The sequence below is a fragment of the Neolamprologus brichardi genome, chromosome 16, assembly GCF_056152115.1.
Source record: "Neolamprologus brichardi isolate AB-2024 chromosome 16, ASM5615211v1, whole genome shotgun sequence".
Lineage (NCBI taxonomy): Eukaryota > Metazoa > Chordata > Actinopteri > Cichliformes > Cichlidae > Neolamprologus > Neolamprologus brichardi.
In genome coordinates, this window is record NC_142119.1 from 24364550 (window position 1) to 24436015 (window position 71466).

General features: G+C 39.5%; 3 protein-coding genes, 1 long non-coding RNA gene and 1 other non-coding gene across 8 annotated transcripts in view; 4 read left to right on the forward strand and 1 right to left on the reverse strand.

Annotated features, from left to right (window-relative positions):
* The first annotated feature begins 10887 nt into the window (after window positions 1–10887).
* atp5mc3a (ATP synthase membrane subunit c locus 3a) lies at window positions 10888–13481 on the forward strand. 3 transcript variants are annotated; one of them, XM_006788457.3, is made up of 5 exons: window positions 10888–10981; window positions 11182–11278; window positions 12049–12123; window positions 12614–12804; window positions 12908–13481. In XM_006788457.3, exons 2-5 carry the CDS (start codon window positions 11240–11242, stop codon window positions 13020–13022), a joined length of 420 nt encoding a protein of 139 aa, XP_006788520.1. In that variant the 5' UTR covers window positions 10888–10981; window positions 11182–11239; the 3' UTR covers window positions 13023–13481. The 3 variants fall into 3 exon arrangements, with proteins under 3 accessions (XP_006788520.1, XP_006788521.1, XP_035762701.1); XM_006788458.2 differs by having other exon boundaries at window positions 10965–11069; XM_035906808.2 differs by lacking the exon at window positions 10888–10981 and adding an exon at window positions 11069–11093.
* A 980-nt stretch (window positions 13482–14461) lies between these two features.
* atf2 (activating transcription factor 2) lies at window positions 14462–33352 on the forward strand. 2 transcript variants are annotated; one of them, XM_006788459.2, is made up of 12 exons: window positions 14462–14506; window positions 15204–15276; window positions 16629–16725; window positions 16811–16929; window positions 17021–17146; window positions 17523–17701; window positions 19483–19597; window positions 21385–21477; window positions 24290–24520; window positions 25081–25287; window positions 27479–27584; window positions 31378–33352. In XM_006788459.2, exons 2-12 carry the CDS (start codon window positions 15229–15231, stop codon window positions 31599–31601), a joined length of 1545 nt encoding a protein of 514 aa, XP_006788522.1. In that variant the 5' UTR covers window positions 14462–14506; window positions 15204–15228; the 3' UTR covers window positions 31602–33352. The 2 variants fall into 2 exon arrangements, with proteins under 2 accessions (XP_006788522.1, XP_035762652.1); XM_035906759.2 differs by lacking the exon at window positions 14462–14506 and adding an exon at window positions 14518–14744.
* Window positions 33353–37694: 4342 nt separating this feature from the next.
* On the forward strand, window positions 37695–39736 carry LOC148098271 (uncharacterized). The gene is made up of 4 exons (XR_015716575.1): window positions 37695–37935; window positions 38607–38815; window positions 38979–39159; window positions 39531–39736. It is a non-coding gene; the product is annotated as an uncharacterized LOC148098271 (long non-coding RNA).
* Window positions 39737–57996: 18260 nt separating this feature from the next.
* trnas-cga (transfer RNA serine (anticodon CGA)) lies at window positions 57997–58078 on the reverse strand. The gene has a single exon. It is a non-coding gene; the product is annotated as a tRNA-Ser (tRNA).
* Window positions 58079–64451: 6373 nt separating this feature from the next.
* Window positions 64452–71466, forward strand: part of chn1 (chimerin 1) — an 8968-nt gene continuing 1953 nt past the window's right edge. Inside the window, exons 1-5 of the mRNA XM_006788460.3 lie at window positions 64452–65164; window positions 66402–66486; window positions 69178–69351; window positions 70076–70153; window positions 70839–70976. Of these exons, the coding sequence (XP_006788523.1) occupies window positions 64913–65164; window positions 66402–66486; window positions 69178–69351; window positions 70076–70153; window positions 70839–70976 (727 nt within the window). The 5' untranslated portion in view covers window positions 64452–64912. The remainder of the gene's footprint in view (window positions 65165–66401; window positions 66487–69177; window positions 69352–70075; window positions 70154–70838; window positions 70977–71466) is intronic.

Below are 71466 nucleotides of genomic sequence, written 5' to 3' on the forward strand. Positions count from 1 at the left end.
TCTCCTTCATTAATGGAACCAGTTGGGACTGGAGAATGGAGGTGGCAGCTGCTGATGACCAGTCACGATGGGGCACTTGTGTTTGTAATTGCATTTTGTCACCTACAGAGGGTGTTAAGAATCCTTGTTAAAAGCTGGGGGAAAATCTCACAGTAACAATTATTGTAGAGCAAATTACCAGGTAGGCAATATCTAAGCTGTCAGGAAAGGTTAGGAGAAATGAGAGGAAGAAGATGGACTATTCAGACATTCATCATGGCCATAGTTGCCACTTCCAAATTGAAAATTGGACGGAATGCATCCTCCATTTTCTCAAAATCTGAATGAGTTAGTTCTGATTATTGCTGTGATTGACAGAAAGGCCTGGATAAATAAATAGGATGGTAATTCATTTCTGTGCTTGTGTCTTAGATCCTTTCCCAGACATCACCTCTCACTGTTTTGGCATTTACATTAATGATTCAGCCAGGATCAGACAGCCCACACGGACATGTATGTGAGCAGGAACATGATAGATGCACATGAACATGTATTAATGGATCTAATCTGGCCTTGGATGGTTTGGGGAGGATTTCTTCATTGGCACTAGCTGCACTGGTACCATTGCAAGGTGTTGCCATGTGAGATTTCCCCTCTACCATCTGTCTTTTTCAACTCTGTATATTACATTTACACCACATGCTTGGAAATGTAGCTTCCTGGTTTTAATGGGAATGTGAGGGAACCGTAAAATAAATATTCTCCTTCCTCTGGCACGCAGGGTGTTGCCGGAGCCAAGAGCATCGTCTGTGTTCATTTGCAACAGCACTGTCCTTTGAATTCTATTTATGGCGAGCTATAAATTGAATTATTGAAAAGCTATTGTTTGTTGCATGAAATCAGCGAAGCAGTAAAGGGGTTAAAGTCAAAGAGTTATAAAAACAATAAGCAAGGGCGTGAAAAAAATCTACTCCAATCAGGACTGGGTCAATATTTAGACCCTCACCATATCACGGGATTTAATAGGACATGCTCCATGTGTATTTATAGATTGCAGACATCTGCTGAAAATGGGAAAAGGTTTAGGCAGTATTGATTCAGATTTTTGTGTTGTTTTATTCAGTAGCACATACAGTATGTAGCTAAGTTTTGGGGAGGGGTCGTTTTGGGACATGATCTAGTTTGGTGGAAAAAGTAGGCCTGACTTAGAGGAAAAACTTATAAAAAAAAGAAATCCTGTGGGTACCGAGGACAGGCTGAGTTTTACCTGCTGTACTTCAGCCTGAAGTTTAAGATCATTTTTTTATTCTTTAGTTTAGGTGCACAGTATTGTGGTGCTGCACTGAATCAGCTGTCTGTTTCTGATCTAATAATCAGGAAAGGCCAATCATTGCATCATTCAGTATTTCCAGCTTGAGGACTGTTATTGAGATGCAACAGGAACATGTAAAGATGCTGATTTTAGGCTTTTTGTACCATGGTCTGAAATTTTATGAGCCAGACAGTTAATTGATTTATCCAGAAAATAATCAGCAGTAGATTAACTAATAAATAAAGACCTCTCAAGCGCCATATTCCTGCTAAAATGATCTCGTAAAGACCTCCTCTTTCAGCTCTTAGCCATTTGCAAGCTGTGGCCATTGTTGATTCAAGGTGAGACCTGATATTATTGCCTTATAGGCTTGTGTTTTTATTGTTGTTATTTTCAAGAATGGGCCCATTTTGTCATTTAATTGAGGCTCATGGGCTCGGCTGCGAAACGGCGCACAGGGGAATAAGACGTCAAGCGGCTGAATTTCCACAGCCATTAACTGTTCCACACTCAATTAGAATGCATAGGATCCTGACATTTCATAACTTATGGGTCTCCAGGCTGATATAACCCCCCGCTATAAAAGAAGCAACATTGTGAAGACACCGAGCCAGATACTTACATCCTCTCTGAGGTTTTAACCAATTGCTTTGTGAATTTTTGCAGTGTAAAAAAAAAATCATGGTTGGTTAAGAGCAATGCATGATGTGATTTAAAAAAAAAAAAAAGCCTTCCAGGGGCTCCGTGTTGCAGCTGCTGTTTCTGTGTAGGTGTGGCGTAAAAATATTGTGCTGTTTTGCTCAGAAGAAGCCAGATACTGCTGTTTATATGCTACATCATCTCAAACTATCAATTAGATCCAGTTTCATGGCAACATTCCCCTCTTTCCTTATCTATTAAATCACACTGCATACCAGAAATAACAAGAACGGAGGATACACATATGACACTGTTGTAATGCAGCATAAATATGAAATATGAACGGCAGCAAATTGAGCCACTTAATAAAAACTAGGATTTGTTATGCTATGAGCCATCTCGGGGAAGGTGATCCTGACAATCAGAATTATGATGAAAGAAATGTAGTTTGATTGCTGTTTAATTTTCTTTGGTGATCTCTCGCCGCCGCTATAGCTCAGGTTGAAAACAGACAGGTTCTATTTGCCAGGTAATTAATAACAGTCCGCTGAGGCAAGATTCAGCTATTATTTCTAATATGGTGTGTGATTGTAAAAAGTACCTTTTCCAACGGTACGATTGCATTCATTTATATCTTGTTATATTGTAAATGCTTTTCCAGAGCTCTAATTTATACAAAGTGAAGGCAAATTTTCAGCAGAACCATCAGTAATCGAATTTAAAGGGAGGCTGCAGCTATCTGAAGGGTTACCAATTAATTCAAATTGATTGCCTGTAATAATTTAGTATATTACAGAGCAGCATTAAGCTTTCATTACATGGGCCGTGACTGTTCCTCCTTTGAGTTTTTCAACTTATTTTTCATCAAACAGGTCTGACCCTTAATAACTCAAATCATGAATACCTTTATGTAATGTAGAGGTGATGAGTTTTAAGAGAGTTACTGCGAACATAAAGTACTGAGCATGGATAGGACGAGAGCAGAGAAATTGAAGCCAGAGGTTGGGCAATAGATCACACTTTCTTTGGGCTCTCCGTTGGTGGCAAACCAATAAAGTTAAAATAGGTGAGGCCCTCTGCCATGAACAACAAAGCACCATCAGCAGTGCCTCCAAGACGGAGCCTTCTATAGGTCACCGCTGCTGTGACTCTCGACAAAATGACAGATTAACGACAACAGGTTGAGCCCCGTACTTTCGGCCGCCCACAATCTCAATTATGTCTGTCTTAATGTACACTGAACAGCCACAATCGCAGGGCCATGGACAGGGTAAACACACTTGCAGGAAGCAGACTAGTGACAGGATAATAAAGTGCCATGATTGATTCAGCTTGCTGTGTGCCACATCGGTTTATTGTGTGGGAGGAGTGGTACCAGATTGTGTGGGGTTCTGTGATGAGCTATCTGTTGTCTGGGGCTCTGAGCTGGGATTCTATGTAAATGTAAAGATCAAGCTCCTTATAGCTGCTGTGTAGTGTTTTGTATTGTTTTCAACTAGTCTTTAAATAGCTGTTGTATATTATCAGTGTTTATGGTAATAGTCAGATCTAGTATTGGAAAATTAGGCCAAGAGCCAAAAACTAGTGAATTATAATAAAATAGCTAAAATTCATAAATGTGCTTCCACCAATGTATTAGGATATTTTACTTAGTCATGTTTAGGCTAACCCCCCTCCTTTTTTTTTTTTTTTTTAGATCTCCATAATATCTTTTCATAGTACAACGATGTAACATGTTTTCAAAAGGATTTTTAAAAATCTGTTACCTAGTTAATATGTGGCCAGGAGAAACTGTTTGGCTGTGCACGCACACTGGAAAGAGAGTTAATGCATATTAATGAGGCCTATAAAAGCAACTAATTGAGCATTCCGGATCTTGCTGAGTTGGGCATCTGTGAGTGACATTGTGCAGCACCAGGACCTACACCAGACTGCCCTTTATTAGCTCTCTGAACTGGGATGTAGGTCAGGCCATTAAAAGCAGGAAGGGCTCTTTCAGTAAATATTGCTGTGACAGCCTCGTACTTGACACCACAGTATGTGAGCACTGTGCGGGCGGCGTTTGCAGCAGCCGCACGGTAAATGCCTCTAAGTAAGGCGACGTTGTCGAATGAATTGCCGCACCAAAAAGTTAATCCTAGTTTAAAGCAATTTAATTGAGCACAATAAAAAGCAGCCATATGCCTCCCATAAAAATCAACAGCGTTCCGTGTCAGTGCTAAGTAAACACGCCTGGAATTTCAGTTTATGCCGAACATATTATAAGTCTCATATCCACTAATTTTGCTGATGATTGAAACAAAACTCCCATCCACTTATTGTTTAGTCATTTGGAGGTGATATTCACATTAGTTAAAGGGCTGCTTGTCAGTTGCATATCATAAACCCATCATTATTTTAAAATAGAGACTTGTTTTGTTCATGAGGAGTACAAAGCTTTGTCAAAGCATCGCCACACTCAGGTAAAGACACATTTAGCAGTTAAATGCACTTTAAATCAACACCCAGCCATTAAATTTCAGAGTGATGACTGAAATAAACCGAGCTAGACAGAACACTACACTAAATCACCGTCTAAAACTATAAGTAGTAGGGCAGTAATATCTCAATAGGGGGCAGCACACTGTCATTACAGATTGGCCTTTAAATCATATTTAATTGCTGTTTTGTGTAGTAGACTGAAACTGCAGTTTTCCTCGAGCTTGAAATACACCTTTCTTATAATCTACTATACAGTGTGCACCATATAGTGTCTGTCTATCAAATTCATTCTCCATATGCCGTCCTTAACAACCTTCTGTCTGCTCACGTGCATATCTGTGTTGGTTGTTGTAATAAAAACAGACGGCAGCACATCCAGTCATGGACCACACTGTGAGGTCAAGCAGATTCCTCCAACGCCATCGCCTTCGTTTCTTTTCCTGTCATCAGCTTTGGCTGGTTTTTACTAAAGTGTCATAAGCCATTTGATTGTAAATCTTAGTGACCTTGAAGTCACTACAGAAAGCAGAGATCCGTAAACCAATCATCGCACGGCTGCCCCTGTCAGCCACGCTCCTGTTCACACAGTCGCTGACTGAATTTCCTGATGTTAAACAGAGAGAGGAAAGGGGATTAAAGCTCGGTTCAAGCTGGTGTTTTGTGAAAAACAAAATGTCAGTTTTTAAACTTTATTTAAAATCCAGCCAATATTGGCCAATAGAGTACTTCTGCTAAGGAATAATTTAATAAAATCACCCTGTTCACTGGGATGCTCGTAAGAACAGGGCATGCAGTGGATATAGGGGTGTTACAGACTTAGCTAAAAAGTCAGGATGAAGACTAATGATACTGCAGCCTTCAGCATTTCCCAGACCACTTCCAACTGCTCTGCTCAGCAGCAGCACAAACATGAGTGTTATTATGGATTCGCAGAAAAATTGATTTCTGTGAATGTCCTTTAAATCTTCCCGAGATAAAGAATGCTTGCTTCATTTCTGTGGGATGATTTTCAGCTGTATCAGGAAACTGCCTGCATACTCCAGCTCTGGATTATTGGAGCCGCTGCTTGAAGGCTGTCTGTACTCTCGCTGAATATGATTCTCAGAATCTTTCCACACGAGTTATAGAACTGCCAGTTTCTTAAAAATTTTCACAAGCTGCGGCTCTGCAGAGCAGTGACCTGGATTCAGTCACCACCTGATTTCACACCTGTTCTCCAGTTTGCTTAGGGACTAAAACTGCAAGTGTTATGATAGCGTATGATGATCAGTGCAGTAATTACCAAGTGTGCCACCCACGAGAAATGGAGCAGTCACATTTTTTAGCTTTGCTGGGCTTGGAAATTTTTTCTCGTGAACATATAATGATTAATAAACTGAGACCACTTTTCCTGCTACATATTGGCTCTTAGCATTCGAAAATGTGAAAGTGGTTTGATAATTATAGACCAAACAGCATGAATACATTTAGCCAGAATAGTTTCTTTCACTCAGGATTTTTTCATTTGTGAAGCAAAACTACAACCACCAGAGCTATCTAATTTTGTGTTAGTACTAGAAAAAAACTGAAGTTATAGGCACTTATTTCTTTAAGGACTTTGTGTTTATATTTCTTTGAATTTGAATAATATTTTAGCAAAAATGATTGGTTTATGTGCCTAAATTGTTTTGTTGCTATATCAACTCTTGTTTGTTCTGTTCTGATTCTCAGGACAAGCATTTGTATGATGTTGTGAGAGTGCAGTAGGGATGGGAATTGATAAGAATTTAACGATTCCAATTCAATAAACGATATCACTTGTCGATTCTCTTATCTATTGTTATTGGGTCCTCATTGGCTTTGTTTTGAGAGTCACCACCATTGCTAAGCAGCATTAAAGAAATTACATTCATGCAAATTAAATGCACGTTGGAGGTGAAATGTTTCTGCATATTTGTTGAGGTATTTTCCCTTCTTTGTTTTGTTGGAGTATTGTAGTCGTTATTCAAAAAGTCATTGTTACACAGAACCCTTTTCTTAAAAGCAAAGCAATGAAAAAGTACTTTGTTATACTACTCGTTACATTACTTTAATGTTACTCTGTAAAAGGTTCTGAAACACAGTCATAATCATAGTCGCCATTTAACAATATAAACTTGAGGCTAGAACCCCAAACCAACACAAATCCCTAATGGGGACACACTTAGCTAAGATCTTTCTCTTAGTAGAAAACAAAGTTGACCACACCAAGCAAAGATGAAAACCAGCACAAAAAAGCAATTGCCATAGTAATTCTGCTTTAGAAATGTGAACAGGTAGAAAGGAAGGCTGCAGCCTGACTGCTCATCTGCTTGTCACCTGTTGAAGTTAAGGATCTGGCTGCTGGATTCACTCAGCTTTTACTCTTGGTTCTTGGCTAGCTTAGCGTTAGCATGCTGTCTCGGCAGATGTTTGTAAAGAACCGAAGTTTTGTTAGCACCATAATGCAGTTGTTTCTGTCCTTGATGCACTTTTCCACTTCCATTCTTCTCGTCCTTTTGTGCAATAAAATAAATGTCCATATCCACGCTCTAGACTCCATCACTATTTTCCTCCTGTGACACGCAAACTGTAATCAGCTGATAGTAGTGCAAGTGCAAGAAATGATTAGCATGATCGATAGCAGACTAATGATTCCAAGGAATTGGACTACTAGGAACCGGTTTTCTACAAGAACCGGTTCTTGATTCCCATCCCTAGAGCGTAGGCTATGTTGGTTGTGGCTTTTACACATATAAACACACAGAGATAAGAAGGAACCAGCCCAAGGAGAGATTTGTAGATTAAAGTCAACCAATGGGAAAGTCTATGGATGTACAGAGATGACCATTTAGCAACAGCATACAGAGAACAGTGACGTACACAATTTCCACAGCTAGCAATAAAACGTGAAGCACAAGGATAGACAGCATCCAACCTTTATAAGTACTGGCCAGGTGCATTCATGAAAAGCAGATCACCATAAGCCAATACAGGTTAGAAAAATTGAGAGGTGCATAACTGCACATGCACAGTTGCGCCATGTGACAGGGGTGAGCATAAAAACACGACTGCATCTGTCACCCACTTTGCAACCCACCAAGGCCCCCAGCTCCTTCTTTCATGCTGTATTTGATTTCATTAAAACCTGCCCTGTTCAGTACTCGAGAACCGTGCTGCTAACTATTAATTGGCACAGAAAGAATAAAACAGGCTTATCAGACTGATGTGTTGATGAACACATAGGGCTACTTGGTTCACTTTAATTTACATTTTGGCTACACAAACAAATAAAAATACTGAATGAATTGTTCTCAGATAGCTAATTGGTACAATCACTGTCTCAGCATAAAAACCAAAAACATTGAGAAATGTACTATTAATTTTTCATCATTAAAGGTCTGCAGATTGCTTGTTTTAACCCACTTCCAGTTTAAAACCCATATATATTTGTAATCTTAAAGCAGACAATGTAAGTAATAAGTTAAGAAAATCTTTGTTAGATTGAACATGTGTTTATGTGATCTAAACCATTCAACAAGTGTTCCCATACTACAATTTATTGCTTTTTTCTCTCCACAGACAGATTTTAAAAGGTTTACATATGAGTAAAAACACCAGGAGCAGAACACAAGTGAACTGTAGCCCTGCAGGCTGTGTTTCCCTGTTCTTGACAAAGAAAGGAGTCTCAGTAGTTTCATGCAGGATCCAGGGATAGAGATTAGCATGGAGCCATCAGCAGCGCTGCAGTCCCTCCCTACCTTGCTTCTGCTGTCAGACCGCCTCCTCCCTGCTTGTCAGAAGCTCCGACGAGGAGCTGTAAAAACCTTTTCCCCTCTCCTTAACAACTGCAAAACAACACGCACACACCCCGGCTGAGGTGCCTGCTTTTCTGAGGCCTCTGACAGGACGTGCTGCAGGCACAAATTGTAATTCATAAAGGTTAAGGGGGTCAATGCCTTTTATTACCAGTCTGAGTGCATCCAGCTTGATGGGGCGGGCATGCAAATGGAATGTCTCAGAGTGTTCTATGCAAGAACTCAGACAGCGAGTGCGTGCGTGCCTCTGAATGGGAGGAAGTAAAAGGTGGGTAAAGGGTGTCGGGGGGAGGGGGGTGAGATCGGCTGCTCTCTCCACCCTCCACAGCCATGTAGGACCACACAGCCGCTGCCCGGTTAATTAGACAGTATGACATTGACCTCAGGTAGTTAACGGCCACTTTGATGTGTGCCATCTTGCAATTAATATATTGTAAATATTCGTGTTTTATCATACGGTTAGCTCTGACCTATAAGTTGCTGCGCAGCACTTGGACATAAAGTGCGTTCTGTCATTCTACATTGTGCATTAACACAATTCAGTTGCAACGGGGTAAATTGAATCTGTCAGATGGTAATTTTGCCAAGAAAGCTCTCTATTTCTCTTTTGTGCAAGAGCTCTAGTCCAAACCAGACATAGAATCAGAAAAATATATAAAAAGTATTTTACCCACAGGAGTGTTGCTATGTCACAATTAATGACTAATTCACTAGGAAATTTATAACAGTGTCACTGTGGAAAAGGTTGGTGTCTCTCCTCTTTTGTGCTGTTACCATGACCCCAGCAACAAAGGCTCTGATCACATCAGACCCTATTGCTCCCTCTGCTGGACCTCAATGAGAATGACCTTGTTCTGCGTTATAAAATCTGTACATGTTTCAGGCTGTACTCACCATACAATGGTTCAATAACAAGATAACAACTTTGTAATTTGAGATATTGTCAATCAGTGTGCAGGTTGGAGACAGCGGCAATGAGAAAAAGACAGGAGGGCAAGTTGGAGGTGGCAGAGTTAAAGATATTAGCATTTACATTGGGATTGACCAACATGGAAAAGATTAGAAATGAGTATATCAGAGGAAAAGCTCAGGTTGAGCAGTTACGAGACAAAGTTAGAGAGGAGAGGGGGAAATGATGTGCAGAAGAGGGATAGTGGATACTTTGTACAAAGGATGTTGAAGATGAAGCTGCTAGGCAGGAGAACAAGAGGAAGACCACAGAGAAGGTTTAGAGATGTAATGAAGGAGGACATGCAGAAGGAGATTGGTGTGACAGGTGGATGATGCTGGGGATAGAGTGAGGTGTGGCAGATCCACTGTGGCGACATAGATGCTTGGCTCTGGTCTGTAATGCAAGCTTTCAAACACCTTTCAATTCTGCAATGTAAAGATTCTGATCAAATACAAAGATATAAAGATATAAAATAGAACAGATTGGAACATTTAAGAAGAGAATATCATTAAAAAGAAGTGCATACAATAGTATAGAACAGAACAAAATAAAACTGAATGGATTAGAATAAACAGGAGTACAATTGTAGATCTGAAGGGAATAGTACATAACAGAATAAAATGAATTATACCAGAACAGAGTCAACACAGTACAATAGAATGGAGTAGCATGCAGCTTTTATGTGGTTTTTCAATGCATAAAATCTGTCACTGTCTTCCTCTGTGTTTCTGGTACATATATGATCTACTGACTGATCCCACTCAATGGTTATGAGGTCAGAAATCTGTGGTTTCATGTTCATTGTAAAACTGAAAAGATCATATCTGAGGAGCCAGTGGGACTTTCCTTCCTTTAAGCCAGCTTGCAGCAAAGGCATGCTCCCCATGCTCATTACCTTTCCATCACAGACCAGCTGCTGTGGAGTCATTCATCACGATTACAAATCTGCCTGGTGCTGGTAGCCTGCAGCTACAACATCAGCCTGTGAGGAGCATAGATAGGCCCTAGTCATCAGTCCCACTGGACAGAGTGTTAAATTCACACCACAACAGGTGATAGAGGTGGACAGCAGCGGGCAGGTTTTGTTATGAGAGAAAAACTAATGCTGAAATGTGGGGTTGAATTCTACCTCTACCTGAAAAATGGTCTCACAGTGTTGGCTGTGCTAAATTTAAATATATTACACGAGAGAAAGAGAAACTAATGATGTATCTGCACTTAAACAAAATATCACTCATTTTCACAGCAGGACTGAGGATGTGTGTGGTATTTCTCGATATTTAAGAGTGGATAGATTGATGTTAAGTATCCCTACTCAAACACTTGGCATTGCCACTTAATTATTTGAGTTAATTAGTTAATTACATGATTTTGTTCAGTAATGAAATACATCCTTCTTTTGTTGCTACATCCATGAAGTAATGTCATAAACCTGTTTAAAAAATATAGAAAATGATCAAGTAATGCTTGAGACTCAGTGATTGGTGATAAGAAAGAATTGGAAAAGCAGGTAAATGTAATTGTTGTTTTTTTTAACTTTAAAAAAAATCTGATTTCTTAACATTGAATGTAGTAGAGCTGGCCATTTCAAATAGTACAAAACATTTTTAAATGTCCATCTGAACATTTTTCTCACATTAAAATTTAAACAAAACGTACTTAGACATTTATTAATAAAGTTTCTTCCCGGCTGATTTTCAATAAAGTTTCATTGAAACGACCTTCCCAGTCACCATCCGGGCCTCTTACGAACACCCCATCGCGCATGCGCACTCTTCCACTGTGGTTCGACCTCTCCAGTCGGTAAGTGTGTAATGGCAGTTTGAATGAGAAGCGTATCTTTATAAATCCCTTTTCATCCTCTCTTTAAGCTTCGCGTTGCAGTGCCCAAGTGAGGATAACATACAGAACGGATGTGAATGCACTTATGAATGCTGTTATTTTCTCTACTGGGTATTTTTACACCCATTTGACCTTAATTCTCTCCGATCTTCCCTCCATAGAGAAACCCGGGATTCAACCAGATTTGACCGAACCGGTTAAAACTACCTAAACTAGAAAATGTACGCCTGCGCTAAGTTCGTCTCCACGCCGGCTGTGGTGAGTTTCTCCTCGTCTGTGTGTTTCTTTGAGTCGGACTTCTCTTAATGTCGCTAATAAAGCCGGTGGGCCTCTGGTTGAACTTGACTAAAGCTTTCCTGCAAGGGTATCAGACTAGGCCGGGAGCTTAGCCGGCTAATGCTAAACCAGTAATTCACATTCATTTTTTTAATGGCAGCAGAATGGGTGCAATGTTCATGAAATTTACGCATGCGATTTTTTTTAAATTGTTAATAATGCATCTATAATCCTGCGTTAGCCTTTAGCTCGTAGCTCCCATTATGGCCGCTAGCTAAGGTCATTTAGGCCTTCTATTAGCAGAACAAGGCGCAGACAGGGTGCACAAGACTTCGCACTTTGCAAACAATACAGAAATGGTGACATTTTCCGTTTGGGCTGCCAGCTTGCACGTACATATATCCTGGAGTGTCTTTATCCAAGGTCATGATACTGGTTTTGGAGGCTAATCAGTTTGAATGACAACACAAATGGTTGTTAGCTAACTTGCACTGGAATTTTATTGTAATATGCCAACATCATTGCTCAACAGTAAACTTTTAATACCACTTGCAGTCATCACTAAGTGCCACAGGTCACACATTGCAATGAATTACACTGTGACATTCAAGGAGTCATCCACCTTCAAACATGCCCACAAATGGGGAATAGTTGCCACTGTTAAAGCACATCTGTTGTGTGATACTGAGCATACATTCATGTAAATTGTTTATCTAGACTCATTATTCATGTTTTTGGTGTTGTTGTTGCAGGTCCGTGCTGGTTCCCGGGTTCTTTACCGACCTCTGTCTGCCTCTGTGCTGTCCAGGCCCGATGTCAAATCAGAGGTAAGAAGAAATGCAGGCTTTCTGCAACTTCTACAGCCCTTCTTAACAGTGCAGTGTTGGAAATTATTACCTAAAATACCACTGTCAATTTTGTATAGCACATTTCATAATACGTAAACTCCATGTGCTTACCATAAAAGATAAAGACCAGCTATGCAAGTCTGCAGTGTCTGAAAGCAATAAAAGCAACAGATCAAAGTTTTAAAAGAAATAAAATACAAGTTAAAACACACATGCAATAAATAGTACAACCTTTATGTGCGGATTTCTGCTCTGTAGTTTAATCTTTACGTTTAAAACTTGCCGGTAAAATGGCAATTTTTTTGATTAATGGTGTGACAGAACTACTTAAAATTTCCCTAAATTTCAGACTGTGCCTCCTATATTACTCCTGTCATCTGCTGCCACACTGTTTTAAATGTCAGCTGATGTTTACATTGAGGCGGGCAGCGAAAGGGCAGTGTTTACAGTGCCTCCTCTCTTGTTACAGAGCAGTGTTGCTCTGCTGCCCCAGAGCCCCCTGAGCCAGGCTACACTGAGAGGCTTCCAGACCAGCGCTATCAGCAGGGACATTGACACTGCCGCCAAGTTCATTGGTGCTGGGGCTGCCACAGTCGGAGTAGCTGGATCTGGTGCTGGAATTGGGACAGTGTTTGGTAGTCTCATCATTGGCTATGCTAGGTTTGTTTTAATTTCAGTGTCTTTATTCTTCACTATAACGCTAATTGATTCCTTGTGTGTTCTGTAAATGTGCTGATGGCTTCTTTTCTTCCTTTCTTTGCAGGAACCCATCTCTGAAGCAGCAGCTGTTTTCATACGCTATCCTGGGATTCGCTCTGTCTGAAGCCATGGGACTGTTCTGTTTGATGGTGGCTTTCCTTATCCTGTTCGCTATGTAAAACTCTGCTGTCAGACAAAATTTTCATTACAGATGTGACTACATATTTTATTGTGGCTACCAAAATTGTTCTGTGTTGGTGTCATGGGAAATGTACATTTTCAAGTCTTTTAGACACTGTCAAAAAAGCCAAGACATGTATTGTACAAATGTAAGAAATTACGTGATTAAAATACATGTGTTTGACTATTTAACAATGGCAGTAACTTTTATGTCTGGATTATAAATGCTAACACAACAGAAAGCACTTGGCCTTCATGAATGTCATCTTTTCTGTGAAGCAGGTGCTTAGACTTGCCATTACTCAGCCTTGTTTTCATAGACTATAACATGCAAGCTTTTTGGGGTCCACCTTAATGACTTTTTGGTTCAGCTGCACTTAAGTAATATTGTATTCAGGCAGCAAGTGAGTGCTTGCTTTTGTAAATGCCACTGAATAAATCTAGCTGATTTTAATTGAGCTAAGTAATGGGTTTTGAATTTTTTGACTTGTGATGAAAGCCCCCGGTTTCAAAAGCTGACAGATTGTAGTCATTACACCTTTATTGGTGGCTGCTTTCATTGGCTGAGCTTAAATTTGAAGAGGTAAAATCAGTCCTAAAAAATGCCAGAGATGATAATCATTAAGTCACTTATCAAGCAGAAATGCTTAACATTCATTGTCAAGGGTGATCTTTAAATATCTCAGTTTAAGATTTGGCTCACCCAAACTGTTGTACAATCCTTTACTATGATAAGGTAATATTCGTCACTTGTCATGAAAAGAAATGATACAGCATAGATCCAAATGTATAACAATATAAAATGGTGATATATATAGTGTGTGTGTGTATGTGTATATATATATATATATATATATATATATATATATATATATATATATATTTCAAAATGGAGTGTATATTGTAAACTAGTGCAGTTAACTAGGGATGGTTTATGGTTTATATCCACCCTTTTTCTCACACATCCAAAACAGCTCATGGGGGACCGGAGCCTTTCACAGATTGCCTAAAATCATGTTTAAAACCTTGAAAGTCTTGAGCATCAGCAGTGACAGAAGGATTCTGGTCAGATAACATATCGGATCTGTTACTTTTTTAACACTTAAAAAATTCTTGGAAGGTTACAACATTAAAAATAATAATAATAAAAATAACAAAATGAATAAAGATTGTTTTATGTATAAAAAATAATAAAAGGGATTAAGTTGGAGTGCCCAGAAAACACTGAAAACTAAATTAGTAATTTTCTGGAAGGAGAAACATCAGAAATATGACTGTTGTTAGCAAGGATATTTTATATGCCTTAAAACGTCTGCTTCTCCTAATTCTTTTCCAAAACTACTTGAAGGTCAATGACAGAACAAGAGCAAAGTGTATGTGGCTCATCGGTCCGAGTGTGACGTTTACGGAAGAGTCATAGCTGTTCTCGCGATGCTTTAGTACGACCGTGGGATTTTGGAAATCGAGGGTTGTGGCTGAGGGGGTAAGTGACCACATAAACTGATAGCGAATGGGTAAAAAGCTGTGGTAAAAGACATAATTACTGGGACCGTGAGGTACTCGTGCTCCGTTACGACGAGACAGCCTCGAAACAAACGCTGACATCTCCTTTGTTTACAGTGATATTTAGCTCCTAATATGGCGACGCTAGTATGTTAACGCAGGGCTCGGGCTATTCCGTGGAAGCGACTGGAAGAGATGAGCGCTACATATGTAGTAACGTAATAGTGAGATGTTCATGTGTGTGATGTCTGTTAAAAATGAGCTGCTATATTTACAGCACAGAAGCTGTCAGATGATGATAGCCCTGGATGCGTGGCTCAGTCGCTTGTTGTGCCAAAACAAGTGAAGCGATAATCCTCTTTATGATGACAACGAGTGTAAACAACCAAAGCAGCCGCCCTGCATCCATAGGCTTTGTCCAAATTTCCAGCTCTGCTTTCTAACCACTGCATCCTCCAGCCACCCCGTATTTACACATTTATGAGCTACATTTATTCTTATTAATCATTATTTGCTATAGCCCTATTTGTATACCGTCAGCTCTTGAAATATACATCATTGCATATCTGCAGGTGTGATATTTATTTACTATATATATATATATATATATATATATATATATATATATATATATATATATATTTTATTTATTTATTTTAATTTTTTTGTTATTTCAGGGCGAGGTAACAGGAATTCCTTAATATGAGTGATGATAAACCTTTCCTATGTACTGCTCCTGGGTGTGGACAGGTAAGTTTTTGATCACAGGTGTTTCATAAATCTCACTGTATAGATGAACATGACTGGATCCACATTTCCACGTCCCCCCCCAAAATATATATACACTGATATATATAGATAAATACATTGCAAACTGGTCACTTTTTCATTGATGTTGTATATAGACCCAAACAGTTTTTTTTTTTTTTAAAAAAGTGCCATATGACCACATTATAAACTAAAGCAAAAATGGTTTTAAATAGCTAAAAATGGTTTTAAATAGCTAAGTTTAAAACCTATTCCATCATAACAATACTGGAAACATTAATAATAGGGTACACTTCCCAACACCTACTCATATACATTGATTTGGGGCTCTAAGGAACTTAATTGCAATGCCTAGTTGGTAATCAGGTGCTCTGTTTTTTGTTGTGATTTTCTTAAAGTAATTTTGACATACTCTATGTATTATATGATCTAAAACCCACTAAAGTGTAGGTTTTGGTCAAAATCCACACTTAACTAATTAATTTTTGTGCTAAAATACATAAAATTCAGATGAACTGAATCCAAAAAGTATTGAAATTGTCCTAAAAGACTCACAACCTGTCATCTTAAAAAAAGATGCTCCACTTGTGAAATGTATGCAAATACCATTGTCAGTGATTTAAATGACAATTTGACCAATAAGCAATGATAATCTAATTAATCATTAATAATTAATCGTAATTATTCCCTCTTGTCTGCATAGGAAACAAACAAATATTCATATTTTGGCTCATCAAAGCAAAATTAACGTGACTAAATAGATCAAAATAAGCTTTTTCATTTATTTACTTACTGCTCATCTAATATCTGTAGATGTCTAATTTGACTTAATGTATATAAATGGGTCTTCAGAGTCCTGAGATCCTTTTCACAGTTCTGAGGGCATGTCTAGTGTGTCACAGGTGTTAGATGTGTATTTGCTGTACTCAGTGAGTTGTCTGATAAGTACATACGTAGATTGTGCTATTTAACCTCCAATGTCCAGTGTTTGTTAGAGTCCATTTTACTTAGTCAGGTCTGCTTTCATAGTAACATTAGTGTTGATTTGTTGCTGCTCAGTTGCTCGTGGTTTTGGTCAGCAGGATTTGTTTCTGTTGTTTAGTCAATACTCATAAAAATAAACGGGTTGGGCACAATTATATAACAGCTTTTGCAGTTAAAGCTTATAATGAGTTTCGACAGCCACACGTTAGAGGCCGTAAAGCTGTCAAGCTAGAATCCAGCCATGACGTAGAAGACTAAATTATTGGTCAGAATTTAAATTTTAAGGTTTAAGTAAGACTTCTTTCAGTCACATCAGTCACACTTGCTGTATTTTTTGAAACCTTGCATAGAGATTCACAAATGAAGACCACTTGGCTGTCCACAAACACAAACATGAGATGACCCTGAAGTTTGGCCCTGCTCGGAATGACAGTGTTATCATTGCAGGTGAGTGCTCTGTTAGATGGAATATTCAGAGGTTATGGATTCTTTACATTTCCGTCTCTGAGCTCAAGAGTTTCCTCCCTTGCAGACCAAACCCCAACGCCTACTCGCTTCCTGAAGAACTGCGAGGAGGTCGGGCTCTTCAATGAACTCGCCAGTCCTTTTGACCATGACTTCAAAAAAGCCACTGAAGATGAAATTAAAAAGGTGGTTCTCACTGTTAAATGTGTAAGCAGATCACCTGAGCCATGTCTGTGTTCACTCTTGTGATCATTTTGGGCTTGTTGTTGTTCCACAGCTACCCCTAGATTTGTCACCTCTTGCGACACCTATCATCCGCAACAAAATTGAGGAGCCCACAGTGATAGAGACACATCGAGATAGCCCTCTGCCTCATCCTGAGTCTACTACAAATGATGACAAGGTAGGCACTTTAAGCTGCCTCTGGCATTTTTTCTAACCATAGAGCATTTACAACGCTCTAATGAAGGACGTTCTCTACTCCTGCGATCAGAAATTTGCAAATCCGCTTTGTGAAGCATTGGGACTTTCTGCTTAATATAATTTAATTTTGAACTCTTAACTTGTCTTATTCTGTTGTTAATACACTAAAACTGAAAAGATTAGCAGTACTACACAAATATTAGTTGGATTCAGACAAATACCTTTTACTTGATTGCTCATATTATTTATTCCTGATGTTGAGGAAAGAGTGACAGCATCTTATTATAGGAAACATTCAAGTAATCTGGTGTCAGTTAAACACTTCATTCAGCTAAGATCTTCTATGATGTTTCCAGGATTTATCTTTGCGGCCAGCCTCACTGCCAACATCCACTATAGTCCATCCTGCATCCCTCCAAGTTCCCAATGTACTTCTAGCAACCTCAGACGCTAATGTTGTAATACAGCAAGCTCTCCCATCGCCAACATCTAGCTCTGTTATTACCCAAGTCCCATCTACTAATAGGCCTATAGTGTAAGTAACCAAATGTGTCCGTTTCTTAAGATCCTAGTTCTATTAGATCATCGTTTCCTTTTCCAAATCATTTTTGTGCAGTTTTGCCATGGTGAGCTCATATTTCATGAGGCATGTGCTTATTTGTTTTGGGATTTATTTGCATTCTGCAGGAACATTTTCTTTTGGCTCTAAGTTCCGTCTTTGAAGAACAAAATCAGTGTTGCTCAAATATGCAAATATCGATGAAAAATCTGAGACTTAGAGAAAAAAACATGAACGGGGTTTTCACACGATCATCACCGTCACAGCAATTCTTGTGCTTTATTTTGCTCCAGTATCCTCTGATTATCGTCTTTGGCAGAGAGCCAAAATCAAAACCTAGTTAGAATTATTTATTTTTCACAAGGCTAACCAAAGAAAACTTCATTCAGTCGGTCGCAAAATGCTAACTGCACTCACAATTATACTGAGTGGAATGGTTTTCTTCCTGCTGATGTCCCACATGTTAGTCCATGCAACCTCTTTTGTCTCTTGAAAGACTAATTTTTTTTTAGTTAATCAGTTTATAAAAACCCACACTGCAGCTTTTCCTCCAGCAGATGAAATTGACATAGCAGCACCTTCATTACTTTCATTATTGTGCACATGATTTACTAAGCAGGGCAAATTAGCGTGGAAAGTTCTGCAGGTGATCTGCTAACAGTGTTCATGTTGTTCATCTTTGAACACAGATGCAGCTATTTCATTTTAATAATGACCAGTGTGATGTACCACGAGCAGTGGGAGTCACAGGCACACAGTAGGAGCTGTAGGTTGTGGGCTTTGCACTTTATGAGTTTCTTTCCAGAAACAGCTTAGAAACTCAGATAAAAGAAAGATGGCTGAAGGAGATTTAATATGTTCTGATACAAGGATGAAGTCTGATTCATTTGCATTAATTTTCTGAGCTTCATTTTATTGAACTTATGTCTTTGAGAGCTATAACAAGGTAATTTCCCAACTCTGGAGATAAATAAAGTCAGAGTCTCAGTCACAGCCTTTGACACTGAACCTTAAGCTCTCAGTGAAGATCTGCAGGAGAAAGCCAAAACTTTGACACCTGCACCCAAAGCTTTGAGTGACCCACCCCAAGCCAATTTATCCTGAATTAACTCTCCTATACACAACTATCCTTGCTATGTCAGGCACTGAAAAAGGCATGCTTATTTCAGGGTTAAATAGTGTATGCCACAAACCACAATAAGTCATGTTTATATAATTCATTTAAATACTCTCCTCTCAGATTTCTCTCTCTAAAAGGGAAACACCTTTCAGTCACAAACTTAATGCTAAAACAGGATTTTTTCGCTGGCATAGACGGTCAGTGAATCAGGTGCTAAATGCTTGTCGTACTCACAGTAAGCCATCAAGAGGCCTTTCCCTTTAATAGTAGATATTCTTTAATATTTGAAATCCTGACACAGATGATTTAGTGAAGCCCTGTGTGTTTTCTTGACAGTGAAATCAATTTGTTACCAGAAGTCAATATCTGGGCAATACTGATGTCATTTATTAGGTCATAATATAGCAGTAATACTGGATCTTTTGAAGATATTGTTTGACTCTTTTTCTTACGGGTGCTTTTTCTGTTTGTTTGTTTTTTGTCTTGATTACACCTTAATTTCCATCAGTTTGCCTGAATATGACATCATGTTGTATATTTGTAGTTGCTCCTGTCTTTAATTTGTGACATATTCCATTTTGTGTTAATCGCAAAGATTACTGTTTGCCTCACTGTGATTCCCTCTTTCCTCTTTCAGCCCAGTGTCTGGTACCTTCCCCGTGCTCTTACAGCTGCCTAATGGCCAGACCATGCCAGTTGCTATACCTGCATCTATTACAAGCTCAAGTGTACATATTCCAACTACAATTCCTGTAAGTTTTATGCCCAGTAATATTCTGTCAGCATTGTGTTTCATTGTGCTTTTATGCTACTTTCACACATGCACGGGGCAGAACTTTTCCTGATATCATCTGGCAGAGGTGCTTTTGTGAATGTGAATGTTAGCCAGTCTTTACCCTTAACCTGCCAGCTCTGTGATACAAAGTCTTGTGTTGATGTGAGAAGCACAGGTAATATTTTTGTGAATTCACAGCTAGCAGGTAGTCGTCTAGTACCTGTTACCTGCATGCTCCAGTTAGGCAGCTCCCCCACCGAAACCACACAGAGTATTTCAAGGAGTGAGAATGCAGCTGAAGGAAATTATCTTATGCTGTATGCTGTATTTAAAAAAGGTAATTTTTAAGCAGTGTTTATCCCGACATTTTCCGGAGTTCATGTGTGAAAACACTTTTGTGTAGAAGCTGAATATTTTGGTGTTTATTTGATTAAACGGATCAACGCGCAGCAACCATTATTTACAGGACAAATAGAGGAGTCAGAGCTATTTATTACTGAAATAATCTTGTTGTGAAGTTTATTTAGTAGCTGTTGTGCAGCTTTTGAGCTTCTGCGGCAGATGTAATGTGCCCGGTTGTCAGTCGCCAACTGCTGTTTCCATGGAAAAGAAGGAATTAACTAATGAACGAAAGCATTTGTTTTCACCAAATGAGTCGATTGATTTCATGCTTGACTGATCACCAGTTTCCATGTGAAATGTTGTTTTCCATTTAACGTGAAAACACAGGAATTCCACTGTTGCTTTCAAACAGTAATGGACAGCAACGCGAGTGATTACAATTCAAATCCCTCTTGGATGACATTGATATTGAGCTATTGCGATACATTAAATTAACCTCTTTTTTTGTTTGTTGTTTTTGTTTGTTTGTTTTTTTTTGCTATAGTTGGACAGAGGGACTGTTTACAACATTGGCACCTCAGATTTGGCAGTCAGTGTAAAGCTGGAGAGGCTGACTGAAATAATGGACTTTAGAGTTCACTTGTGGCAGAGACACAGGATTTGGCTGAGGTGCAGCGGGCTTCTGTCCAGCACGTTTTACTCCTGTTTTTTCTTGTACAATCAAAATCAGCGCCCGTAATTTAAAGTGGAAGCCATAGATGATGCCACTCGTTTATTTTGCGAACAGCGTGGCTGCGTGTCATCTAGAAATATGTTGTAAATGAAGGGCTTGTTGGTACTTCTTGAACTCTCCCATGTGGTTGCCTGTCTTATTGTTCGCTGTAGTCCTGATTATCTATGTGGAACACTGAGCAGCAGTCGATTATCTCCTGATAGAGGCACAGCAGGGAAAACCTCTGTCTTCCTGGTCTGTGGGGATATGGAAAGCCTTTGACAAGTAAAGGAGGGCAAAAGTAGATGGAGAACATGAGCCACCAGTGGGCCTCCCTTTCACTCAACCCCCTCCCCCCAGCTCTTCCCATCTCCCTCTGTCTCATTGTCAGCGGTTGTGAGAGGAGGCCCAAGTCTGGCCTTCTGACTCATGTCTCTCCATCCTCTCTTCAGCTTCCCTGTCCATATGCTCTCACGCAGGCAGGCAGAGGTTCATTAGCGTGCACACTGCATCTCCATGTGGCGCTGCCTCCACAAAATAACAGGCCATCCAACCTAATGAGGCTGAGATATGAGGAAACTCTGAGAGCCTGCCATGGCTGTGTGTGTATGTGTGTGTATGTTTACGTTGTGGGGGGAGCACTGGGTGCCTTTTTACTGCCGAAGACTAATTTTCTCTGTGCTGATTTGTGTCTGTGTGTCTGCTGTCAGCTTGTCAGACCTGTCACCGTAGTGCCTAACGTCCCTGGAATCCCAGGACCTCCCTCGCCACAGCCTCAGCCGGCCCAGTCAGAAGCAAAGCTGGTATTTATTATCTCTTCTTTAATTTACATCAAATGTTGTTTCCACACCGAAGCTGTTATTCCCCATTTGAGAGAGGTGATAACAGCCAAGATAATGAGAGAGTCTAATGAGTAACAATAAGACAATAAGGTTGCTTTCTTCATAAGTGATGAGCAGAACTGGATTTGTGGTATCAAAAAAAAAATGGTGCAGATTATTTATTATTCCATGTGCAGTGTGTCCATTGGCTGATTTACTCAGTATTTTGTGACATAAATAAATGATTAATCAATTATTTGAGAAAATAATTTGCGAATTAATAAGGAACAGAATAAAAACACTTGTACCTGCCCTGCTAATTTAACATAATCCATCTACAAAAAACCAAAAATGCTTCAGATATCTCTCTGTAGGGAGAACATGGTCGCAGCAGTCTTGTTGTCCTGTATTAACAGTGATAGTTGAAGGGCAGAGATACAAAGTGTTATGTGGGAAATCAGTGGCAATGTGATGAAGCACGGATCACAGAACCTGTAAGTGTTCGCAGCATGCTCCGCCTTTGGAAATTAGCAGCTAAACTGCAGAGAGGAGGTGTGTGTGTTTGTGTGTGTTGGGAGGGTAGGATTGATCCTGACTCGTGAGAAGGAGGAAGAGGAAGGAGTAAAGGGAGGGGCAGGGAGTTGTCGGGGATCATGGGGTATGGAGATGACAAACGCAGAGACAGCGTTGAGCTCAGCACGCCGTCACAAGGGCCAACCAGAGGGGGGCTACCTGCGAGAGCCAGCTGGGGGCATCCTGGCACACGCTCAGCGAGGCACATTAAGTCGGCCTCACCCTGCATGGAACCTTTTGTTCAGCAGAATCCTGCCTGACCTGCATCCCCCCTCTTACTCGCGGCGCCTCCCACCGCACTCAGCTCATCAGCAAACACCTAATGAGCCTGCGTCAAGAAAACAGACCCCCAGCTCAACCTGCCCGCTCCCCGCCCCCACCTAGCTCTCGGGGGGCGCGGAGACGGCACTTTACAAGGACTGATGATGCTGCAAAGACCACAATAATGATAATTAACTTGCTGAATTTAGAAGATTATGCTGTTAATTAGTTGCAAAATAAAGATAAGTAATATAGTAGCAGATGGTTGAATAACACCCATGAGATGGAGGGTTATTACACTGATGAGGTTTCCATGGCAGAGATGAAATATGAATCTGACTGGCTTTTCCCTCTTTCTGTGGGCCATTCCAAGAGAATAATATCTTGTTTCTGCCAGAAGAGCTTCTGGAAGGGTATTACACGATAAACTAATTTGGTAGATAGATTGGTCTGGCAAAGGTAGTTGCTAGAATAATGTGGTCCTCTGTTTTCTCATGTAAATGCATTCCCTCTCACTCTGTTATTGCTTCCAAAGGCTCATTCACTTTCACCTTGTTTGTTTGCGTCTTTGATGCTAGAGGAATTGACCTGTGAATTGCAGGGATTGTTTGTGTGTAACATGGTTAGAGGAAGTGTTAAAAGACTCCTTTATTAATAGTTTTATCCAGATCACGTTTCAACATGTGCAAAATAAATTTAAGAATGCAGTAAATGAAGAGCTTAGGATGCAAGTAAATTTTAAGCATAACTCTAAAAATGTCATAAACATTCTGAAACCCTTTCACAGTAATTTTCCTCTTTACGTTATTCATTTTAATACCCTGTTTCACTATATTATTCCATATTAATTACTACTTATTTACTACATTGTTTTACCTATTTTACTACTCATACAGTTTGTACATACACTCAATGTATGATACTGCTGTAGACCTTGGCTTATGTGTTAGCTACCTATACAGCAAGCAATAGAAATATTGTAGCTACTTCATATAATCAATTGACACTAAGCCCAAATGTTTCCTGACCACATGCTTAGCAAGTTAAGGTCTGTGCTGTAACTTGACACAGTATTCCACTAGTTCAAATATAGCTATTTTTAAGATAAATAATTAAAATAATATTTTAATGTTGTAATGTGTTGTATTAGCTTACTGCAGTGTGGCTAGAACTGGTGTTTAGTTACCCTGATTATTTTTTCTTTGCAGTTTTCTTAGAAAGTATTCAGATAATTTTTTCATGATCCGGTCTTGTTTCCTGAAGTTGATCTTTGAAATGTATCACAGCTCATGTCCAAGCTATGAAATCATAGAAACTGTCTGTAGACCTGAAATTGTGAAGTATAGATTAGGGAAATTTCTAAAGCCACCGTCACCTGACTAACAACGCCTCTACAGTGAAGCACGGTGGAGGCAGCATAGTGCAGTGGGACTGTGGAGGGGGGTTTGTGAGCAGTGCAGACAGACAGACTGGTTAGTATAGTATAGATTCTTACAGCTGCAAGCTGAGAAGAAAGGAAACTTGTTCCAGATTACATAAGAACTGAGACTAGGGTCCAAGTGTCCAACTATAACCCTGTACTATAAAGCATCTTAGCATACAGCCACATTTAAGAACGAGAACCTACCCTGTAAGTCTACAAAGACAAAATATCAGGATGCTTTTGTAAATGAGAGATTTTAGTTTGTTTATTGATATGTTGTAGAATAAACATTTTGGTCTACATGAGTAACCTTTCATTTTTCCCAGTAAAAGTAAAAGTATACGATCCGTATTTTTTGTGCTGTGATAGGCAGTGAATTTTTCAGAAATACAACTTTTTAGTGGCCACACCTTTTAATGTGCACTTTAGCAGACCATATGGCCTCCTTTTTTACATCACTTGCTTTTTACATGTTTTCCTTCTTGTACTAACCAGTGCTTGTTTTTATTAACCTGCTTTGCCAAATTCTGTTTCCAGAAATTGAAAGCCACATTAAGCCAGCAGCTTCCTCAGGTAACCAATGGAGATGGTGGTGAAATCCAAAGCAGCGCTGTAACACACACCGCTGCCCCTGCTTCTCCTGTCCCGACTCCAACCCCAACTCCAGCCCCGACCGCAATCCTTACTCCGGCTCCTCACCTGCCCACAACCGAGGCACCCTCTCCACATTCTCTGCAGCAGCCAGCCACCTCCACCACAGAGACACCTGTAAGTATCTATATCTTCACAGTTTATTGTTTTATTAATATTTCATATAAGAAGCTACTCTTGTGTGTCTTAAATCTTCAGCTATATTTGAATGTAGACTAATGCAAAGAGATCATCCATTTTTGTTGCTTTTTAAAGTATTTAATCACGGCTGCCATGTCCTTTGGTTTTAAAATGTTGCAGAAGTTCATACAGGTAACAGGTACAGTGAGAGTGAGGGTAAATCTTAATATTGTGTGTGATTACCTGTATAAACACCAAGTATGGAAGTCAAAATATCAATACAATTATACATCATAAATATCAACGCAAATATTAGTATTGACATTTCTAATTAGTGCTAAATAAACATTATAAAAGTCTGACATTGTGTAGTGTGTCCACCAGACACAACAATCAGCTGTTCAAACAGAGTTGGGCAGAATATAAACGAATAATCTCCCTTTCCTGTTGTGTTTAATGGCAAAGAGTGATGGCAAAGTGGTCACTCAGTAGCAGGACCACTTCCAATTATACTTTCCATTATTAGTATTGTTGTTGTTGTTGTTGTTGTTGTACAGGCTTCCCCGGTGCCCCCTGCACCAAACCCACCAAGCACAGGGGGTCGGCGGCGCAGAACAACGAGCGAAGACCCCGACGAGAAGAGGCGTAAATTCCTGGAGCGGAACAGGGCCGCAGCTTCTCGCTGTAGGCAGAAGAGGAAGGTGTGGGTCCAGTCTCTTGAGAAGAAGGCTGAGGACCTCGCCTCCATGAACGCACGCCTACAGGTGCTCTTTACGTATTTCTTTCATCTGCTGCATGTAAAAAAGCCCAAAAACAAACCACTCCTTCGTCTCTCTTTGTTGTGCGCTCAGATCTATTAGTGTGTCATTTTGTGTATGTACGTGTTCGTACTCTGTGGTGTCTGTTTGTCATTGTACGATGTTAGCGTATGCGTCCGTACACAGACTTTTCCCTTCTGCGGTGATGAAGTCATTAAAGCCGATTAAGAAGAGCTGCCGTGTGACAGCAGCGGTGTGTGAGCCCTTTACATCGATGTGTCCCTGTCAATAAAGATGTATCCTCCAGATGTCAGCCGCACACAAGCGTGTCTTCGCTTCTGTCTCAGCAGTTTACTGAATGGCCTCAAAAATCTCCTAGGGAAAGGTGTCTTTTTGAACCTTCATTTCGCTGGAAGCAATTAGGATCTGATGCTGACAAGTTCGAAACAGTTCATGTATCTGCTGTCTCTGTTGATAAGTGTGAGCCGGGGGTGCGGCACATCGGTGTTCCAGACAATTAAATGAGATGTGGTGTTTATTTGCTCACTGTCTTATTTTTCTATGAAAGCAGAGTAAGATGTGCAGGGTGGAGGAGGGAATACACAGCAGCGGAAAATAAACGGGTTCAGGTTGTTAATATCGTCTGGTTCAAAAAGAAGTTATCAGCACTTGTCAGGCGGCGCTACTTAGGATTTTATTTAAATAAAGGCAGATGAAAAGGAAAGGATAGGTGAGTGAATAAGGCTATGAAATCAAAGAGTTTTATCTGTTAACTGCAAAAAAACAACAACATGTGGCTGAGAAGAAAGGACGCTTCATACGAGGGCATTAATCAGCGGTGCTGCTTTCTTTTTTTTAAACTCATGCTGACATGGCCCAGCTGATCAGCAAAACTGCCTCTAATGATGCACAATTATTTTAACATCATCCTTAACTGGCTTTTTAATGAGGTGTCAGACCAGGCAGCTCACAGAGCTTCCAGCATCACCAAAGGCCCATTTGCTCGATTTCGATTAAATCACAAAGTTTCAGATAAGTTTTTCACTCTCAAAAGTCCATTTTAGTAACCGTTTAAAATACAATGTCATAAAATGACGCAGTTTGGCGTTACTGGAGCTGGAATTTTTGGCACATGTTTGTCTCTGTCGTGAACTAGTAGGCACGTTTGAAAATAGTGCCTGTTTTCTATTGCCTGTAAATGAAAGCGGTCATGGTGGAAGCACACTGAATACAGTGTTGGCTGGATGTGATACATACGCTCCTTCCAGCTGTGTTTAAATCTGTCTTACAATAGCTCAACCCTGCCAAAACAAGCTAGACTAAACAGATGGAATCAAATAAATTGGCTGCTTTTAGACTAATAGATTAAGCCACCCATAGTCCTTTAAAGGAGAAGAGCCCGAGCTTAAATCTGCCATTGGGTGTTCTGTGGGCCCCTGGCCGCTCTAAATCCAGTTAAAGTCACCTTCAACGTAATGTGGCTCTCTTTTACGACATGCAGAAATCCTCACCTCCCTCGGGAGCTGTAACGACACAAGAGCGTAAATCTCAGCAACATCTACAAAGTTGCTCTGACAATCCGAACAGCTCACCTCTGACAAATGCGCTGGTCGCTAGCCAGTGAAGGCTCATAATTATTGTGCAGGAAATACATAAATGAAAAAGTGCATACTTGATTCTGAATTCATTTGTTGTATTGTTACCTTCCCCCTGTGTTCACCGGTTCTCATCTGAGTCTTTAGAAGTTTGACTGGTCGTGTGGGCGAGGTCTTTAAAATGCAACTCTGCATTTCCAGTAATAATTCATTAGCGATAGAGTTTTTCATATAGAGAGGGCACACAGCCCTCAAGTTGCTTTTGGTGTGTCTTCATGCATATGTGAATTTATTGTAGTGTATATATATATGCAGATTTTGGGGTTCATTTCTTGCAGTAACATTCCCACTGTAGCATATTGTGTAGCTTTGCTAAACGTGGAACTCATATTTACCCAATTTAGCTCATTGCTTACAAGAGGAATAAATAAAAAATAAATAAATATTTGCATTTACACAATTACCAGCTAACCTTTTGTCTAGTTTGGAAAATCATTTTGTAGGATTTGAACTGTGTGCACCTGTCGTTTATATATCTGACATGCTGTTTGCTCCGGTGGCCATTTTACTGATCGCTCTTGTGTATCTCCTCACTCCTCAAGACTGAAGTCACCGACCTGAGAAACGAAGTGGCTCGGCTGAAGCAGCTTCTTCTGGCTCATAAAGATTGCCCTGTAACCGTCATGCAGAAGAAATCTGGCTATCACAGTGAGTAATGCTCCATTATTCTCAGCCTGAGGCTTCTGGAGAAACGTGTCTAAAAATGAGCTCCGGCTAACCACTAGAAGGACGTGTGGCCAAACAAAAAAGAGCCGTTGACATATTGGCTTCCTTTCTTCTGTTAGTTTTTGACAAACTTTGCAAAAGTTTGGATATTTATGGGTGCTGGTGTATGAGACAAATTCTCACTGGCGTTGTTGTCCTATTCCTGTGAAGAGGCCACAGGTGGTATTCGCACTTCCTCCTCATTTGATACCAACATAAACATTTGTTAGATGAAGTTAAATGTCTGCTGAGTGCGTCTGGACGGATGTTCAGGAGAATAAAAGGTGCCAGGAACTGAATTATAAAGGATGATAAGGATGCTTTTTATGTAACCATTCATTTATTTGCTGTTTGAACATCTTTAGCTTACAATAATCGTTTTAGTGGATATTTGAATAAGCCAGAAGAGTGTGCCATTTGTAGCCTATTTATTCAAATTGCTGTTGTCAGCCTGGACTGTACAGCATCATCACAAAGTCTCATTTAGAAATATATCACCTATTTTTCTTTGTTTCCCCAGACCGGGGCTCTGTCAGTCTGATTTTTTGGTCATAACTCACCTTCCTTCACAGATGAGCCAGCATGCAGCCAGAGCAAATGGGCTCCAAGTCACTTCTCCACTGCTCTGAACACCTCTGCTGACTTGTATTGACAATGATTGCCACTGAAATGAGTCTATTAAAGCAGCAAGCTTGACAGTGCTGCAGACCATTCTCATTGTGGGGTGGCCACCAAGCTCCACTGTTCATTATGCATCTCTTATTGCTAACCATCCCACAGACGCATGTCATGTGCATTATGGGACTGATGGTTTCCAGGCTAGAGTGGGCTGTCATAGCCAAGTCTCATTTGGTGCAGACATTTTTAGCAGAATCCACAGATAAAGTGGGTCATCTTTCTCACATAGTTGCTGAGGGTGTCAGCAAACACGTTTGTGAAACACTTTTGCAACATTTTGTTACACTTTATGGAAAAGTAGAACTTTATTCTAATACCACAGTTTATTAATTTGGTTCATGCTAACAGGTGTGTTTGAGTTTCAAAAATCCTAGAAGGAATGCCAACTATTATGAGAGTGAAAGGAAGTAAGGTAAACTCTGATTGAATGGCAGAATACAAAGATTCCCAATAGTTTTTGATGCCCACCTTAAAAAAATAACACCCTTATGTTCATTTAAACTAGTTTTTCATTAGTTGTGGGACAAAGCAGCAACCGTCTCTTCAGCCAATCACACAGCAACAACTCAGTGCATGTAGACATGGTCAAGATGACCTGCTCAAGTTCAAACTGAGTATCAGAATGTGGGAGAAAGGGGATTTACTTTGCTGATGCAAGACAGGCTGGTTTGAGTATTTTAGAAACTGCCACTCTTACTGGGATTTTCACACACAACCACCTCTAGGGTTTACAGAGAATAATCTGAAGTGAGCGGCAGTTCTCTGGCAAAAATCCTTTGTTGATGCCAAAGCTAAAGCTCTTCTGCATATCTTATAACTAAATTATGCAGAAGAGCATCTCTGATGACTTTGAACCCTGAAGCAGAAGACCACTCCTGTCAGCTCACCAAAATTGAAAAATAGAAGATTGGAAAAATGTTGGCTGGTCTGATGAGTCTCCATTCATTCATAAATTTAGATGGTAGGGTTAGAACATGGTGTAGACAAGATGACAGCATAAATCCATACTGCCTTGTATCAAAGGTTTAGGTTGTTGGTGTAATGGTGTAAGGGATGTTTTCTTGGCGCACTGGGCCCCTTAGCACCAAGTGAGGATTGTTTAAACACTACAACCTACCCAAGCATGGTCACTGATTATGTCTGTCTCTTTATGATTAGAGGGTGCACAACTTCTGATGACTGCTTCTACTGTGAACCATGTCTCAAAGCTGAGATCATCTGAAAATGGTTTCTTGAAAATGACATGCTGTTTGACAATAAAGTCAGTGTACTCATAACTGTATGTGATGAGTACAGTCATGTCAGTATAGCACAAAATTTCTTCCAGCACCTTATTGCATCTATGCCTTGAATCATCAAGGCAGTTCTGAAGACAAACTGGGGTCCAACGCTATACTACCAAGTTGTACCTAATAAAGTGGTTAGTCTCTATATATCACATTGTGATACTTAATGATACACTGCTAAAGACCTAGATATGTTCATTTGAACAAATTTTCTTTAGTATTTGACTGGCTAGAGACATTACTTTATTTCCTCCTGTGGTAGTTTTAACTAAATGGATGAGTTGAAACACACAAACAGAAGTAAACTAACCTGAATTGTGTTTGATAGTCACATTTACTAACCTGTGATGGTTTTAGCTCTCTCTCGCAGCTGCTTTTGTATTAAAACTGAACTGTTTACTAAGTGCTGCTGAGATATTTCGGTCCATCCATCCACGACTAATAGCGAACATCTCTCCTCGCTTGCTAACTGCCATTCTCACACTTAAAACTGCAGCATTAACAAAGAGGTAATTTTCTTTTAATTTGTGTTTATTTCAGATTACTCCACAATCCTCCATTTATTCCCCGACACCAACAGAATTACCCCCTGGGGCTTGAGCACCCCAGTTGAGAATCACTGAAATAAACTATTTTGCTAATTAGTAAAGCATGTTATTTAATTGTGAGTGAGTCATGTAAAGCGCTCCGTTTTCTCAGTGTTACATACCCCATAAGGCCAAACTAGCCCTCCAGAACCTGTAATACCCTTCATCGTCCTGCCCAAGCGTAGACATGGCAGGTGGGAGGAAATTACCCAGACTGCCCCACAAACAAGCCAGGCCATGCTTTCACTTGGCACACTAAGCTGTCCATCTGTCTACAGTGAACCCCACTTCAGGAACCAAGAGAGCGGAAAGAAGCTCCTGTCGGTCCAGGGAACCAGGATTTTAGAGCATTATGAAATATCGGGCAGCCAGCACTTGCCGTTGTTAGGAGCAATAATGCTCACTTGAACATGAAACAAAAACCACCAAGCTGATTTATTCCGAGGCTGACCTTCTGCGCAGTAAAGCAGCGAGGGAGTTTATGGCTCTTTGACATTCGCTCGCACTAAATCACGCGGTCAAAGTCCAGCCAAGAAGGCAGATGAAACCTCTAATGTGGAGACATTTGTATCGCTCTTTAATTGCGTCTTCCTGCTACGGAATTTCTATTTTACGTTCCTGAGTACGAAACCCAGCCATTAATTACAAAGTGCCATCACAAGTGACTTCATATCATTAGCAATATTAATTATCATTGTGCTCCTTATTCCTTTATGAAACAGAGCATGAGAGTGGAGTCTTTTTTTTCCATCAGGATCCAATTAATTCAATGCAACTGCCTAACAGCTGGTGGCATTTCGACTCCAAGTCTTGCCTACTCTCCAGTGTGAGCATCATTAAAATCAGGTGCTGTAATCATCTGTCGCTGCAGTAGTTGGCAAGGTAACAAAAAACAAATGAGAATGCAGTTAGGGATGGGAAACACAGCCACATGCCCCAGAATGTAATGTACCCTTATGATGTGGGTTTAAATTGACATTGGAGCTTTAATTAAAGGAAGGGGTGCAGAAGTAGCATTATGGGGATTAATGAAACAGTTTGCATACGCTACATGCAAATAGCTGTTTTACATCTGATTAGGCCTGTGTGACACAGCTAGCCCAAGCCTTCTGAAGAGTATCCGGTAAAATAAAACGGCTGCTCCTGAAACCCTCATTTTCTGTTTTTTTTCTGACGTCGTTGCAGTTACTGACAAAGATGAGAGCTGCGAGGAGATGTCCGTCCCGAGCAGCCCCCAGAGCGAGGCCATTCAGCACAGCTCCGTCAGCACCTCCAACGGGGTCAGCTCCTCCTCCACGACCCCGGCCGTCTCCGCCCCGTCCGGCGCTGCCGCCACCGCGTCAAATCAGAGCACAGAGGAGAGCCAAACGCGGAGGGGCGCCAACCAGTCTCAGCCTTCAGGGAGTTGATCGTCCCAAACTGTGCCCGAGCGTCATCGCCGGAGTGCCGTCGCCTCTACAGTCTCTCTGACGAGCAGAGCAAAGGGATTCTCTCTGAGCTTCAGTTCGGACCGTACTGTTTTTAATTTATTCCTGATTTCTTTTATGTTTTGTCCATTTTGTAATTTATAGGCAATGCTTTTAAAAATGCAATGTTTTCTCTGGAACCGATGAAGACAAAAGAATAGGCACTTTAGGTGTAAGATGTAAAACACGTGGTTCTTAAGTGTTTGGAGTTTTTTTGTATTTATGTGACTTATTTATTAATCTTATGGGGTTTTTTTTTCTTTTTAGTTTAAAGGCGATCAGCTTCAGCGGTTGATCAGCGAATCGTTAGCGACCGTACCAAAGCGTGCCGTGGCTCATTTTGCAGTTTTTCTTGTTTCGTCTTCACGACGTTTTGTAAGCACTATCTTTACAATGAAGTAGAACTGACACTTTTTATTTAAAAGTAACTTTACTTTGTTCCATTTTGCACATATTTGAGAGATATGACGGGTTTACTTTTAAAGACAGTCCGTACATTAAATACAGGCAGCTCTGTTTTTGTTTTCCTTTAGAAGTAGATTAAAGTGCTGTCGCATCACACAAATGTAAATGTCTGAATCAGATTTGAACTTTGACTGATTTTCTGTGAGTGAGGTCAGCTGTAGTTGTGCAATTTGAATGTGTGAGCTCGCCTCTGCCTGTAGGGTAGTCTTCTGGAGGTGAGCCGATTAGGAAACGTGTGTTATTTCATTAACATTCCACCTGTAGTCTGATTGTTCCTGAAGCAGTGATTGTAGGATTGCAGTACCTTATTTTCCATTACTCAATCATGGTGATGTTGACTTCATTCAGTGCCATTAATGTTTTTGTATAAATGACTTGAGTACATTTTTAATGCAGATTAGTTTGAGTTGATTGCCGTAATTTCCGATTTTAAGGGTCTCAGTAGAGGAGATCTCCTGCTTTGTATACTGTCTCTGCTTTATAAGTGACTCTTAATGGCTTTAGCGTCTAATGCGGAGCACTTAATGACATTAGGCTGTTTTCATGGTTGCAAATCTAGGTGACATTTTTTAGAAAACATTGTAAATAACATCAACGATACGTTGTACGTGATCTTTCTTGGTATTATGTACTTTGTTTTTATAGGATTGTCCGGATTCAGTAGCTGAGCCCTTTTGATTACATTAACTTTGTAAGCAGTTTAAAAACTGACCTTAACAGTCTTATTAGGATATGCTTTTTTTCTTTCAATAGGTTGTCATGTAAAACGAAAGCATTGAGATGTGAACTGGAATCACATCATGTATATTAAACTACTACAAGTCTGTAAGAATTATGAGCATTTCATTCAAATAATTGTAAGAAGTCAAATTACACCATGAAGTCAGTTTGCCTTTTTCTCTTAGTCTGTACTGGCTTACTACTGTGTAGTTTTACAAGAAGCTAACTCATTGTTTTCCTAAAGTATGATTTTACTGTTATGTGCTATCTGCATGAGATAATAATTCTCTGCGAGAATTTAACTGTTTATTTGATAATGTCTCAGATAAATATAATTAAACGAGTTATTACAACTTGAGTTGTGAAAACTTTGGTTACTTGTTTTACTTTTTGGCTTAATTGCTAAAATTAAAAAAAAGGGTGTGATACTGTGTTGAAAGTGTACTTGTAATGTGAAAGTTCTGTATAAAATTTGAATTGATAAGTTGTTGTAATAAACCTTTTAATATCTCTTTAAAGTCAATCTCTGCTTCTGATTAATTTGCCTGTGATGTCACATAAATAAAGCACAGGTGGGATTAAACTCCTGAACCGTTAATATGCTTCTTATACAAATCTGTAATTTGGCATGTGACAAACCCAGATATGAAACCACAGTGTAGAGCTGTGATAAGCTTGAACATTTACTGTGGTATAGACTGCCACCTTGTGGAAGATCTGCAGGTGTATTTGTGATCCAGAGTCAGTGCAAAAAATATATATATATGTGACTAAATGATACATGCTCAAACATTTTACCACCACCCCTGTAGTTTCTTGTGTTTTTGAAAGCTAATGTTCTTCTTCAGGTCAGGTTAGCAGACGTTTTACTCTATGAGTAAATGAAAGAACTTTGCAACCACTAAACTTGACAGAATCATGACTGAAAGCTGTACCCAACTTCAAAATCTCCCTTTCACAGTAATGACAGTTTATTAGGAACACTAACACCTCTATTGTGTGGAATTTAACTGATAGTACTTTCACAAGAATCAGTATCTCTGAGCAGAATTTATTGACATCATCAGTGCTGAGCCATAAAACCTCCAGGAAGCAGGATTAGAATCCAGCTTCAACATCCTTCACTTGCAGCACTTCCACAGCAAGTCCTCTTCCCTTTTCCATTCAAATTTTTTAAAGATTTTTCTTTATTTTTTGGGATATATTTTGCCACAAAGAAAAGGGGCAGGTTGCTCCGTACCACACTGATAAAAGTTAATTCGACTAAGAACAAGTATTCAAGATGTAAACACTGACAGTTACACGAGTCCATGGCTGTACTTGCCTTTACACCATATTATGACCCATCCATGGCTGCTTTCAGCAGGATAAGTCCCAAAGCTCAAACCATCTCAAGCTGGTGTTTTGAAAATTATAAATTTATTGTAGTCAAACGTCCTCCACAGTCATCAAATCTCAGTCCAATGGAGCATCTTTAGGATGTGGTTGTTATGACCCAAGATCTGGGGCCTGCTGAGTGGCTGGGTTGAACTCATTCCTGTTCCCAGATTGAATAATTGGTTGGGCAGCCAACTCCTAACCACCTCCACCACCCAACAAACAGCCAGTGGCTGTGTCCCAATTTAGGGTCTGCACGCTTGAAGTATGCGCACTACAAGTACTATGTACGGTGCGTACTATAAGTACGAGAAGTGCGGAAGTGAGAGGCTTGTGAAATGGGACGGTCTAGCCTTCGTCGCGCTGTTCAGGTTGCCTAGCAACCATGATACTAACCGCGAGAAACGTCTCATACAGCATCATGTGACAGTGTCACTACCCGATCCGTACCGGAAGCCCGATCGGTACCCCGCATGCGCAAATCTTACGTCACTTCCTCTCTTTGCCAACATTGCGACAGTCAATATATTTGAATGATACGGTTAGCGCCCAGTTAGCTCCTAGCATTTCTCAACAGCTCTGCCTCCTTTTCGACTGCCCGGGACATTTAAACAATGGATAATCCGTATACAAACAAAGTAATGCTTTTCTCCTCAACAGAGAGCCTTCCCCGATTGAACAACAGCGCCGTAAAATAAGACGAATGGCGCCTAATTACAGACTTAATAATATTGATTTAGCAATGTGTCACGTGAAGATTCATCAGCCAGATTAAGTGTTTACTGACAATTGACAGTGATAGCGGACATCATCATCACTATTCCAGTCAATCCTCTCCTCACAGACAAACATAAACACACTCGACTATCACTAAATCAAATTTAACACACGTTTGTAATGACGCCAATTCATTTTACAATGGGGTTCATTCGCTCGGTCAGCAGGTGGCAGTATCCTCGTACACTGGGGAGTACACTGCCATTAAACGAACAGAAGAAGAAGAAAACATCTGCACATGCGCGGTACGGATCGGGTAGACCCGATTTGTACGGTCCGACTTTGCACATGCGCAGTAAGGATCGGGGAGTCCCGATCCGTAACTATCTTTTTATTTTTCGTTTTTGTCTACATTGTACTGAAATGCTTCATTATTGCAAACATTTTAAGATATACTTATTATTCTTAACATCTTAACCGATACTCTGACCCATAACTATCGTAAAACGCTACGACCGGAAGTAGACACCTTTCGCGCATGCGGGGTACCGATCGGGTTTCCGGTACGGATCGGGTAGCGACAGACAGAAATGAAGGAGAAAAATGTTTTGTTGGTCATTCATTTTTGTCATGACATCACTTTGATTAGTTGAGGCTGAGACCACGGGACTGTAAAACATGATTGTTGGGCTTCATTTCTGTATTGAACAGTTATTTCATGATTAGTTAGTAAATAACAATTAGCTAATGTTGTTCATGAGACTAAAATCATCTCACTATATATATATATATTAGGGGTGCAACGATACTCGTATCGATATCGAACCGTTCGATACAGTGCTTTCGGTTCGGTACGCATATGTATCGAACGATACAACATTTTTAATTTATTTTATCAACTTTCCTTCTGACGATGCTGTCTGTGTTGAGCGCTCAGTGGATCTGCGCTCGACAGTGCAGCCTAGGCGGAGTAGTCGAACACAGATTCACTGAGCACAGGGCAAGCTAGCTAGACAGAAGTTAAGCTCGTTGCAACATGGCAAATTGAACCTCCCCCACCCTCATTCAGATCTGGCGTTTGGAACTATTTTGGTTTTCATGTGACGTATGACCCTGAAGGTAAGCGTGTCATGGACAAAAGTAAAACAGTATGTTGGATGTGCCAGCAATGCTCAATTGGTGGGAACTAGTGTGTTAGCGCAGTTAGCTCGTTAATGTGTTGACGTCTTCCAGCCCCACTCATGAGGCGATCCGCGGTAGCTCGTTAACGGAGATTTGCCGTGTTGTGACCTTAACGTCATTTCAGATTAACGCTGACAGCACTAGTGGGAACACAACCAATATGACTGCACATTTACTCCGACATGATCCTAGTGCAAAGACAAGTGGAAGCAGACAAAAACAAGCACGCATGCTACAAACTTTACCCGAGTCATTTAGACAGCCGTTAGCACATGATTCTCCTTATGGGGACCTGATATGTTTAATATGCTGCTGAGAATATAGCCCAGAAGAAGCGTATAGTATAGCTTTTATTTTGGAAAGAGACATTTCTCCATAATAAACTCTCTTTTCCAAAGATGAGTGATTCCTCAATCAGATACAGGGCTCGCAAAATCGCTAGCCCGACGTCCTGGGGCTTTTTTCCAGTCGGGCTACCAAAATCTATCTCTGCCCTGCCCGTCGGCCTATCGTAGGAAGGAAAAATATATGTCAATGCTTTTGCATTCTTTCGGAAATGTAGCTGGGTAATTATGTCATTGGCATCGGCCACTGTCAATATGTGACATACTGAAATCGCGTTTGAATTTGCGCTTGTTTTTTGCTTTCACTTTGCAATCGCGTGAACTGTGTATAGAAAGCTACAGTACTGATTGGTGAGTGATGATAATTTGCGCACCAATTCCTCTGACATCGTCTTATCAATCGTTAGCTTACTATGCAAACATGACAAGTGAAATCTCCCGCAGCTTAAACATGTGAGAGGTTGATCGCGCAGAGAATCGCTGAGCGTTATGTTAGTGCGTGTGTAAAAGCAGCAAGATATATATTTTAGTTCTGCTGAGCCAAATAAGACAGGTCAGGGTGAAGAAGTGACAAAACGGAAAGGTTATGACAAATCAGACTATAAGGCAAAAAGAAAGTGCAGCTTTATGGTTTCATGGACAAAAGAATTTCTGTGGCTGCAATATGACGAGCTAAATAACCAGGGCTGCACATAAGTGGTCCGCAGGTGCGCATTCGCTGTCAAAATAAAAACCCGCACAAGATAAGAAGTTGCAACGCGTGTTTGCGTACATAAGATTTTAAGGAAGAGGACAGACATTTGTTTAGAACTCTTAAAGATGTCGAAGAAGCTCCTTTAAGCAATTACTGTGATGTTCCTCCACCTCCAAAGAAATGTCAGAAGGAGTCCGAACCACAAAAGAAGCACGTATTCTCGGAAAAGTGGTTGCAGGAGGTGAGCTGGCTTCAAACAAATGATGAACGCACAGAGATGTGGTGCAGAATGTGCCGTGAAAATTTAATAAATGACAAATTAATAAAAAGGCATGAACATTTTTTTTGTATCGAAAAAATATCGAACCGTGACACCAAAGTATCGAACCGAACCGAACCGTGAATTTTGTTGTATCGTTGCACCCCTAATATATATATATATATATATATATATATATATATATATATATATATATATATACCCAGATAGCAAGGAAACATTGAACAGATGTTGATTTTCCATCTGAACCATCAGAATCGTCAGGGTTGAAATGTCAACACAAATCCAATGTTGAAACAACACTGAAATACTGATGAAACCGCTTACAGCTGCTACCACTTGGACTATTCCATAGCCCCCCCTCTCACAGTGGTACATCCCTTCAGGTAACCATTGTCTTGTACAGTAGAGCGGGACATTAGATTTACTCTCAGCGGAATTGACCGGAGAAGGCATCAGTTCATGCACTGCACTGGCCTGCACCACGATTAATATAAGGTAAGAATGAATGACTTTTGTTCTATTCGTTATTTCCACGGTTGCATTTGAATAACAGTAAAAAAACAAACAAACTTGTTAATGTAAAGTTTCGGACAAAATGTGGGAGCCCGAAATTGTGTCTACTTTCATCTTACAATCCGGCAACAAATAAATTGCACTGCGAACAAAGTCAACAAAGAAAACATTTTCGTTTCATACTTTTCCGTTATATTCCCTTACAAAGCTAGCTTAACGCTTCGAGGGTTCCTTTGTTCTTGCCGTCGCCTCGGCGCTTGACCCAGACTTTCGCTCTGTAGTTGCTTTTTAGCATAGTACTACAAAAAATTGTAAATCTGTGATATATGATTGATAAACGTAAAGGTAACTGTATAAATGTGTTCAATGACTTTGTTACTTTTAATGATTGGAGAGCACCCGCTTCGATTCGCACTCAATTCAAACTTTACGTTGCACGCTCACCTAACTTTACGTTGCACGCTCACCTAACTTTACGTTGCACGCTCACCTAACTTTACGTTGCACGCTCACCTAACTTTACGTTGCACGCTCACCTACCTTGCGTTTGCACCTTTTGTCCACAGGTAAACTGCGTTTTATTATTTATATATTAGTTTTTCGCCTCTCACTGCTTAAGCCATTAATCTTTCTGGAATTGTTTTTTTAAACAGATGCGACCTCACAAAAGATATTAGCTATGCTGTCAGACCTGACGACAGCTGTTAACGAACTCCGTGAGGAGGTCAGAGCCATCCGCCATCCCTGCTGCAATGAATCGGTAGATGCTGGGGTATTGCCTCTGGATTTGCCCTTGCACAACATTGAGGAGCTAAACAATGCAGAGGCAGCTTTTCAATCATAAGAGGCAAATAAGGCAATGGTAAGTATATAAAGGTTATGTACACTTTGTAACTATAAAGTGTAATAGCTGTCAGATGTGATTTAAATACATAACAACGGCCTGTTGATTAAACACACAAGCACTTGCATACACATTTAAGACATGAGACACGCTAATTCCATCTCTTAAAATGTGTCTATAGGTGAGACGCTTTGCCTTGATTGGAGGGACCACACTGGAGGTGCGAGTCCGCCGTGTAATGGCTTATGCCATTACAAACGAGCTGGCCTCGGTACTCAACTGGGCAGGGAAAAAAACCAAGGACCAGACAAAGCAAAAAATGGCATTTAAAGATACAGCGCTCTGCAAATGCATATATGGTGGTAAGTTTTACAGTTTTTTTGCTATATTACTTTGTCTTTCTTAATAACAAGACTTTCATGTCCGGTTAAGCTGGAGATGGAGTCTTTGGTCTTTGGCTTGTTTAGTCCTCGGGTTGTAGTTGTACAGCCCGAGGACCCCATGTTTATTTTGTTTTAAAGGATACACGGCACACCATGCTAAGACTTATCACTTATCACAGCTCATAGCTCTTTGGGAATCAAATGCGGCAGTTTGCAGATTTACGCCTGGTGACTTTCATGTTTATCAGCCTAGGAGTTTACATACTTTCTCCCCGCTGAAGACAGTTAACAAGAGCTTATTCATGTGCTCTAATTCACTTTTTTTGTTTGTGTGTGTATTTTTTTCCTAGATGGCCTGACGCAGCAGTTAGGGGCAAACTCTATGTCCAAGTTTGTCTTTGCACAAGCAGTGCAGAAATGGCTCCGATACGCCCCAGATCGTATGGGTATGGGTGGTGCAGGACGCACATCATGTATCCCCATCCCAGAGTAAAAAATTACAAACTTCTGTGAAACATATAAATGTAAATAGGAAACTGTCTTTTAATAAAGTATTTAGCAAACGAAACACGCCTATTGACCTTTTTTTGTTTATTTTTTTTCTCTGTTACATCACATGCAATGCTTTCTTATTTTAGGATATTAATATTGACATGATACATTGTGAGACATTTGTTGTTGTTTTTTTTTTATAAAGGGTGTCCAATTTGAGGAATAAGTACAATTATGTGTTTAGGTGGTTTAAGTATTGATGGAAACATGCAGTAGTTTAGTATTGGTTAAAATACCTATAAAGAAAGGTAGATTTCCAGTCATGATTTAACTGTTGTTTTAATAAAAAGCAACTGTGCGAAAGAGGTGGAAAATCAACACCATAGCTCAACAGTGTTTCAATATCAGAATCTGACATTGTTTCAATGTCAGGTTTCAACATTGATTCAACATCAAAACCTGACGTTGTTTCAACATTAAAAAAGGGTGCAAGAGTGACGTTAGGTCAACGTCACACTTCAACGTTGATTCAATGACGTCGCCTGATATTGACTCAACGTTGTTTCAATGTTTCCTTGCTATCTGGGTATATATATGGTGAGATATATATCTCACTATATATATATATATATATATATATATATATATATATATATATATATATATAGGCTTTACAACTAAGTTAACGCTGAAAGTACAAACGTCACTAATGTCACACAACTTTGCCAACATGTGGCCAACAGCAATGTTTTAATGTTCTTCGTTATTAAACATTCGCACATAAATAAGTGACGTCATATTCAGTACTTACTTTTGACAGTTCACTCTTCGGCCGCTCCCTCCTGCCGTATTTTGCGGCAAAATTATCCACACCCACCGCCGCGCTATGAATTGTGGGATATATGGGACCACGAAGCGTGCACCGGACCACTCTTGATGTTTGGGGAAATCGACGGCGCATTTGGAGTATGCGTTTGAAGTACACTTCGGATTGGGACAGCCGTCGTCGCGTGGCGGTGACATAATCACACTTAAAATGCGTACTTCGAGCGTGCAGACCCTGAATTGGGACACAGCTAGTGTTTCTGATGGTAGACTTGAGTGTTTCTGTGTGAAAACCTTTGTCCCACACTTTCTTAATGAGTATAAGTGTGTCTGGTGTTATTAGTTCTAGATGAGACCCTTTGTAAATAATGCAGCAGCCTTTCAGGAGTGAGAAACCTTATTTGTTAAAAAACAGTTTTCTCTTATTTTTGGAATTTAGGTAGCAAATTGTCTTTTGTTTGATTTTTATTTTGGAAAGATTAAGGACCTTTTAGAGGTCTTTTGTTTGTTATTTTGGCATAGCTCACTGCTGAAGTCGATAAATGGCTCCATAGCATTTGCACTTGCTCAGGTTACCCCTAGGCCTAAGATGTAACGTGGTAGAACAGAAGATGCACAGCTGACTAATGTGCAGCAACTTTGTGACGCTATCATGTCAATACGGACCAAGATATCTGAGTGTTAATATCTAACACTAGTTAAAGATCAACTATCAGTTGTATAGGTATTGAACACCATGAAGTAAATTAACATTGTACTTGTGACGCTTCATTTTTCATTTTCTTTCCTTGGTAAAGTATCAGTTTGACTGCTATTGTCATTTTATTTCACTTATCTTAGGAGAGACAGTAACTGGGGTAACGCATGGATTGAGACAATAGTCATACATATGGCCAATTTAGAATAAGCAATAAACTAAACCAATGCATGTCTACGGAGTGTGCAAAGAACCCAGAGAGAACATGCAAACTCCATACAGAAATGTCCCTGAGTGGATTCAAACCTAGGACCTTCTTGCGGTGAGGCATTGTGTTAACTACTGCACCGCTGTTCCACCCAACGTTTCATGTCAACTTTTAATAAAAAACAAACAAATCCCAAAAGAAATAACAAATATGCTCATGAGTCCTTCTAAAATTTCCCAGAACACTTATTACTTGTACAGATACTCAGTACTCCAGAACAGTCCCGCACTCAGTTCACTGTAAAATGTATCAGCTTGTTTACACAACAAAATATCCGATCTATATTTATCCCTTGAATATGCTAAACGTTAAATACCATCAATCAACACTTGAGACTAAATGACACCCAAATAGTCATGGATGAGCTGATGATCTTTGTGGCGATTTTCAGCTCCTCAAAGATTGAGGCCCTAATTCAAAACAATCCACCTGAGATTTTTAAGAGGGATAAAATTCAGAGGAAGGAAACATTTTTGCAGGGTTCAGTTAAATTTAAATAGCAATGGCCAAGAATTGTGTGCAGTTTCAGTAGGTAGGAAAAAAGAATAGAATATCTCTTTATTGTAATTTTACACGTACAACAAAGTTATGTGTGCAGGAGTAAAATATAAATAGTAAGGCAGCAGGAATAAATAGCAAACACAAGAAATTTATACAATCAAAGCACATTAGCGAACAAAACAAAGTTACTAAAAAGTTAATAAATTGCTTAAACTACATGCCAACACAAAAGTCATTGAACTATTAGAAAGTTACTGTAAAATGCAGTTGAACTAGAGGCTTTAATTACATACCTCACTGCTCCATTACACTGGCTATGATGAGACATTAATCCACCAGCACCAGCTCAAAGTGGCCAGCAGGTGGCGGTACATCCAAACGCAATAGAAGAGACTTACTTAAGGTATGTACCACTACCACTAATAGTAAAACATACATAAATTATTATTAAAAGGAATCGCCGAAGAGCAGCACTGTTTTCTAAATTAAGGGAGATCAACCCCCACATTAAAATAAATACATGTTCATGTTTTTTTAATTAATTTTTTTATAACACATGTGGTGAACAACAGACTGTTTGCGTTATCTGATAAAGGTTTTTTCATGTAAAGGAGACTTTTGCAGAATTTTGCCCGCCAACACTGCCTGCACTCTGGCGCTCAGTAACATTGCCTAACTAGGGCAGCCTTGATTAGCTGCTGATCACAGAGGGAGAATTGTAAATTCTACTATGTAGGTCACAGCACTGGCTTATAACACTTTTCCTGGATGCTACAGTATATTTTTACAAAGCTGGAAGTGTATAATCTTAGAGCACCTCCTGCATATTTGACAGTAAATCAAAGCACTGAAGAAAAGCAGAGCATCACCGTGAACTGTTTCACCACACACAGAATTTTGATTGTTTAATTAAATTCCCTTTGGCAAACAGCTCGGTGTTATTCATTATTCATTCCATAATTATTTTAATGCTAATTTGATGAGGTTTTTTATTAATTAATGCAGAACATTTCAGAGGTATCGCCATTTTCTGGCTGCTGCAGCGGGAAGAAAAGCTTACAGACAGTTAGTCTTACAGCTTTTTGGGTGAATAATCCACAAAATTTCTTGTTTTCCCATCATCAGATTCCAGGAAATTATTAGCCCAATTGGGAAAGAATAGCAACAGAAATAAAGACGGCCAACTGGAGTTGAGAGTCCCCCTGTTTTAGGCTCTCGATAAATGAGCAGGATAATAATGTGGTGCTGATCTGCTGATCTCCAGCTGTTCCCATAATTCGACAGGTATTGCGCTTTGGCCCTTAGCAGTCTGCCTCAGCAGACTGGCACTTAATTAGGCAAGGATTAAGGCCAAACTGCCTCATTTACGTGAATTGTATCACAAATACAAACTGGATGCCCCTTTTCCTTCAAGGGGGCATCTGGGCTAGATTTTTAAAAACGCAGAGGAAGCTGAAATGAAGAGGCTCCAGGCCTTTAACTCCAGATTTCTCAACAATGGTGCCCACCCCCCATGCTGAGAGGTGCTGTTTTTGAGCACACACTTTTTAACCCCTCAAATCCAGGGAGACTGATGCAGGCAGATGAAACGGCTTGATTTACATTTAATTCAGATTATGTAAATACACTGGTTGGGTCCCAAATCAAACATGGGACACAATACAAGCTGCCTGCAGCGCCCAGCAAAGACAGACTCTATTGTCATTTAAATGCGTTGAATTAAATATTTCTTCCACACATGGTCTGGATCATTTAATTAAAGTCTTGATCAGATTTAATATGTTATTTCTGCAAATACTGATATCTCCTCATTATTTTCAGTTGGCAACCTCTGCATGTTTTCAGACTGAGTGTGTGTTTGCTTTTGCTCTTGAATGGAGGGCAACTGGGCATGGCATCAGGGTCTGTCACCAGGGATGTTCATCTATGTAACAGCATTATAGGGGTATATCTGCTTGGCTATCGCTAAGTGCACGGTGGAGGGAAATCCCCAACAGGCATTTGCATGTGTGTTGAGTGAGCTTGACTCTGCCAATCCCTCCCCTGGGCACCTGGCTCTCCATGGTGCGTCTGCAGGCACCAGGATGCACCCTCCACCATTAGCCTTTTCTGGCATTATTATGCATGAAGGTCTATTCACAGTAGTAGGCTTAACACTGTATATGCAGTACTTAGCCTATACTAAATCCTGCCTTGCATATGATTTTGCCTATTTTGTTATGAATATTTAATGTTGGTCAGGTCCACTCTCAGTTGTGTTGGCACAAAGGCTGTGCACGCTGGAAAAACTCACACAGAGCTGAAGGTTGTCTTCTTTAATCAGCATCTAGTCTTTGCTCAAAGAAGTACTATTTCCCTGCCTTAATACTTTCAGTGTACATGTACCTGTTTGGTCATGCATTTGAAGTATTTATTTAAAGGGGGGATATATGCATTCCCCTATTTTCTGTCAAATATATAGGGTTACAGTGGTAGCAATTCATCATAATGAACAACTAAACTGTCAACACTTGATGTGAAAAGGGGTGTTAGTGAACTGAAATAAAAGTAAATGTATTAGATCGAAGAACCTGCCTGAGGCTTTGATGAGCATGTTTATTGAGACTCTGGATGTCTATAAGACTAAGAGTCAAATGCTTTAAAGAAGGCCTTTGTTTTTATTTAATACATGTACTGATTTTTCCTAAATATTGCCTCCAGCACATGTCCTCCATGTCAAAGGACTAAAACTAACACTGACATGAATACAAACTGAACTAAAACTAAACATTTTTAAACAATAAAAACTAAACAGAGAAAAAACCACTTTAAACTAATTGAAACTCAAAAACAAAGAAGGACTTTAAAAATGAAACTATAAAAACTTTAACAACGGACAGTTAATATAAAATAGCATAAAATCCAATATTTGAACTCTAATAACATTTACACAGCTTCTCATAAAATAGATTTCCATTAATAGTTTATACGCAGAGTAGAAAGACTGTAAAGGGACATCTCCAGCTATTAGTGCGGCCATGAAGCCTCAGGTTGAGCGTTTTTGGTGTCGTCATCTTAGTTTTTAAGAACCAGACATACTGAGTGTGGAGCAGCTCTGTATGAGAAACCAAAGGAATTATTTACTGATGTGCAAAGTTAAGATAGTGTTGTATTTAGTAGGAATTATAATTACTGACGGAGCCCATAAACTATAAAAAAAACTATAAAACAAGGGAGGACTGTTTTCCAATAGAGTTCTAAACAATCTTAACTCTTTTTACAAACACAGTTTTCTTCTTCTGGGCATTAAAAGTAATTTGCAGGTTTTACCCTTTATCGCTTGATTTTGTGAGTAAAGACAGCTGGAGGTCCCACAGATGAATAGTCATTCCTGTTATACAGGTCTGCTTGATGTCCACTGCCCAGGGTACACGCTCACTGTATAGACACATTTTAAGATAAGATAAGATAAGATAAGAAGAACTTTATTGTCATTGTAGTTATACAACGAAATTTGTTTGGTAGCTCACAGAGGCCAGCAGCAATAAAACAAGAAGTAGCATAGTAATAAATAACCGTAGTAAAAGTACAAGATATAAAGTAAAAGGAAGGCACTTAGCACAGTAAATAACAAAGAAAATATAATATAATACTATTTACAATGTAAATACTCTGCAATTGTGGGTACTTGCATGGACCCTCGCGCTCACTGTCTGATCTGGTGACTGTGGAAGCCATTTGAGCACACACTGTGGTCAAAAGGGGACAGATTTGGTCTTTCAAGCATAGCTTGGTTATAATGAGTTTATCTGAGCTACTGTTGCCTTCCTATCAGCTCAAAGTAGCTCGAAGCACTCTGGCCATTCTCCTTTGACCCCACATATCAACAAACCATTTTCACCTAGAAACATGCTGCTCACTGGACATTTTTAAAATCTTTCTCTGTAAACCCTAGAGATGGTTGTGTGGGAAAATCCCAGCAGATAAGAGCACATTCAAAGTCACTTAAATCACCCCTGGTCACCGTTTCGAATCTCAGTTTGAATATTAGCAGATCATCTTGACCGTGTCTACATACCTGATTTTTGGTGGAACCTTTTCACTATTTTTTTTATTGTGAATGAATTCAGGCTTGAGGCTTTTATGTTTCTTATATATACATATAGTTGTTTTGTATTCCCTCCTCCCAAAATGAGCTGCTCTCTAGTTATCTCTGTAGAAAGGTCAAGACCCCTAGTCTGAGAATCACTACACTACAGTGCCTAATGTGTATTGATTTTGGGGTGAAAATAGTTTCCTGGTCACCCTTGTGGCTCTGGTTTGACCAGCAAGTCTGGTATGTGTTAGCTACAACGTACTCTAACTGCAGAAACATGCCAACCTTGGTTGATTTGTTGTGAGGAAGAAAAACGTTTTGTTTTCAGTCCCACTCTGTAAATATTTGCAATTAATAATTGATCAGTATTGACTGAAACAGAGGACTGTCCTCTGATTTCAGCATGAGGACTAATGATTTTTAAATGATTTCAAAAAGGTGCTGTTTAAGTGCCTCCCTGCAGATGCATCTGGACTGAAGTGTTGATTGACCTTCTGCTTCAACTTGCTTACGCTTGGGAATCTTCCTCACAGTGTGCTGATCAGAGCAGAGCCGTATTGATTTTTCAGACAGGATCTAAGGACAGTCTTTACCTGGAAAAGTGCCATCAAAAATATAATTGTAGTGATTATCACATTTATATATATTTAGACAGGAAGTTTTTACTGAATGATTTCCTCATTAGATGCTGACTTCACACTGAAGCTATGCTTTTCTAAAAGACAAATAAAACCAGGATATTCTAGACATTGACTTGCATTAAAGTGTCAACCCCCATGTCTGCCTCCCCTCTCCGTCCCCCAGCCCCCATCCTCCCTCTGCTCCCTGCACACTGACCAGCATTACTGATTGCTCCTGTATCATTGTAGGCACAGTTGTGTTGATTTATTGGCTCTGCAGCGATCTTGATCCCCCTCATTAGCTTCTTCATTACACCGTCGATCATTTCATGGCGGGCCATATTGGACGCTGAGTTTTATTGAGCTGGCTCTCCTGGCACATTGTTGTGGTCGGCGGTTATTGTGATAGATTCCTTTTTTTGTTACATTGGATTGTTGGCTTTTAAACACGTTTCTGCCAAAAATGCATGAAAACAAAATTTCCCACAAGCTTTTTCTAACACATACGGGATATTTCCTATGTGAGTCTCATCCTTGATACACTTTTTGTTTTGAATAGTTGTAGAAGGAAAAAAATTGAGAATATTTGTATTTAGAAGCCATATTGAACTTTTTTCTTGCAAAAACTATTTAAAATAATAACAGAAACTGTTGCTGATTATGGGTTAAGCAATTAACATTGTTGTTACTGTTTCCCATTGCGGTTGGCAGACTGTTTTTAATGCAGTTTCATGACTTACTGTATGAAACAATGTCATCTCCTGATTGCAGTGTGTTTGGTGCCTATTTCTTTAGACTGCTGGCTTGCTTGTGGTTCCTAGGATATTTAGGAAAAAGTAGAATGGGTGGTAGAGCCTTCAGCTTTCAGGCCCCTCTTCTGTGGAATTAGCTCCCAGTTTGGATTAAGGAGACAGATCATCTTATCTGCTTTTATGATTAGGCTTAAAACTTTTCTTTTTGATAAAGCATATAGTTAGGATTAGATCAGATGACCCTGAACCTCCCTTAGTTACGTTGCAATAGGTCTAGGCTGCTTGGGGGCTTCCCCATGATGCACTGTTTCTATTTCACTCACCTTCTTTCACTCACTGTGTGTTTAAACATCACTCTGAATTTAATCATTGGTTAGTATTAATCTCTGCGTCTCTATGTCTTTGCCCTGTCTTCCTCCCCTCTCTCCCAGCCAGTCATGGCAGTTGGCCGCCTCTCCCTGAGCCTGGTTCTGCCTCAGGTTTCATCCTGTTGAAAGGGAGTTTGTCCTTCCCCCTGTCGCCGAGCACTTGCTTTTAGGGGCATCATCTGATTGTTGGAGCGTCTCTGTATTATTGTTGGGTTTTTACCTTAAAATATATAAAGCACTGTTATTGTGATTTGGCGCTATAGAAATAACACACCTTACTGTTACATTTATATAGCTAATGGATGTTGCATTTAACATGCATTGTAACACCATTCTTCTCATACTTATGTATGCTTACTTACACATCCTTTAAGCTATGCCAGCAGGATAGGTCTGGGCCTGGCAATGCTGATGTGTATCTGTCACAAGTTTAAGCTTTTTAAGCTTTTCCTTCATCAGATTTATAGCCATGGTTATTTGCCATACGCCCATCGCTCTCTGGCACATTTTAAAATATATATATTTTAAACTGAAATAGTTTAAAACACAGGATAGACTGATGATTTTGGTGCATACTGTACCGTCAGGGTCCCCTCATGGAGGACTGACATACCCATCAGCTTCAGCTTTGCTTACATTAGCATTCATTCTCCTCAAAGTAAGGTGGCAAACACTGTAAGAATTACAACTACTAAACATGGGTGCACTGGCTTTATCGCGGTTACAGTGTTGATGCAGATGCAGCCTCATATTTAATCGTAATTAAATATGAGGCTTAATTAAATATTAATTTAGCTAATTGTTTGGGCATCATATGGAGTTAATTCAAAGTGAATGTCATAAAAGACACAGCTCTGAGAAAGATCTGTTAAAGATCGGCTGCTGTTGTTTTCATTGCAGCATCCCACATCCCCAGCAAGCTGTTTTTCTTTTCTGCTTTGCATTTTCCAGTGAAAATACGAATTTATTCTAGATATCAAAAACAAATATTTAGTATGATTTCAAAATATCTGCCTTAAAATGCCCTTTAAATCAATGAAGCAGTCATGTGTGAAAATGACCTTGCAGGTAAGTGAGAATTTCCCATTAGGGGAGACAATATGCAAAGCACCTATTTCCTGCTGTCACTCTGCTTTACAGCAACCAGGATGCATTGTGCTGCTTTATTTTTTTATCCTAATGTATTTCATGAAGTTGTTAACTCGTTTTCATCAATGGCCACAAGGAGTGATGTCATCAGGCATCTGTCTTTTCAAACTCTCTCTTTCTCAGTTGTGCTTCCACAGTTTATTCATAGGACGTCGTTTTCAAAAATGAGCCCAGTCAATTTTTGTCACAACATTGTACCTTCCAATTTCTACAGCACTGACTTCAGTCAGTTACACTTTAATGGGATTTCCATAAATCTGCTAAATGGCTTTAAAACAGCTTTGCCCGGATGTGAATTTCAGAAATCCTTATGTGGACTCTGAAAATATGTTCCAGATGCACACAATTTGGCAGCCATTCCCTCCACCAGTAAGGCCTGAGCTTGATGAAGCTAATGGGATTATAGGAGAAGAGGCTGCTAACCCAAGATTCAGCTATGAAATGTTTAAGCTAATGAGGGCATCTCATGAGGGGGAGCTTGATTACTTTGGCTTATCAGATGACACCAGGGACTGCGAGGTCACTGTGTTTACTGGTTGTAATAACGCACATACAGCACTTCTCGTGCTCATAAACCGAACTATCAAGATGAAACGAGGATTGTGTCTGTGTGACAGACCTACAGAGGCAACAGAAATCACTTAGGATTTGTTGTGCAGTGCTGTGAATCCAAACACTGAGCTCTTTGAAGAGCAGTCAGGATTTCAGGAGATATACTGTCACTTTTATACAAAAGCAGTAGTGTTAATTGATAAGCATATTAATTTACCAATATTTTACCTTTTTTTAAAAAAAAAATATTATCTGAAAACATACTTAAAAGTCGTGCCCACATCCAAATCCCAATGTAGAGTAGCTTAATAAAGCTTATTAAGCTTATGTCTGTACTTGCTGTAATAAGCACATTGCAAAGTATGACAGTCATTACAGTAATATATGTTGCATTTTTTTTACATACACACAAGTGTTCAACTGCAATAAATACACAAAATTTATTTTAGTATGGACACAGCAAGGTTTGCAATGTGAAATCATTTTGCAATAAATTATTTCTGAAATGAAATCATATATTTGTGACATGATTTAGATGAATCACAAACAAAGAAAACATGAGGGGTTACAGTGAGAGCCACAGATAGGTTAGGAGAGTAAAAAAATGAGAGGCTTTGATGGTTTTGGTCAATTTATGCACGTGCACTCTGTCAGTATAAAATACTTGTCAGTGCACAGGCCAATGTTGACTTCAGTCTTTTAACATTTCAGCCATTTATAATTGTTATTATTTAAGGTTGAGGTTTACCTGCTGTGGAAGGCCAACTTGCATTTTGAAAGATCAAAATCTGTTTTTACTAAGTGTAATTTCAGTGACCTATTGGAGCATAGAAGTTAAATGAGCTAAAGTTGTGTAAATGTTCTAAATCAAGTGTATTTTAGCTTCTATATATGTGGGCAGATTTGAAATATGCTGCATTTGTACTGGATCTTTAAAAAAGCCAAAGCTGTCTTATTTAAAAAGTATTGTGCTGAAGAAGACTACAGTCATTGAACAATACCAAACCAAAGATGTAAAATAATAATATAATCATGAGCAGTGATAAGCTGAACAATTTCTTGAACATTAAGTTAATTGTTAGGAAATCTAATTTAGTCACTTGTTTTTCTAAGCCGTGAACCAAAGCACACAGTATCGGGACTTTGCTCACATAAATTTAAGGCAATTAAAGTAATTTCCAAGTATAACCTTTGAAGTTTCAAAAACTGTAGTTTCTCAAATGGCCACTAGAGACTAATTAGAAAAGTGAGTCAGTCACCATAAACTGCCATGTTAAAAATGCCAGCCCCTTTGAGCAGATATAAGCACGTTTTCAGACTAGTACAAAAAAACTGTTTTAATAATCTTCCCATTTGGCACAATTGGTCAGTGGATCACCGTTTTTTATTGTATTGTATTGTATTATATTGTATGTGTTCTTGGCCATGCTGAGTGTAAGGTGGGCATTAAGCTATCTGCTAGGCTTCATGGGTACTAATTCATGTCACTGAAATGGACCTGCTGACTGTGTTGTTGCTGAGTCCTTTGAGGCATGTTATACGCAAATATTTGGCTCACTTGTTAGATTCATTGTAAGAGTGTAAGAGATGTGCATGTCTGTGCAATGTTGCCAAAGATTAAGAAAACCTTCCACATTCCCCCTTCTCATCTAAATATGGTCCCCTCTGGCCCCAAAATGTTATGATGTAAAAGCTGAGGCTTTAGGTTTTTCAAACACAGCAATCCAGTGGGTAATGTTACAGTGGCTACATTTATGCATGTATGTATTTTGTATGTATGCTAACGTTGTCATTTGTTCTTTTTGTGCTACAAAAAATAGGAAAATATAACTTATGCACAACAAAAAAAAGTTGCCAAACTGAAGAATGATTTGATTACTAAGTTAATGTCACTTATCTAGGGTAAAAATTCTGTCTGATCGGTTTTGTAGAAATCATTTTTAAGATTTGGATGTAGGTATGAACATTATTTTCATTGACATAGTGTCACAACATTTTTATGTAAGTCAAAGTGAAGAAGAAGAGACAAAAGAACTGTTTATAAAAATGTATTTTATTCCTAAGAAGCGTACCTTGCTTTTTACTTAGTGAACAATAGTTTATGTGAAAACCTCATCTGCAAAACGATGATGCCATATAAAACAAAGGACGTCCCTTTGTTTTACATGGCATCATCACGTGATATCTCTTTAAAACCATAAGACATCTGTCCTTTAATCCTTTGGAGCCTTTCAAGTAACTCTCTGGAATCAGCGTACATGAATTTGATGCTCCAGTCGCTTCATTAGTTGCAGTATGAGTCATCCTAATTTTTTTCTAATCCTTTCATTTTTATTTGCTTCACTCAGTTCAGTGTTGATTTGCTTGTGAGGCTTGAATACTCATCGATGTCAGAACACGTGATGTATAAAGAGCATCGAAGCCATTCTTGGCACAACACTTAGACATGTTACTGGCACGTGGAAACTTTTAGTCATAATTTTACACATTTAAATGTAAAAATATATTCAGATATGATATGATTTTGTCTAAAACAAAATGATGATCGATAGTTCTTTGCTGAATATTATCTTTTCCTCACTCAGATAGTCATTAAGATTACAGTGTTGTGATGATTGTTGCCACTGATTAGCAGACTTGCAGCTGCTTGCTTTCACGCCAGCGAATGAATTAATCAAGTCAACAAAGACAGGCTAATCACTGTTTTAACATTCCCCCATTAAATGAAGTGATGGCTAATTACTGCTTGTGCTTTAAGACAGCCTTTCAGGAATTTTTAAACTGCTTTGAAGTCAGATATCATCTTTGTCTGATATCAAAAAGATCTCTTATTCTAACCTTTCATGGATGTTAACTTTCATCCTGTTTATGTGCCCAGAGATCCAGAAATGCACAGATATTATTCTTTCTATGAGCTGTGAAATTCTGATAAAATAAGATTTGCCAATGGGTTAGTTTACCCAAATTACCATAAAATTTTTCACTTTTTTAAAAACTTGTATATACAATGCAAATTGTTTAGCTTTAATTATTTCAGGGGATTTATGCCACTGACTGAGATGTATGTCTTCAAAGAAACTAAATGGCATTGGATCATGTTCTGTTTTTGGCATTTGTAATATATGTATTTGGAAGAAAAAAAAGAAAGGTAAAGCGAGTAAAAGACACTCCCATCTTTCCCCTATTTCTATGTAAAATGAACCCTACCCTGAAAATTCTCAACACTATAGAAAGATTTGTTTAATATCAATATAATGAATTAATATTGCAGGTTTGTGCAGCAACTGTTTCTGTAATCATGACACACTCTGGCTGGTCCCTGTGTAAACCTGCAGTTCTGGTAGATGTAAGCCTGACAGATATTGATCGATGCAGACATTTTAATGACACATTGAGCTTTTTATTACATTTTTGTCACGCTGCAAACAAACCTAATGCTTTTTTATGTTGGGTCAGGTCTTAAATTGTACTTCTCATCTTTTCTCTGGAAAGAAAAGTAATAACGGGGGAATTAGGCTGATGTTAACCACCATCATTGTATCCACATCATAAGCCAGCCCCTGTAAAGATAGCCAGCTCAATGAGCTGTGCATTGTGTGCAGTAGCTGACTGTGTCGTTACATGGTGGAGTTCTTACAGTGCCAGGAAAATGTATATTTATTTTGCATGCAAAACAATATTTTTTAGCACCCTGCATTTGTCATTTGATCCATTTATAATCAATTCTGAGCTTCTTGGAAATGATCTGAATAGCATCAGTGTCAGACTTGTGGAGATGCTTGGCAGAAGGAGCACAAAAAGAGAACCCGATAATCAAAATGAAAAATTGTTTCCACATCGGTGGTTTCCCAACGGGGAAACCATGCGTATGTCAGCTCAGGAGACAAAACGGTTTTCTGCTTTATGTGGTTTGCTATCTTGACTTGTGCCTGTTGAGATTCAGTGTTTGTTCATGTCATTGTCATTATTGGATACTGTTTATAAGGCCACAAATAGAGTTTGAACCTTGACTTTTTCAGCCATCATAGATGGGTTATATGTACTTTTAGAAAAGAAAAAAGTCATTAATAAAAAAAAAAATATGCGTAACATTTCCTAAAGTCAGCCAACACTGTGAGAGGAATAATGTGTAATTTTTTTTCTCCTAAATGTTAGTTTGTCAAGCTTAAAAGAAAGACAAAAAATCAGGATTTAAAAGTCAGTTAAAACTTCATTGCAAAAACTGCAAAAATAAATCTATCAGCTAATACTGATCATATAATTTAACAGTAAACTCAAGAATTGCTACCTAGATGACCTTTTGATGCAAGTGTTCTTGTCAATCTGAAATGTAGGGCTGCATATGAGAAGCTAAGGCTAAACTAAGTTATTGATGGGATATTGCGACAGAAAGTTACTTTTTGATGTAAACTAAAAATGTATATTAGTAGAGCATGTCACAGTACCACAACAGCTGCATTATGTCTACTCAGTAATATTACTGAAACGCTTAAAGATTATCAGCTTTAGGTGGATCACTGATCTATCAGAAACATTCGATTCATGGCATCAATATATTCTCAGTCAATAGATTGACTCACTCTTAGATTAAGAGTCCACTAAATGGTTTCATGTAGAGGAGGGTTCGGGTCATTTTAACAGGCGTTCCACAGGGACCCATTCTTGGATCTGTTTTTTTTCTCACCGTGTACAAACAATATTATCTCTACCAGCCAAAACTGTAATATCTGTATTTATGCAGATGACACTATTATATATTCCACTGGCTTTTTGTTTAAACTGAACATTGCAAATCTTGTCTGGTTTTGATACATTTCAAAAATCTCTTATCAAGCATGAGCTTGTTTTAAATTTCAGTAAAATTAAGTCTATGATATTCATAAGGTCACCTAAAAGTAGCCTCCATTCTCTTCATAGTCATAAAACTGAAACTATTGATTTTGTTTTAAATACTTAGGATTCTGGCTGGACCTTAGACACGTTTTTAAGATACGTATCATGAAAATGAAAGTAAAAAATTGGATTTTTGTAATGAAAAAAAGGTCCAAAGATAACTGTACAATCCACCTTTTTGTCTGTGCTCATTATGGTGAATTCTTTATATGCATGCTTCTATGTTTGCCTTGAAGCCTCTAGAGTCTGTTTATCACAGTGTATTACAGGTTCCGATTTTTATACCATATGATTAAATATAAACACAGTACTTACAATGCCAGTTCATAGGGCATTTTAGCAATAGCTGTATCTCTTATTGGTGTTGAACATGGAAAAACTGGATTCATATACTTTGCTGCATAAATCGAAGGCTCAAAAATACAAAACTATATTATTTGATAAAATTGGAACATTTTAGAAGATTTTAATTCTTTATCTGTATCTGCCTTTTTCTTAATTTATGTACAAAGTGCATAATATTTGCTTATTTATATGAAATTTCTTTTTTGAGTTTGAGCTTCATCTTTTGATGAATACAGGGGATGGTAAATGAGCTCAAAGAGACAGGCCTCTTCAGGATAATGCATTCCTCTGAAAACATGCAGGCAACCAGCCGACGGCAAGCAAGGCAGCATGTCGACAATGAGCGCAATTGTCCTTGCTTCACTTACGTAGAAAGTGACAATTTCACATCGTCTTGAAATAAATTCAGAGGATGGAAGATGGTTCAGGGCGATCTTTCCGGTTGAAAAACTTCTGTAGCAAACCCTCCCTTTCTCCTGCAGTGTGCGTTACGTATTCTCACAGCACAGGGGACTCATAAACAAGGTTGGATAACAGTGGCGGTGGCTCAGAGTGGAGCGGTTGGGGTGGTTTGTTTTCAACTTCATCAGTTAAAAACAAAGAGGAGCTCTGTCTAAAACTGGCTCACGCATGTGTTCTTCTGGAGGTTATGTAAACTGAAGGCACTTTTCTGAAATGTTCAAATAAAACAATAATCTCTGTTTAAATGATCTGTTCTTCTTTGGAAACATATGCTACGTGCTATTTTCTGTCTCTGGCTGAAAGATGCATTTCTCTCTCTCTCTCTCTCTCTCTGATATGCTAACAAGCAGGCAGCAGAGCACAAGCACCAGTCGACCAGATGTCCACCAGTCGCTCTGTTCTGCGTAATTCTGAATGATTTGATATTCATGGCCTGCTGATTTGAAAACTGCCTCAAGCCAAATGCCTTGTTTTGGATGGATATAAATACATATATCTATCAGTTGGCTTGTTTATGCGGCAATCAATGTCAATCATCTTGCCTTTGCCAGCTGCCATGATACTACAGTGTTGCAGCATAAGGAGAATTGCAGTTAGTATAACTTTTGTACCACTGCTAACAACATTCTTAATAACAGATAATTCCCTGTAACTACAAACTGGATCACACAGTAGCCCATGTTTAGCTTTAAGAAAAAATTCTCAAAGCTGATTCCTCATCACATAAAGTGACTGGTTGTCTAATTTCTTGATCCTTCCTCCACTCACTTTTGCCATTTTAATATTGTTTTTTGTTTAAATATTTTACAAAATATAGTACTATATTCATCAAAACAGATTATGGCAAAACATCAAGCATCCCAGCTGGTCTAATTTGAATTAAAATCTAAAAATGATCACTAGACAAGTCACATGCTTGTTTAAAATGTTGTTTTTATTTCATGATTTTAGTAGCTTTGTTCATTTTCACGTGGATGTGAAAATTGGAAACTGATGAAAAATACAGGGGTTGATTTATTTATTTGAATTTAACAAACAGGTAAATTTTTATATAAGTAAGTTCTTAATTAGTTTCTTTATTTCAAGATGAACTGCTCTGATTTCAGTAGTGAGAATCCGTGCTACAGTGGAATAATCACTTTTTATGATCTCAGGCAGATAAGGTAAGCAAGCCCTAGGTGTTTTTGGTTCACACACTTTAGCGTTTTCTGACTAGTAAATATTACGCTACCAGGAAATCTGGCCATACAGCTGTGTAAAAACTAAATTTTCACAGGACTCTGCGCAATCCTGTACACCCCTGGTGCTTTCAAAGGAATTTAGATGGTATAAATCAGCCAGATGTTGCCAATCAAATGTATGAAGACCATTCTAAAGGTCAAATGTGAGACTAAAGCTTGGCTGAAACTGGGTCATGCAGCAGGCTAATAATACCAAACACCAGTGTAATTTTACAGGATGGTTCAAGAAGAAAACAATCATTGTGTTGCAGTGGCCCAAAGTCCACAACCTCATTTCAACTTGATTGAAATCTTGTCTCTGGACATTAATAGACTTGTGCATAAATTGTCCAAATTCCTGCTCAATGATATGAAAGACTGATTAAATGATAACAAAAACAATTACTTCAAGTTATTGCTGCCACAGGAGGTTCTACAAGCTACTGAATCACAGAGTGGGCTTATTTTTCCACCGGATTACAGAGAGTCCTGTGGAAATGTTCTTTCTCATATGACTATATCTTCATGAGTGAATAATTATGATGATGAACCTGCATTATAGTATGTCAGCATCACCACAAGCCTGTTAACATGTTGATAATAGTGGAGTGGATAATTATAGCAGGTTTTTTTTTATCTTCTCTACCTTATAACATATCATACAGCATTATGAACTGTCTATGCTGCTACGATTGCAACATGTTTTCCCTGTAATGCAGTATAAAGGATGCTAATCTAATTATTCATACCTCAGCACCTCTGAAATATCTATTAACAGTGCCTACTCATGGGACTAGTCTGATCATTTCAGCTGGTAAGACAACCAGTGGTGGATAAAAGAAGTCCACCGGCTCAGAAATGCTGCTCTCATGGGAACCTAACGCTCCAAACAGATGTTGTTCTTCCTCAGAAAGTGAAACCTAATAAGATGCAATATGGTCAACACTCCACAGGTTTGTGTCCTCCAGCCAGAGCAGACAGTGAGCAGATTACTGATCAGAAAGTCAAGACCTGCTGCCAAAAAGTGACTCTGGGCCACCTGTCCCCAAACACTGGAAAACAAGCTACAAGAGCAGCACACACATGGTTTCCAGTGCACACTGTCTGTGAACAGAACTGATAGTTTTCATGGGTTTGAAGCTGGTAAGGAATCACATTTTTGTATGTTAAAGAGCACCTGCTTGTTGACCTATGGAAAACTTCAAACTGTTATTGGCTCTATCGTTATTTAAAGACACACTTCACTCGTCTAGTGTGACAGACATGGTTTGTATCCATGCTTCTCAACACCTACTAAGAAAATGAATGTTTACAACTGATTTACCACTGAAGTGGTGGATTGAGTTGAGGTAAGGCTCTATGCAGGCCAGTCAAACTCCTCCGCACGTCACTTTAGGTTCAGCACAGAGGGACTGTATATAAATGGACATTAACCACTCCTTCGTAATCAGCTGTTTTAGGAGCGGTGGCTTTGAGTAAGAAACCAAGAATGTAGCATATTCATAAGGAAAAGGCTTGTCAATCACAAGCAAACCACACCTTAAAGTATATAGAATCTTTCAGGTAGGTTCCTCTGGGAAATTCAGTAAAGCTTTATCGTCACGAACAGGGTTTGAACCTGTGCGGGGAAACCCCATTGAATTTCGAGTCCAACGCCTTAACCTCTCGGCCACCGTGACTACAGCACATGCATGTACGATTTATCATAAATCATATTCATACAATATGAATTATCTTCGCAAGCAGTGGAAATGGGAAAGAATTAAGATTTCAGACACCTTTGTGGCGCCTTCACTTTTTACTTATCTGAGTTGTGTTGGATTAAAATCAGCTGATAACTGAAAAATTCTACATTTAAATTAAAGTAACTGGTTTTCTCTGATTTATTACTAGAAGCTTGTGTCTTTGTATTTTTATGTTTTTACTTGTATCTACTGAATTACTAATAGATAACAATATTTTCTCTAAATGCTTGGATTTTTTATTTTACTATTATCAAAACAATTCTCAAATTCTTCTATTTGAATATAATTTTCTTTTTCTAGAAACTTGGAATGGATGTTGAAGCTTTCTAATTCTGTAGTCGGGGCCTTTCCAAGTACTCTTCACTTCATTCAGCCATAAATGCAAACAATATCAAAATACCTTCACGGCAAATGGCATAACCGGAGGATATACCATGATGCTGGATGTTATTATAAACCCTGTTTCGTTTTATATCTCCAGGTTTGCTTTCTGTTTCTGATATAACCAAACCTGAGCAAACTAATCATGAAATCAGGGAACTGCACAGAGTTCTATCCTTCCCCTGTCCAGTGAGGCGGAGGAGTAAAGTACAGTTATATAACTGTGAAAAATATATAGCTGCACCAAAGTCTGTGATTATGAGACCAGCACGTCATGTCCTACTTCAGATGTTACACAATGGGCACTCTCACTAAAACGCATTCATCCATACAGTTCAGCAGGCATTTAGTACCTTCAGTGTAATACTGTTGAACAATTGTATTTGGGTTTTAAGAACACAATATAAAGGAGAGAATAACATGACCCACTTTTGCTTTAACTAAATTCTTCATTGCATATCTTCAACTTTGTGAGCTTTGAGACATGATGTGTTATTCTGCTGAAGCAGCCAACAGAAGGTGGTTGCACTGTGGTCACAAAGTGATGGACTTAGTCAACAACATTACTTAAGAAGGCTGTGCCACTTAAATGTCATTTTGGTTCTATGGGAGACAAAGTGTGCCAAGAGGATTTAAGAGAGCCTGTGTCATTTTTATCCTCAGTTTCCTGTTCTTACCTGACAGAAGAGGCACCTTGTTTGCTCTTCTGCTGCTGTAGGCCGCCTGCTCCAAGTTTTGATGTGTTGTATGTTCAGAGATGCTTTTCTGCAAATTTTTTTTGTAATGAGTGATTATTTGAGTTTCCGTTGCCTTCCTATCATCCTGAAACAGTCTGGCCATTCTCCTCTGATCTCCTATGACTCCAACAAGGGAATTTTTCCCTGGACTGCTGCTCACTGGATATTTTCTCTTGGTAACTCTTTTTAATATGACCCGCAACTGAGGGCCTTTCTTTTTTTCAGACCATCTTTAAAAGAGATGGTTGTGTGGGGAAAATCCAACCAGATCATCAGATTCATATCAGAATTTAAGCAAGACTTAAATCCATTTAGGGATAAAAACAGGCAATTACATTTTGTGGCAATTAACTGTGCACAACCAGAAGCCTAAAATAACAGTGAAATGGCAAAAAAGCATTTAGCAACGTGAATCTTACGTATAACACAGTGTAGTAATTTGGGATAGAGTAGGAAATTGTTTGTGCAGGAAACAGTAAGCAAACCTGCTACTCTGATTTTACAGCGAAGGGTGTTATCAAGCTTTACATTTTTGACTAACTTCTTTCTTTTTAAAAAGAAGAAACAAAATTATCCAAAAGCTTTAACTGATGAAATCCTTTGTTGATGGAAAAGTAGATGAAGATGACTCTTTTTTTAAAGATTTTCCAGTGGCGCAGGATTTCTCTTTTAGAACACTTGAAAGCTCACCGAATATTTGAGGCATTAACTAACTCATCTAGTACCATCATCATCACTCTGTTGCCAAAATAGCTGAAGCACAATGACTCATTCATCATGCTCTGAACACATACTCACACTGATGTTGCAGGGGGGTGGGGGTGTCTCTCAGCAGAACCTCACAAAGAGATAAAGGACGATTCAAGCCTTTTAATTATTCTTCGCAATCATTTCTCATTCCTATGTAATAACCAGTCGTTCTCTGTAACAGAAGGTGATTCCTGGGTAGATGAGTTTGAGGTAAGCAAATTGTTTCTCCAGACAGGATTGATGACAGTATTTGCTGATGACTGCCGGTAGCTGTGAGTTTAGATTGGCTGCGGGACACCCACTACTGATAATAAATTAACATAAAGTGCAATGTATTTAATTTTGTTCTATTGATATTACAGTTTAATATAACTTTCAGTTCAGGTAAACATAGAGCAGAACAGAAGATGTTTTTATTCTGGCGTTAGGTCCCTGTGTGTGGCAGAAGTGTGATCACTGATTTTCTTCCACGCCACTGAAGCAGAGTGACCATGACATTCAGCACTGTATCTGACATTTTCAGCTTGCACTTCTACTCTCAGAGCTCCTGCATCCATCAGGAGTGATTTAGTAAACAGAATTTCCTTCGCAATCTAGAATTTCCTTTAAATTGCGGCAACAATTGATTCCCATTTTTTAAAAAAAAATAAATAAATTGTAAAATTACAGGCAAATAAACAATTGCACTGATGCTGTAACCCACTCTATACTGTTGTTTCTGTGCACTTAAAGCTTGCCACATGTATGTTTTGACCTTGCAGTGTGAATAGCAAAATGTGATAGCAGCCTACCATAAATCAGTGTCACAGCACAGACTGTTCCAGCCACATGCAGGTAATCTATTTGTGCCAGTGTAATTTGTTCTGGGTTTCTTGCAGGCCCAGCAAAAAAAAAAAAAAAAAAGGCATCCATTTGTGCTGCATCTTATGCATATGTGGTATTTCCTGGCAGTGAAGCTTTAGCCATGCACAGTCTTTTGGTACTTCTGATTCACATTGTGAAAATATTTCTCCACCATGACGCTAATTTAAGCATTTACTGTAGATGGCTACACAGTGCTTAAGTAACAAGACTACTGACAATGAATTTCTTTCTTGTTGTGCCACACATTTAATTCTGCAGAAAGTTTTCTGTTCCTAGTTCTGATATTAATGGCTTGTACTCTAAGATTTTACAGTTAAACCCATAATTTGTTGGGCAAAGGCACAGTTTTATAGTTTTGCCTCTGTACACAACTGCAGTGGATTTTATATCAAACAATTAAGATGTAATAGAACTGGAGATTTTCAGCTTTAATTCAAGAGGCTCTACAAATAAGTTGGATTCACAGTTTAGGAATTGGAAACTAACATAATTGTAAATAGAGGGGTTGTTTTTAAACTTGCATTAAAATCTTTTGCAGTCAATGACTGCCTGAGGTATAGAATGAAGTCTAAAATTGGCATACCAAGTGTTATTTTTCCTCCTTGAGATGCTCTGTCAGGGCTTTGTTGCAGCCTCCAGTGGCTGTGTGGGTCTCTCTGCATTCAGAGTTGTTTTCAGTAACTGATTGGACTGTGAAGTGCCATTTATTCAGTTTTGGAACATTTGGCTGAATTTGCACAGCCTTGCAAACTTCAGAATTCGTCCTGATACTTCTATCAACGCTCACATCATCAGTTAACTCTAATGACCCGATTGTGCCGGCATGCCCATACCATAACTTTGCCTCTTTGGCAGAGAATGTGTTATGCTTCAAATCACAAGCTGTTTCTTTCCTTCCCCATAATTTTTCTCTTTCCATCATTCTGGTATGAAAGTTAATCTTGGTTTCATATGTCTTTTTTTCAAAAGCATGTTGCTGTTTTATATGTTTTCTGGTAAAATCTAATCTTATTTTTATGTTCTTGAGTGTAACCAGTGGTTTTACAGCTTGCTGTAAAACCATTCATAAAGGTGTGTCTGGCTTATAGACTTTGACAGTGATATCTTTGGACATCAAAATGAAAATTCAACACTTCGAATCGACTTCAGATATTATGCCTTCCTCATTTGTCATGAAATATCACAGGAACAGGCCTGACTAGGTCATGAAACAGCTTGTCAGTCAATTGTCCAATTAATTTTGAGCTTTTGAAGATGAGGCTGTATGCATGAAAATGACTGCAATTCCTAAACAGTTAATTTAAATTGTATGTAAAGCCCCACTAATTAAATGTTAAAATCCACTGTGGTGTTGAACAGAGGCAAAACTACAAAAACTGTGCCTTTGTTCAACAAATTATGGATCTAACTGTATTAAAACATCCCAGCTTCTTCAACCTTTGAATTACGTAACATCATCACATTTCCTTGAGATTGAGGTTTGTAGATCAGCATTAATTCAAAGCCTTTTGGTGTTATATAAGCAATGGTTGTTCTGCTTTTTAGTGTGCTTTGACATTCGCTTTGATTTTGAATGATGGATTATTGCAGCTGTTCCTTATTTATTTCAAACATGTGAAAGTGTCCAAATAACTAGAAAAGAAATCATAGCCGTGAGAGTTCACATTCAGATCCTGCCTTTGTTCACTTAATGGGTCGTCATGGTTTGTTGGGTCAGCAGTGCATTAGAGGAAACTTTCCTTACGTAACAACTTTCTTACCCAACAGCTTATTGGATCAAATGGGAGTGGGAGGGAGTGAGTGAGGAAATTAAGTTTAAAAAAAGAATGTGAAGGCTTTGAGATTTTGCTAGTTTCTGGGGCAAATCAGAATAAAACTGTTAATCTAGAAAGATTGAATAACACTTTAAACCTTGAATGTGGAGAAGCCTAGCACTCTGGCCTAGGCTGGCCACAGATGGACAGCACGGAGGATACTGAGGATATCCGTGCATCCATTCTCAGGGGTCCCATTTCTGGGCATGTCTGGGAAACAAGCAAATCAATCAGTGTCAATTAGAGCTTTGTTCAAAGTAAACCACATCCTGGATGTCAGACGTTCATTCTGCACTCAACAGCGGGCAATGCAATTACGCTGCAAAACCTCTGAAGGGCTAGAGGTCTGAGAGGATGAAGTGGTGCATATAAAAGGCTCTTACTGTCTTTTATCTATCCTCTCTCAGGTACCCTCCTGAGCAGAGACTTTCACTGAGCATGAGAGAGGGTAGCCACGCTGGAAGCCCTCTGTTTCATGTTGTGAGCCTGTCCCTGTCAGACACCACTGTTTGGGATGCCATTCTACATAAGTACGCCGATCTTCAAAGCCTCTTTCCTGCTCCCCTCTGCTGCTCATGCTCTGATTTTGATACCTCTGCAATGAGATGGGAGCAGCAAGAGCCTTTAACAGTCATTGATTCCTGAAGTCTACAGTCTGTATAGTCACTTCCTCTGCAGCTGGAAAAGGTGTGAATGTTACCCTTTAACAGCCGAGTCTGAATTAGATTCTGAGACGTGGGAGCATAATCGCACTTGACTTGCAGTGTGAGTTACCGAGGTAGGTTGCACATCCTTTCTCTCACATTGCCACGATGCTATATTTAATACTTCATTTCTATGCAGACAACAAGCTTACATCAGTGTATACCTCAAGGAAATGAACAGTCAGACAAAGACAGCAAAGAAAGAAAATCCTCCCAGCTGGATCCCCCACGCATGGCACAGACACATGTTGTTTAATTCTTTATTGTATATTTTATCATAATGTAAGGGGGTGGAATAAGCTGGTAACGGTGAATATAGATGTGTGATACAAAATATGATAGTGTTGCTACTGTTGTTACTATGCTATTTCAATTGCAGTGATATATTCTGGGCCATGTTTATATTGTTATTGTTTATTTTTAGAGTATATATAGCTTAGCTAAAGGTAATTCAAGGGTATTCATCTAATGTAGGAAATGCAGCATTAAAATGTACACAAAGCACATCTTCCGCTATGGTGCACACTAATGCCAGGGTTGAAATTTCAGTCCCTTTTCATTATGGTTGGTGTGTGGTATAAACAGAGTCCACTGAAGCAGAATATTTTTCAAGAGGTGCTTTATTTATACTACTTTAAAAAAAAGTTTAGTTGAAAAGCTTTCCATCGGAAAATGGATTTGTCTAAAACTTTTGCACAGCCCTTCCTGTCATAGCATGCATCGATAACAGTGATGCCCTATTTTGGTTGAACGGTTGAAGCTTTTGTGTCGTGATCGGTTTCTGTAGCAACACGATTTTGAAAATAGCTCCCCTCTCTAACGGCCCACTGCTGTCGCAAGTTCTCCAGGCTGTAGCCCACTCCTGACGCATGACTCATTCATTGCTCATTATCATCCCACTCTCATTTCGTCCTACCCAGTCTCCCCTGCTTGGATATCTGATGGTGGTGTGGGGGCGGGGTACTGGCTACTACAAAGCTGGTGCATCCGTGCTGCGATTGGCTGGTGGGATCCCTTTAATCTGCTCTGACTACTATAGGGTCCACCCCCATACTCCTCCCCCTCTCTTTGCCCTCCCTGACAGCATCCATACACAACAGTGTGCTGTCTCTGTTCCAGGGAGAATATCAGCTCTGCACAGGGAGGAGAGGATTAGCCACAGCCACTCAGCTCATCTGCATACATGTTCCCAGAGAACCACATGAGCACCCAAGGCTGCACCTCTTTTGTATAAAAGCTGGCACTCCTATCACAGAGTCTCCACTTCATCTACTCTCACTGCTGTGAGGAGATTCAAAAGGGACCACAGTTGTTGTTTAATTTGTTTTGTTTTTTTCTTTTGGACTCTTTTGAATGATCTAAAGACTTGTTTATATCATTTAAAAAGGCCATGTCTCTTTTTAATTGGCAAAATGAAAGTAGTATTATTTAACGTATATCTTCTTTGAACATCAAGGAGTTTATTCCCCTTTTTTTTCCTGGGGTTGTTTTTTTTTTCATCCATTTTTTTGCTCCAGAATGCCATCTAGAGAGTCCTATGAGGTTTGCCAGGAAGAGAAGCCTCTGGTGCAAAAGGCCAAGCGTGAGGCCAATCAGGAGGATATTCTGGCCGCAGCCCTGGGGATGAGGATGGGGCCACAAAAACCTTCAGCCACTTTTTGGCAGCCACTTAAACTGTTCGCCTATTCGCAGCTCACCTCACTGGTTCGCAGAGCTTCACTGAAGGAGAGCGACTGGCCCTCCAGATCTGAGAAAGCCCACAACTTTAAGGTGAGCATGAGTCAACTTAAAGAACGCTTGTCAGCTGTTGCATCTTTTGGTTTAATTTCATCATGTGTGGCCACAGGGCTGCTGCTCTCGCCTCCCTTGTGGGAGATGGAAGGGGAGGGGTGTGGGTTACTGACAGGGAGACTGGGGATGAAAAACAGAGCTGTTTTGGTCTGTCCAGTGAGCCCTAATCAAAAGAAAATCTGTTGGGTGGTCTGTGAACCACTGCTGTTAGTTTGAGCACCAGATGGAGAGATTAGGCCAATAGAGAGCAGAAAAAGTGGCGGACAGTATCCCCGTTTGGCTCAGGCTCACTCTCCTAGTTTGGCTGGTTAATGGGATGGAGAACAGTGAGCGATATATTACTGTCAAGGCTTTTAAACTGCTGATGCTCACTCATCTCTCTCTGCTGCTTTGTTCTCCTGTTTTGCTGAATGTTACATTTCGACCTTTAGAGAATTTGAAGCCTCTGCAGCCATAAAGGGGAAAACTATGCACGCGAAATCAAAATCAAGAGAATATTTTGAAGTATAATGAGTGAAACGTGCACTTTGTGTCTTCTAATGTCAAACTTTCTAGTTTAAATAGGGCTGACATTTACATTTACTGTGTTAAATTAATTAAAAGGTCCACATTAGATTGTACTTTTGAGAGTACGATCTGGTATGGTAACATGCAATCATGGCTAAGGATGACATCACTCCAGTCGATTGATGTCAGTGTTTTGTGTTTACAGTTTTTGGATATTTTATAGCACGATTGCCTCCACACTTCTACACATCTAACAGTCTAACAATACTACACAAAAGCCTTTTTATCTAAGATCGTTAATGGCTAAATGCAAAAATGCTGGGAGAGCTGTGGTTTGCTCTTTTTCCCAGAGGCCTCCCTGATTGGCGAGGCTGTTGTTAGCTCCTGGAGCGTGGGGCTTCCTCTGCTACACAAGAAGTTGTCTTACCATAGACTATTTCCTGACAGCTCGCACCTTTTCTCTCGTGAGGTGTCACAACATGCTGCGCCATGATGGCAAAGCCTCTGGCACTCAGTGTCACGGCTGCACCCGCCAAAGCATTGTCATTTTGAGGGCCTGTTTAAACAACAATCCTCCTCCACTGTGTCATTTTAGGTGGCAGCACCCACTGGTCTCCTGGAGAAATCACTGCAACTACCCACCGTTTCCTTCTATCTCGTCATTGCACTTCATCGCTAATATCTGTCACTGTCCTCCTCTCTGTTGTAGGTCCATACCTTTCGGGGACCTCACTGGTGCGAGCACTGTGCCAGCTTCATGTGGGGACTGATGGCTCAGGGGGTCAAATGTGCAGGTATGACTTGTTCTCAGTCGAATTACATAAACCCCTTGATTACTTTACAGCTTTCTTTCGTTGCGTTGGTGGTGGGGCGTCGCTGTAAATGGGTTACTTGGCTTTCAGTGCATCTGGAGCTGGATTATTGAGTAGTTTAAGGATTATTAATTGTGTAACAGAATGAAATGGGGTCTCTATGACTGTGATGTAACAGATATGTTACATGAAGTAAAAAGCTTCTTTTTTTCTGATCTACTTCCTTATTTTTTGCTCCAAAGTCTTAAATAATATAATAACTCCACAATCCTCAGTGCTTCTTCACATTCTCTCATCAGTGTGACCAAAAACAAAAGATTTCTGTGTTTCCATTTTTAAAGAACATTTGCAGTCTCGTAGGCCTGAAAGCACACAGTACAGTTCTCGTTGCTTTCGTGGAAGATTTCTGTGTCTATTTTCTATGAATTATTATTAATTTAAGAATATTCACCAATAGTCTACAAGCATTTTCAGTCTTTATGAGACAAATAACATCCACACATTCAGCTCTGCTACTGTGAGGGAAATGGTTGCAGTGTATTTACTTTGTTGTCTATCACATACTCAAACATGAGATTCCCATTTCATTGTAAGCATTCGTTCTCCCATCTCGAAATAGTACTATAATATAGTCTGATGCCTGTCTTTGATGTTTTATTGATGAAACAAAGTGTGTCACATAAATCTGCGAGAGCTCTGATATTAATTATTAATGCGCTGGTTTTGAACAACAATCCAAATAAAGGCACATATGTTTGGAGCCAACCTTTATCGACTTTAATACATTACCATTCCTTCAGACTCAACCTCAGATCCCAGAATCTAGGGCAGCAAAGTCTCACACGATGCTCGAATTTGCATACCAAAAAAAAAATGTTCTCCCACCCCCTTTTCTTTTTGTGAACTGCTTTTGGCCGGGTGCCAGAAAGCCAGCCTCTGCTTGTGTTTGTTGTGCCACATTTCCTCATCAGAGTACACCCCCCAGCCTCATCCCATCATGCCCGTGAAGGAAAACAAAGCTGGCATGTCTCTTTAATGAGGAGTAGAGATGGGAGTGTGGGGAAGGAGCACTGTTTCCACACACATTAATATTCAGCCGGCTTCAACCTAAGAGCTAGGTCACACAGCTCAACCCTATTTAACTTAAATACTTGGTAGGGGGAGAAAAAACAGTCCCTTTAACAAACACTTGTAATGCTTCTTGTTTGCACTTCCAGTCAGAAAGAGACCGGTTTCGACTGGTAACTCTGCTGATTAGACATGTTGATAATGTGCTGATTAGAAATGAGCTCCCAGCCACCAATGAAACTCTTCTAAAACACTGAGCAGCAGCTTCATTACCTTAGCAACAGAGACAGAGGTGACGGTGCACCAAAGCATCATCCCCTGTTTCCCAGTGTCCCCTGGGCTCCTCGTCACCCACCCCACCTGGGACCCAGGGCTACCGTTGAGCTCGCATGGACAATAGGAACTCAGCAGCCTTGTGTCTGATGACAGGCCCCCTCTGCGATTATAGTGCCTGTCTCATGTCCTTAAGAGAATCATCTCTTAAGGTAATTACATTTCAGCATCAATGCATATAAATTCAGGCAGTGTGAATTTCTCAAGGGGCCCATATTAATCAAAATATCATCAGAGGTCTTCCAGACATGTAGCTTTCAGAAGAAGCTTTTTTTTATTTAAAATTAAAACATAGCAGTTCTTTTGAGAGATTCAAAAGATGTCACATTTGTGAAATAAAGAGAAAAAAAACACATGGCAATTGTCAAAAAACCTTTAATAGAACTTGAAGACGGCTCTGAAGATCTAAGAGCTCGAAGAGCTGCCCCATTTTAGTCTGGGAAACTAGGTCTTCTATAGCCCGCAGTGCCTCAATTGCTGCTTCCACAGCCATTGTGTGTGAGCTTGGATTTGGAAAAGAATAGAGCACACAGCAGTGCTGACTGTCCCTCCTCCGGGCCACAGCTTTTTCAGTGTTCGTCTAATTCCCAACATGCGTCTCTGTTACAAAGCAGCGCTGCAGTGTCTGCATCTGCTCTCCACGGGCACCTCTGTTCCCTACAAGGTGAATCCTGCCCTGAAACAGCTGTGCCTCGGGTCTTGTGACTGATGGCAAAACATCGTGTTGAGTATGCTATCATCTTGACTAATGTGCTGCTGGGCTGGCTATTTAAACACCCACTGAGGGCCAGCCGATGTCTGAAGTAGGAAAAATTTGGCTAAGAAAAGATATTTCCTCAAATTGGTGTATCAATTTCTTCTATCTATTTTTAAAAGGATAATTTCTGTGGTTGGTCAATGTCCTGTTGTCCTTTTTTATTGCTAATACATTTCTACTAAACAAGCTCCCCTCTAGCGGTGACTTTAGCGAAGGTGAGCCCAATGCCATGCGTAGCAGAGAAAGAGCTCTCCAAAGCTCTCCAGTGGTCCTGTGACATTTCAGGGGCAGATATTGATCAAGGGGATTAACACTGCTTTGCAAGCCAAAAAACATGTGAAACCAGCGAGCCAAATCAAAATAAACTCAGGGCTGAGCGCTGTGTAAAGGCTCTGAGTATAAAAAACAAACTAGAAGCAGTCATTCATTATGCTATATTGCCTTTTTCATGGTGACTTTAATGCTACAGATATGCCTGAACTTAACCATTTGCGTGCCTCTTTCTGTGTCTGTAGATTGTGGCTTGAACACCCACAAGCAGTGCTCCTCTCTGGTACCAAACAACTGCAAACCCGACCTGAGACACATCCGGAAAGTTTACAGCTGTGACCTCAGCACGCTAGTTAAAGCTTGCAATACAGCCCGACCCATGGTGGTGGACATGTGCATAAGAGAGATCGAGTCCAGAGGTTAGTTTAACGTGAGCTCGTGAACTTCAGTGTGTTCTGTCTGATTCAAATATACGCAGTAGAGCTGAAAATAACAAGACAGGAACAATAAATGCTGTTTTTGTTAGTCCACAGCTGTAATCCTACACACTGATTAACTGACAGCTCTCAGGTTCAAGGATTCTGTTTCTCGCTGTAAAATAGCTTCCCTTTAATTTTACAGTAAGCGATCTGCAATATATACTACTTAGGTTGAAGTGTTAAAAATCTGATTCAATTACTGACTGTGTTAATGTTTCATTTTTTGTTTTTTTTGTCGGGGTGGGTAATGGGAAGGGGCTTGAGAGGAGGGATGGGACTGCTGGTAATTGCAGATGTTTAATGAGGAATACATTACTCTGTTTCCTGCTGCCTTAGTTGATTGCATTTCAGTTAAATCATTCAACTATGTAGGAAACTCGTTGGTTCCCTCATTGTCTGCCCTCTAATATATGTCTGTAGCTAAGTTTGATTTATGTCTTTATTATTTTGCTCAGTGATGCAGAAAAGTATTTGCATCTGCCCATGTTGTTCCACTGTGTGACACTGTGGACATTTTATCCTCAATTTCTTATGCATATTTAAGACCGTTTAATGGCATTTCCTAAATTAGCCATGGAATTCTATGTGGCTGAATTTTTCTCCATTACTTGTGACAGCCCTTACAGTGACTGAAAGGTTGTTTATTTTCTGTTTGCTCCTCAAGGACTGAAGTCAGAAGGCCTCTACAGAATATCTGGATTCAGCGAATCAGTGGAAGAGGTCAAGTCCAGGTTTGACAAAGGTGTGTTTTACATGTTTTTGTACAACTTTCAACTCACAAATTACACTTTGTGCCTGCCTATGTTTATGAGACTCATGCACAACACTTTTTTATTATAAAATGACATATTTGTGAAAGATTAGTGCTGCTTTGGTAGTGAAGATCCAATCCTGATTTTTCACTGCGTGTGGACAGAGAAGGACGGCCTCAGGAGGCTACAGACCACTCTCGCTGCCTTAAAGACAGCCATGAAAAAAAAAGATCCTTGCTGTGTTGGGATTCAGTAGTGGACTTAGTAAGAATAAAAATGTCTTGGCCTGGTGCAGTGTGAATTTTAACTGCAAGAAAAACCCTGCAGCAGTGGGCTAAACTCTTAGCCAGATCCGCATGTGGGAGATCATCCATGACAGAGTGTCATTCCAGCTCACAGCACTGTGATGTTCAGTCTGCCAGCACAAGTAGGCCATGGCCTGCTCTGAAAAGCATGCGCAACCCAGGGAAAGTCAGAATAAAACAGGCCAGGCGGATGATAGCAGCTACTTTGCAAAAATATTGAGCAAGACTGCTTTTTTTTTCTTTTTCTCCATGGCTGTCTTTATTTCTGAATTTACTCTGTGATGTGAGATTGTTGATGTGAGCCATATCTAGTGAGAAAACTCTCACTTTCTTCTCCTTGTCTCCCCCTTTCCATCACTCGTCTTCACAGATGGCGAGAAGACAGACATCTCAGTGAATGCCTATGAAGACATCAATATCATCACGGGTGCATTGAAACTGTACCTCAGGGATTTGCCTGTTCCTGTCATCTCATTCGACGCTTACCCCAGGTTCATTGAGGCTGCAAGTACGTCACAACCAGACAAATTAGTCAGAAACACACCTGTTTCACTCAGTTTGATTTTTGCTGGCAAACAGTTGTCGTTAAGCTCTATGCTGTTTCCTTCATTTGATCACGAAATGAGTCACATCAGAAGACATTACCTGCATTTATTCATCTTTTACTTTGCAGAAAATGTTTTACTGGATATAATGTACCAGATGTGAGCTGAAGAGTACTGGACTCAATGTAGTGAAAAGAATATCTACAACAGGGGTGTCAAACATAAGGCTCAGGGGCCCAGAATCAGCCTGCTGGAGTGTATAAAGTTTGGGCATTTTAACTGTTTTTACGCAAGTTTTGCAACTTCTCCTACCAATAAAGACCTCTCCCATGGCCATGGATACTGCACCAAGATTAAATAAATGGTAGATAAAATGAAGAATTCAAAGATAGAAAGTTTTTGCTGTTTGTTTTAACATTTACTTCTTATAATTTGAACCCCAAAAGACATGCT

Bases quoted from the DNA above. Each gene is read 5' to 3' on its own strand.
- atp5mc3a (XM_006788457.3), top strand. From the start codon at position 11,240: ATGTACGCCTGCGCTAAGTTCGTCTCCACGCCGGCTGTG. The intron at 11,279-12,048 runs GTGAGTTTCTCC...TTGTTGTTGCAG, and splicing joins TCGTCTCCACGCCGGCTGTG to GTCCGTGCTGGTTCCCGGGT. The intron at 12,124-12,613 runs GTAAGAAGAAAT...CTCTTGTTACAG, and splicing joins GGCCCGATGTCAAATCAGAG to AGCAGTGTTGCTCTGCTGCC.
- atf2 (XM_006788459.2), top strand. From the start codon at position 15,229: ATGAGTGATGATAAACCTTTCCTATGTACTGCTCCTGGGTGTGGACAG. The intron at 17,147-17,522 runs GTAGGCACTTTA...TGATGTTTCCAG, and splicing joins CTACTACAAATGATGACAAG to GATTTATCTTTGCGGCCAGC. The intron at 19,598-21,384 runs GTAAGTTTTATG...GTCTGCTGTCAG, and splicing joins ATATTCCAACTACAATTCCT to CTTGTCAGACCTGTCACCGT.